Below are 63,919 nucleotides of genomic sequence, written 5' to 3' on the forward strand. Positions count from 1 at the left end.
AGGAGGGGAAGGTGGAGGAGAGCCAAACAAAAAAAGAAAGAAAAGAAAAATGAGACACAGGGTCTCACTGTGTATCTCTGGCCAGCCTTGAACTTGCTCTGTAGACCAGGCTGGCCTTGGACTACCTGGTCTATTTGATCCACCTGCCTCTACCTAAGTGCTGGACTACCAGCCTTGTCAAAAATTAGTATCATATACAGTATGTATTTTCAGGCAAGGTTATGTATCTCAGGCTGATCTTGAACTCACTGTGTTCTGAGGATAACACTGACCTTCTGACCCTCCTGCCTCTACCTCCCCACACCATGCTCTGTTTATGCCTGCATAACAGACTTCCTGAATGCCGGGAAAGACTTCTACAAACTGAGTTACAGCCCCAGCCACAAGAAGTGGTTTTGAGACAGAGTCTGATTATGTAGCTCTGGCTGGCCTGGAACGTTAGGTAGACCAGGGTAGACTCGAACTCACAGAGATTTGCATACCTCTGCCCCCAAGAACTGGGCTTAAAGATTAAAGGTGTAAGTCACCATGTCTGGCTTTTTCAAGGTTTAAGACTTAAGATGTGTGTGTGTGTGTGTGTGTGTGTGTGTGTGTGTGTGTGTGTGTGTGTGTGTGCATGCCTAGAGAGAGCCCAGAAGAGGGTGATTCCTGGAGCTGGCTTTACAGGTAGTCATGAACTGACTGATTTGAGTCCTCCGTACAGCACTTTTCTTAACTACCGGGTCACCCCTCCAGCCTCTAGAACATCTGAAACTTGGAAACCTCCCTCTTACGAGTTTCTCTCACTTCCAACTCTTCTGTGGTCATTACTAAGGAAGCCTGCTTCTGCTTTGAATAAAGTGAGAGGAAAGGAGGAGAGATGAGCCAGAGGTTAAGAGCACAGGCTGCTTTTGCACAGGTTGGATTCCTAGCCTCTCCACGGTGGCTCACAATTGCCTGTGACTCCAGTTCCAGGACATCTGACACCCTCAACACAGACACACGCGCCGGCAAAACGCCAATGCACGTGAAATAAAAATACATTGAAAACTGAAAGGAGTCCTTTTTAGATTTACTGACTTTACCTTACATGCATGAGTGTTTTGCCAGCATATGTGTCTTGTATCAAGTTACTGTTGGGGTTACCAACAGTTGTGTGAGCTGGCGTGTGGGTGCTGGGAATGAGCCTGGGGTCGCCTGAGGGAAGTCTTTTTTTTAAGATTTATTTATGTATTATATATAAGTACACTATAGCTGTCTTCAGACACACCGGAAGAGGGCATCGGATCTCATTACAGATGGCTGTGAGCTACCATGTGGTTGCTGGGAATTGAACTCAGGACCTCTGGAAGAGCAGTCAGTGCTCTTAACCACTGAGCCATCTCTCCAGCCCCTGAGGGAAGTCTTAACCGATGGCCATTTCTCTAGTTCCCCAATTTTTTTATTTTTATTTTTTTTTTAAGTAAAGCTGGAAGCTGAACACGGTGGCACGTGCCTGTAGTCCCGGAATAAGGCAGGGGGATCCTGAGCTTTCCACCAGCCTGAGCTACAAAGCTCATCTCAAAAATTAGAAAACGAAATAAAAATGATTAAAAAAATAATTAAAAGAATCTAGAGACAACAGGACAAACCTCCAAAAGTCCTTCGTTCTCAGCTTCACAATTCCCTAAGCATCCCTGAGTGTAGGAGCCTCCTCCCTTCCTCAGTCTTCTTTGTTTTCTCTTCCTCCCCACCTCCTCCTTCCCTTCTGCCCTCCTCCTCCTCCCTCCTCCCCCCCCTTTCACCCCTGGGCTAATGCCCTGAAGATGGAGGTGTTCCTGGCTGTCTCCTGCATGTACCGTGATTCTTTTTTTTTTTTTAAATTTCTTTTTGGATTTTTCACTTTTTTTAAAAAGATTTATTCATTTATTATCTATAAGTACACTGTAGCTGTCTTCAGACACACCAGAAGAGGGCATCAGATCTCATTACAGATGGTTGTGAGCCACCATGTGGTTGTGGGAATTGAACTCAGGACCTCTGGAAGAGAAGTCGGGTGCTCTTAACCGCTGAGCCACCTCTCCAGCCCAATGTCCCGTGATTCTTGTTGAGCCGTTCGTAGTGTCTATGATGGAAAACTCTAGAAAACAGTTGAGAGACAGTGGATAGCCCTTCACCACTAGGGTTCCCAGGAGCCATGAGAACTTCTGTTTTTCTACTTACACTTTTTTTTTTTTCAGCCAGGAAGAAGTCATTCCATTCCGTCTTATTTCCTAAAGCAGGAGGCAGGGCACTAGGAGAAACTGCCTTCTGTTTTTAAGCTAGGCTCTCATGGCGACCATGCTCTTTATAACCCAGAGATGACTTGAATCCTGAGCCTCCCAAGTGCTGGGGTCACAGCCTGTGCCACAGCGCCATTTTCACTCACCCGTGTGAGAGGACCTGAGTGTCTTAGAGAGATCGGTAGCCATTTCTCATCACTAGAGGCATCTGGGCAGAGGACCAGGGTGTTCTGGGGATGGACAGGACAATATGTCTTCTTCCTCAGACCCAAAGGGTAAGAGTGTGTATGTCCTGACAGACCCCCAACAACACAAGGGAGCTGTGGTACCTCGTTTGGACTTGGAATACTGTGGAAGAGGCCTCTGGGCACCGCTGGGGAAGTGGAACCGTTTTTTATCTGTTCAATATCTTCCTGGCCTGAAGCGGTAAGTGGTACATGCCTGTTATCCCAGAACCTGGCAGGAGAGGCAGCAAGAACATCAGGAGTCTAAGGAAGCCAGCCTCGGCTACACAGTGGGTCACATGAAATCCTACTTCAAAAACCCAGAACAGGGGCTGGGGATTTAGCTCAGTGGTAGAGCGCTTACCTAGGAAGCACAAGGCCCTGGGTTCGGTCCCCAGCTCCGAAAAAAAAGAACTAAAAAAAAAAAAAAAAAAAAACCCAGAACAAGGAAGAGGATGTAGCTTACTTGGTAGAGTGCTTGCTTCGAATGCATAAAGCCCTAGCCTTGATCCTCAGCACCTAATAGAGTAAGTGTGTGTGGATGCACACATTTCGGATGGTGGGGGAGGGACAATCAGAAGTTCAAGGTCATCTTCAGCTACACAGAAATTTTGAGTACAATTTGTGCTACAGGATTCTCTCTGTCTCTCTGTGTCTCTCTGTGTGTCTCTGTGTGTCTCTGTCTCTGTGTGTCTCTGTCTCTCTCTGTCTCTGTCTCTGTCTCTGTCTCTGTCTCTCTCTCTCTCTCTCTCACACACACACACACACACACACACACCCCAGACCTTTGGGTATCAAATTACCAAGTCTTTATGTTAGATCTGTCCCAAGGAGCAAAGTAAAGAAAGGTATTGTCCTGGTTGTTCTTTGATCGATTTGACCCAAGCTAGAACTATCTGGGAACTTCTGTTGAGAGAATGCCTCCTCCATCAGACTCTGTAGTGCATTTTCTCCACTTACGATTGATGTGGGCGGACCCAGCCCAGAGGGCGTGGATAGAGCCAACCCTGGACAGGTGGTCCTGAGCTGTGTAAAAAAAGCAAGCTGAGCAAACCAGTAAGCTGTGTTCCTTGATGGCTTCTGGACCAGTCCCAGTTCCTGTATCTGTCCCTAGTTCCTGCTCCGACTACCCTCTGTGATCCCAGATGAAATAACCCCTTCCCTCCCCAAACTGCTTTTATCACAACAGTAGAAGCCCTAAGAAATGATCCCATCTTAGAGTTGAAGAGACAGATCAGGAGGAATAAAGTCCTCATTCAAGAGTTCGGGGCTTCAGAGAACCCTGTGGGGCTCCTACCAACCGGACCTGGGGGGCGTGGTCTCTAGTGGGCGTGGCTTCCGGACAGTCCTCCGCAAACTGCGGACTGGTCTGAGCCACTTTAGTTGGGTCGCGACCATGGAGCCTGTGCCGCTGCAGGACTTTGCGAGCAGCCTGGACCCCGCCTCCCTTCCGCGCGTGCTGCGGGTCTGCTCCGGAGTCTACTTCGAGGGTGAGCGGGCTTTGGGTGGAAGGAGCCAGGCATGATGGGTCATGCCTGTAATCCCAATACTGGGGGGCTGAGGCAGGAGTTTTGGCACGAGTTCGAGGCTAGCCTGGCCTATAAAATGATGCCAGGTCAGTCTGGGATACAGAGTGAGACCCTGAGCAATTTGAGGGTTGAGTTCGGACGCTGCTACTTGCTCGAAGTTTAGGAATCCTCACCAAAAGGCGCCACCTCCCTGCGTCTCAGCTTCTGTCCCGCAGGCGATAAATCCTGAGTTTAACACAGAGGCATTTTCTCAACTGAGGTTGCTGGGTAATCCTAACAGAAACTGGGTAGCAGCTAGGCAGGGGCAACCTGAACAGCCTAGGAAATCCTGTCTCAAGCACCGAGAACAATTATAATAAATGGATTAGTAAGTGAATGGAGGTCACTGTTCATTGTGTCAGGCAGGCACTAGGATGCTCACTGGGTTTGTTTTATTTGTTTTGTTTTGAGAGGATCTTGTTTTGTAGCCCAGGTTGGCCTCAAATTTGCAACGATCCTTCTGCCTCTGGCTGAATTTGCCATGCCCGGTTCACTTTTCTTTCTTCTTTCTCTCTCCCTCCCTCCGTTCTCTTTTCTTATCTTCTCTCCCTTTCTTCAGAGATCCAACCCAGGACCCTGAACTCTCACCGATGAGACACATTCCAGTTCATTATTTAAGCACCAGATCAGCCCCACACCCCACCCCGTGCGCTCTCTGCTCCTTGCCTCCCTGCCTCCCTGTTTCTCCTCTTCGCTGGATTCTCAGTTGGAATGGTCCTGCCACCCCCTGAAGCCTTGCCGCTTTTCGCTTGCACATCTGCCCATGGCTCTCCCCGACTCATAGTAAAGAAGAGATGGACATATCAGGACGCAGACACCAGTTACTGGCCAAATAGCAAGTGGCTATAAGGGAGGGAAGAAAAGAGATGTGGATGTGAGTGAGCAAGACCCACCAGGCTGCTCTGAGGAGGGCAGAGGAGACTGTGGAGGGAGACAGTGAGATTCAGGGCTTCTCCCTCAGAGAACAAGCTTCTCACGGATGCCTGCTTCATCCTGCTCTCTGGGATGAGGGAACCAGGCTCTGCCACAGCAGCTGCCAGCAACGTGTTCTGTTGGCCAAGTGGATTGTAGACGAAGGAGGACCACACAAGGGTGAGTCTCTCCCGTCCATCGGAACCCGAAGGGTCCCTGAAGCAGGGCTCTGGGAGTCTGGTCTTTCTTTCTCCAGCTCAGGACCTCCTCCCAGCCTCTCTTGCTTACTTATGTCACAATATCTGAGTTTCTTCATCTGCTCTGACCTGGGGTGGTGGGAAGTGGAAGAAATTGGGGTGGTGACGTGAGGACAGACAGATGTCGGATGTCACAGAGTGTCGGTATGCAAATGAAGGGTAGATAACTATGCATGAGGGCAAGATGCAGCGGAATTCCAGTTTTGGAGGTAAATACCCTGGACTTCATACCCTCCTCCTGCTACCCTCACATCTTCCTCCTCCAATCCCCACTTTACCCTCCCTGCTGCACTGGGGACGGGCCATCTAACATCCTAGATCAGCACTCTTTTTTTTTTTTTTTAATTTTTTTTTTTTTTTCTTTCTTTGGAAGGAGTTCCCGAACCTCCGCTGCCCCGTGCCTCCCGAGTGCAACCCTTCCTTTTTTTTTTTTTTTTTTTCCAACCCCTAATTGGTTTTTTTTTTTTTTTTTCTTTTTTTCGGAGCTGGGGACCGAACCCAGGGCCTTGCGCTTCCTAGGTAAGCGCTCTACCACTTTTTCTAAATCCCCAGCCCCTTGTTTTTTTTTTTTTTTTTTTAAAGATTTATTCATTATATATAAGTGCACACCAGAAGAGGGCATCGGATCTCTTTACAGATGGTTGTGAGCCACCATGTGGTTGCTGGGAATTGAACTCATGACCTCTGGAAGAGCAGTCAGTGTTCTTAACAGCTGAGCCATCTCTCCAGCCCTAGATCAGCACTCTTGGCTAACACCCTTAACCTCCCCCACCCCCCGCCCCTGTTTAAGACAAGTTGTTCTTGTGTAGCCCAGACTTCTCCAGACTCTCTGTTTACAGATGTGTACCACCACAGCTGGCCGTCTGAGCCTTTGTTTACATTTATTTATTTATTTATTTATTGTTTGTTTGTTTGTTTGTGGGGCGAGCGTGCATGTGTCACAGTATGCATGTGAAGGTCACAGGACTTTTGTCTTCTTCCATTTTCTTCTGTCATATGGGACTTGGGGAGTGAAGAGTCTTTACCTGACAACGTCTTGCTGGCTCTTTTTTGATATTTTTGAGGCTGACCTGGAACACCCTATTGAAGCCAAGGGTGAGCTTGCTTGAGTTCCTACTCTTCCCCTTTATTGATCATTGAAGAGCTGGTACCGCCTCTCCAAGCTGTCACTTTTAGGAATGAGAAACTTGCTGTTGCTATTTATTTAGAAAAGGGAAACTGCTGGCCTGTTCCCGGAAGGGCAGTCACGCGTCTTCAGGGCACTGAAGCATCAGTTAACACTCAGCACAGAGCCAGGTATCTATAACTCCGTGGCTAACACACTCCTCGGCTGCAAGGTCCGCCTCTGACCGACTGTGTGCACTTTCCTGAGTTGTTAGGGTGAGGCTTACACCAGTTTCTCCCGACCCTGTGAGCAGCTCTCCTAGGGCTTTCCCTGGTTGCCTCAAGGTCCTGTCACCTGCGGTTTCCCATCCTCTGCCGCTGGACATGGACTCGGGCACACAGCACTGTGAGAGCTTTACTGTTTATTTCCCGGTGTTCTTTATAGCTTTAGCACTTTGCATCAGGCAAGTGGCTGCTGAACTTGGAGGTGGCTCTCAGATCCTCAATCTCCTCTACGTCCTCTTAAGAGCAACTCTATAGATTGCGGGGCTGGCTGGCGGGAGGGTGAGTTAGCTGGTAGGCGGGGCGGAGGGGCGTGGTTGCTGCCCTTGACAACCCAATCCAATCCCTGGGTCGAAAGAAAGAACTGACTCGGGAGGATTGTCCTGACTTCCACACCAAAGGTGTGGAATGCATTCTAGATAAACCTGATTTAAAAAACAAAAGCGAAAAGCTATTCGCTGGGCCGGAAGCGTGTACTTCAATTAGTACAGCGCTCATCTAGCATGCAGGAAACCCTGGATTTGATTCCGAGTACTGAGTACTCCAAAGAATTTGGCACGGTGGCATACACCTGCCTTCGTAGCACCCTGGAGGTAGAGTGGATCAGCAGAACAATCATCATTAGTAGAAAGAGTTCCAGGGCAAGGTGAACTACCGGAGAGCCTGCTTCGAAAAGAAAGGAAGGAAGGAAGGAAGGAAGGAAGGAAGGAAGGAAGGAAGGAAGGAAGGAAGGAGAAAGATGGGCTGGAGAGATGGCTCAGTGGTTAAGAGCACTGACTGCTCTTCCAAAGGTCCTGAGTTCAATTCCCAGCAACCACATGGTGGCTCACAACCATCTGTAATGAGATCTGATGCCCTCTTCTGGTGTGTCTGAAGACAGCTACAGTGTATAAATAAACAAACCTTTAAAAAAAGAAAGAAAGAAAGACAGACAGACAGACAGACAGACAGCACGCAGCTCATTCATCTGAAGCAGAGAGCAGGGAGTGGGAGGAGCTAGGTGCCTGCCTGGTCGCCTGTATCTTTGCGAAGCCCACCTACCCTGAGCTTGACTTTGCAAATGTAGTACAGGAGTTGTGGGTGCCTGGTTAGTTCCTGCTTCTTGGGTGCAATCTACCCCTAGAGGCTGCAAAGATGTTGAAAGGGACCAGCCCTGACTGTGTGCTCACTCCAGGAGAGCTGGGAGAAAGGGCACCGTCAGGACTGCAGTGGTCAGAGGAGACCGTGTAAGCAGGCTGACGCTGGCTGCCCTTTAGCAGGGAAAGGCAAGGAAGAAGCCTGATACTCCAGTGGGGCGAGGGTGGGGTGGGCTGGAGTACTTACGGGTATGTTTGGAACTGGGTCCAGTCCCGAGTACTTCAAAGTAGAAAGATATGGCAGCAGGAACCACTGAGTAGTGTTTGTATGGAACAGGCCACCCAGGCCTTTGCCAAAAGGAAAAACTGAGTCCATGTCTCCACAGGTTCCGTCTATGAGCTCTTTGGGAATGAATGTTGCCTCTCCACGGGGGACCTAATCAAGGTCACCCATGTCCACCTCGAGAAGGTTGTGTGTGAGAACCCAGAGACGGGTCAGACGTTGGAGCTCAACCCCAATTTCACAGGTAAGGCTTGTACCTGGTGCTCTAGCATTGTGCAGGTGAATCTTGAACCACTTGTGGGTTGGCTCGCCACTTTGGGCAGTATGCCCGCCCCTCTGGCTTTGCATATGAGGGCGACATAACTACCATTATGTAGCTGAAAGGCCAAGGGCATATTCAGAGGCCATCCGTGAGTCTGGCTTGTCCCAGCCTTCTTCTGATGGCATCTGCCTCTAGGTCTTCAAGTTTTGGTCTTTGTGTTTGCTCACCCATTCTTCATTCATCAAACATCTACTGACACCCACGTGTCCTTTGGGGAGCTGGATGTGTAGACTCAGGACGAACTAGGCCTTTCTGGAGTGACAGGGAGCAAAGACAAGGGCAATATGAAGCAGGCACAGCTCAGGGTGGGGTGGGTCTGTAGAGGCGCGAGCAACCCCAGGGGAAACAGCCTGGATTCTAGCATAGGGGAGGTAGAGACTGAAGACTGGGGAGTCCTGGCCAGCCTTAGCTTCATAGCGAGTCAGACGAGGATGGATGGGGCTCCATCTCAGAAAGGGTCAGGGACTGAAGACATAGCTCAGCTGGAAGGTGCTTCCCGCGTGAACATGAAGTCCCGGGTCATGTCGCCAGCACTGTGTACTCCAACGGGGGTAGCGGCACATTCCGGTAATCCTAGAAGGGAGGCAGGAGGAGTAGGAGTAGGTCTCACGCCTGGGAGATAATAGCAGATACTGCTGACAAGCCAGATGATCCGAGTTCAATTCCATGCACCTACATGCTGGAAGGAGAGAGTGATTCCTACAAGTAGTTCTCTGGCTTCTTCATATGTGCTGTAGCACGCACATGCATGCACACAATAAATAAATGTGATTTATTTTATTGGTGCAAGGTATCACTGTATAGCCTTGGTTGGTCTCCGTGTAAATCATGCCAGCCTCAGACTCATGCTGAACAGCCTCCTGAGTCCTGGGACTTAAAGGCGTGTACTGCCATGCCTGGCTTAAAGGTGACTTTTTTTTTTAATTTAAAGTAATATTAATCTCTTTGGAGGGCTGGAGAGATGGTTGAGAACACTGGTTGCTCTTCCAGAGGACTCAGGTTCAATTCCCATCCACCCACATGGCAGCTCAGAACTGTCTACCGCTCCAGTTCCCGGGGATCTGACACCTTCGCACAGATATACATGTGGGCAAAACACCAGTGGACGTGAAATAAAAATATATAATATATATTTTATATTTAAAATAAATATTTAAATATTTATATATAAAATAATAATTTTAAAATAAATATTTATATATAAAAATATATAAAGGTCTTTTTGGATTTCAAGGCCAGCCTGAGATCCATGAGACCCTCTCTGGAAAACAAGCAAGCAAGCCACACAGAAAAATGAACCCTGAAAGGGTTTAGTTATTGCAAAACAGGAGGTGTGTTGTTTGTGGCTGGGAGCAGCGTGGGTAGAAAGCCTGACACTGGTGGCCTCAGCTTCCTCCTCTGTTGGGAGCCCCAGGACCGATATGAGCTTTGAAGAGGAGACAGTGTAGAAGAGGGGCTGGCACAGAGCAGGCGCATTCTGAGCACACGTGTGTGCACACACAGATGCACACAAGCGCAAGCTTCCTGCGGGCAGTGGGACGGGAACAGAAGCTGATCCCTTCGGCTGGACGAACACACTCTGGCTGGTGAACGTGTTGAGGAATCCGGGGCTTTTCAGATATTCAAATGAGGCATTTCCTGCTGCGCTTTGAGGGCTCTGTTTTTCTACAGAAGACTTCTCTGAGCTCTCGAATACCTACCACTAGGTCCAACCGGTCTACACACATGTACACACAGGTCCATCACCCACACGACAGTGCGCATCCAGGCCCACACCTGCGCACACATACATGGGTGCGTAGACATGTTTCCTTGGGATGCTTTGACTGAGAGTGTGATGCCTCTTTCCAGAAACCAGTTCCCTCACTTGCTCGCAGACCACTAAGAGGGGAGCGAGCAAAGTCAGGGGACTTAGTTTCAATGCCATGCTATTATCTACCTCACAGCTTAAATCTGAAGTCCGTCAGCCATCCTGTGGACACCAGGATGGAAATCCCACCACACTGAGCGCAAGCTCAGATAACAGACGTTCTCAGCTTTCTGTTTCACTGAACTATTTCCCGAGGTCCCAGTCTAAGCTCTGTGAGATTTCCTTGATTAGATTTGGGCTGTGACTTTTGGGACCGGAAACTACTGTTTCTAGAAGTTGGGCCATTGGGCACCCTGGTGGCAGAACGTCTGGGAGCTGCAGGAATGGCAGGAGGGTTGTCATTTGGTTGTGGCAGAGCCACTGAGTGGTAGGGCCCCTGGGCTAGTAGATCCTGGGGCTCTCACTTGGGACAAAGAGACAACGGTGCTACCCTGAGATGGAGAGATAGACTTTGGGTGTGTGGGCTTGGAGCTCCAGAGCTCTGGGGGAGGGGTCTAAAGGAAAAAAATGGGTTGGCTAAGTTAAAGACGGAAACGTTGAGGAGGGTGGTGTGTGTGTGTGTGTGTGTGTGTGTGTGTGTGTGTGTGTGAAGAGAGAGAGAGAGAGAGAGAGAGAGAGAGAGAGAGAGAGAGAGAGAGAGAGAATGTGACCTGGTTCTGTTCCCTGTGTCCCTTGTGTCATCATTTCTGTCCTCACTGTTTGCACACTGTCATTCAGCCTCCGTCCTTAGACCTTTAGTCTAGATGTCCAGACGCAGGCCCATCCTTGACACCCGTCCTGGGAGTCTGGCTGGGTTATCCGCAGAGCCTGTCCCCAGCACACCCCTCCCTCCTCATTCTTCCTCCCTCTGCTGAATCCCACAGGCCTCTTCAGCACACTCACCAGCCTGCAGAGCTACAGAACCCTGGAGGATCTCGTCTCCGCCATGCCCCAGAACTCCACACAGTGTCCCATTTACTTCAAGTCAACTCAAAGAATTGTCACGGAGGCCAGGGTGGTGCCTGAGGATCAGCCCCTCAGACTTGAGGCCGTGGAAGTACACCACGGGACCCGCTATGCACGCTGTGTGCAGGCCTCACAGACCCAGGAGATCATCCTTCATCTGCCCCTTTCCCAGAAGGGACCCTTCTGGAGATGCAAGCCCAGTGCTCCACAAACCCTGCTCCAAGTCCTGCAGGACCCAGCTATGAAGGGCCTTAGGCTCACCTGCCCCAGCCTCCCCTGGGCCTCTGTGATACTAAAGCCCCAGTACCAGCTCCAGGCCATCATGCACAGTAAGTTCCCTGGGGAGACGGGAGTGGGTGGCTGGGAGCTGTACCGTCGAAGACAGCCCCGATCCGTGCATAGGCCGGGGGCTCCAGGCTGCTTACCTAATGTCCGCAATGTGACGGGATACCGATGCCCTGTGAAACCGGAAATGTGGTATGAAAAGAGATGAGAAAAGGGGATAAACGCACCTAAGCTCTCCTCCATGCTTTATGAAGGTTAGGCTCCACACCAGCTGCATAGATGCTGTCTCAAAACTGAGAAACAAAACAATTAATTAATTAAAGGGGCGGGGGCAGCTCAGTGCATAAAAGCACTTGCTGTGAAAATTGCCCTCTGACCTCCATGTTCCCTGGCATGTGCACACACACACACACACCCCAATAATAAAATTACAATTGTTTTTAAAAGTAGGGTTGGAGGGGTTGGGGATTTAGCTCAGTGGTAGAGCGCTTGCCTAGCAAGCGCAAGGCCCTGGGTTCGGTCCCCAGCTCCAAAAAAAAAAAAAAAAAAAAGAAAAGTAGGGTTGGGGCTGGAGAGATGGCTCAGCGGTTAAGAGCACTGACTGCTCTTCCAGAGGTCCTGAGTTCAAATCCCAGCAACCACATGGTGGCTCACAACCATCTGTAATGGGATCCGATGCCCTCTTCTGGTGTGTCTGAAGACATCTACAGTGTACTTATATATAATAAATACAACATACATACATACATACACACATAAGTAAATAAATAAAGCAGGGGTGACTCAGCAGGTAAGGATCCTGCCCCATCATGCACAAGTTTCATCCCTGGGACCTAAACAGTAGAAGAACTGACTTCTGCACGTTGTCCTTTGACCTTTGTACTCACAGCATGGCACAAACACACGCCTGTACATATATAGGTGGACAGACAAAAAGACACACAACCATACAAATAAATGAATAAGTGTAGACACAAAAAGGTTTTAGAAATAGTAAAATCAATAGAGGGGAACAGGTTGGGTGGTGGCACACACCTTTAACTCCAGCATTTGGGAGGCAGAGGTGGGCAGATCTCCGAGTTTGAGAGCAGCCTGGCCTACAGAGTGAGTCCCAGACAGTCAGGGCTACACAGAGAAACCCTGTCTTTAAAAACAAAACAAGGGGTTGGGGATTTAGCTCAGTGGTAGAGCGCTTGCCTAGTAAGTGCAAGGCCCTGGGTTCGGTCCCCAGCTCCAAAAAAAAACCCAACCAACCAACCAAACAAACAAACAAAAATCGAACAAAAAAAGCGGTTGGGGTCTGGCTTGGTGTGGGGCATTCGCTAGCCCTTGATCTCCAGCATTTCCAAAATTGAATAAAACAAAGAGAGGGTCTCTCATAGCCCAGGCTGCTCTCCAACTCCTGATCTTCCTGCCTCTGCCTCCCAAGTCCAGTGCTGGTGTCTGTATCTGTGGCACCATACCCGGTTAAAAACCAAACACGCCTGAAAGCTTTTAAATTAGGTATCCCCCTTTTAAAGATGCATACCTCTGGCTTGATAAAGTAGATTTTATTTTGCTCATGGAGAAGAAAAGCAAATGCTTTCCCAGGTCACTGTGGAAGAGACAGACACGAGGAACGCCAGGTGTCCCTTTTTCCTAGCACCGGCATTTCCTCGGTCAGAGTTCACACCACTCCTAACTCGGTCACCTTTTTCGTCCTCAAAGTTTCCATTTAAGTACCTCACTCTGGCTTTCCTGGCTCCCTCAACCCGGCACGCCCCTTACATTACCCTTCAGCGATATTTAGACCCTCTCCGCAGCCTCCTTAATTAGCATGTTCTAAATTTTTGACGCAGCATCTCATGTAGCCTGCCCAGCCTCGAACTCTTTCCTGAGAGTCCTGCCTCTGTCTCCCAAGCTCGGACACTGTGATGATGCAGCATTACACCTGGACCATGTGTTTATTGCTATTTTAATAAAGAGGTTTTTTTTTTTTAAATTAATTATTGGGCTGGGTGTGGTGGTACAGGCCTTTAATCCCAGTGCTCAGGAGGCAGAGGCAGGAGGATCTCTGTGAGTTGGAGGCCAGCCTGGTTTAGAAGGCAAATTCCAAGACAGTTAGGACTGTTAACAGAGAAATTCTGCCTCAAACAAAGTATTAATAATAATAATAATAATAATAATAATAATAATAATAATAATGTTTTAAAATTTGCATGTATGGTGTTTTGGCTGCATGTATGTCTGTGCAGCATGTATGTGCCTGGTGCCTACGGAGGCCGGAAAAGAGCATCGCATCTCTGGAACTGGAGTTCTGGGTTAGGTGGCTCACAACCCCCCATAACTCCAGCCCCTGCAGGGCCCAACTGCTCTGGCCTCTGTGGTCCCCTGTATTCATGTGCCCACATCTATGCACAGTTAAAAGTAAGAAAGACAATTTTAAAGGCTGGAGAGATGGCTCAGCGGTTAAGAGCACTGGCTGCTCTTCCAGAGGTCCTGAGTTCAATTCCCAGCAACCACATGGCGGCTCACAGCCATCTGTAATGGGATCTGACGCCCTCTTCTGGTGAGTCTGAAGACAACTACAGTGTAGTCCCATATAAATAAAATAAATCTTTTTTAAAAGACAAATTTAAATTATTTTTTAGAGATTATTTATTATATATATAAACACACTGTAGCTGTCTTCAGACACACCAGAAGAGGGCATCAGATCCCATTACAGAGGGTTGTGAGCCACCATGTGGTTGCTGGGATTTGAACTCAGGACCTCTGGAAGAGCAGGCAGTGCTCTTAATTGCTGAGCCATCTCTCCAACCCCGACAAATTTAAATTCTTAAATAAAAACATTAAATTAAGTAAAAGTAAAAATAAAAATAAAAAAAGACTGAGCTGAAAAATCTATGTAGTAGGAAAAGGATGGCGGGAAAGAAGGAGTCAGAGCTGGGGTTGGGGCTGCGACCGGATGTTGTGTGCCGGGCTCCGGAACTGCCTTCTCCCTACAGTGCGCAGCAGCATCGTCAAGATCCCGTCTACTCTGGAGGTGGAGGTAGAAGATGTCACAGCCTCTTCCCAGCACGTCCACTTCTTCAAACCATTGCGGCTGAGCGAGTTGCTGGCCCGGGGAGGCCCCTTCCCTCTGTCCACGGAGATCCTGGAGGTTCCTGATGGTCCACCCATCTTCCTCAGCCCGTGGATGAGCTTCCTACGCAAAGGCCAGAGGCTTTGCATCTATGGTCCAGCCTCATCACCCTGGCGGGTTGTGGCCTCAAGCAAGAGCCGAAAAGTTCCCAGATACTTCTTGCTCTCCGGAGCCTACCAGGGCAAGCTCAAACGGAGGCCAAGGGAGTTCCCCACGGCCTATGACCTTTTGGGCGCTCTCCAGCCAGGCCGGCCCCTCCGGGTGGTGGCCACAAAAGACTGTGATGGGAACGAAGAGGAGAATCCTGAGTTTTCTTTCTTGGCTGTGGGTGATCGGCTGGAGGTGTTGAGGTCCGGCCAGGTCTGTGGGGCCCAAGGGCAGGACATAGATGTCTTGATATGTCAGCGGCTGAATGAGCAGTCTGGGGAGGAGGAGGAGGAGGAAGAGGAGGAAGAGGAGGAGGTAGAGGACAAAGAACAGGTTCTGCTACCCCTCTACCTCTCTGGTAGCTTTGTGGAGGAGGTAAATGACAGCCGACGCTATAGCCTAGCAGATCTCACCTCCCAGTATACCCTGCCCTGTGAGGTCAAGGTGGTGGCCAAAGATTCCCATCACCCCACTGACCCTCTGACCTCCTTCCCTGGCTTGCGCCTGGAGGAGAAGCTCACAGAGCCCTTTTTGGTGGTAAGCCTGGACTCCCAGCCGGAAATGTGCTTCGAGATCCCTCCCAGGTGGCTGGATCTGACTGTGGTGGAGATTGAGGGACAGCCAGGCCAGGTGGCTGGGCCGCTGTCTGTCCCTACGGTGGAGGAACTGTCAGAAGCATTTTACTACGGCCTCCGGAAGCTGCCAGTCTCTGGGAACCAAGCTCCCCCGCCCAGGCCCCCGAAGAAGCAGCAGAACACACAGCGCTGTAAGGAGGGTGGCGTAAAGGTATGGACAGAACCTCAGCGGCAGGGAGGGGTCACCTGTGAGGCTCACCCTCGGCCCTTGCTTTTTTGCCTGCAATGATTCTCAGTTGTATTGAATTTGCAGCGCATTGGGTTCAATTCTTTTTCTTTAAATATTTTATTTGTTTAATGTATGAGTGCTCTGCTGCATATGCATCTGCCTGCCTGAAGAGGGCGTCAGGGTCCCCCTAAAGATGGTTATGAGCCACCATGTGGTTGCTGGGAACTGAACTCATGACCTTTGGAAGAGCAGCCGGTGCTCTTAACCGCTGAGCCATCTCTCTAGTCTTTGTACCAGGAATTCCCACTTGGTTAGTCCTCACGATCTTAAAGCCGATGTAGTTATCAGTGTTTTATGATTGGGAAAATGAAGATCAAGACTCTGACGGGGTCAGCAAAGAGAAAGCTTGACTTAGTGTGGACGCATTCTGACTCCAAGTTCCTAGAGCGTTTCCTCTCTGTCACTTTCATGCTTCTTCCACGCAGAGCATCGTCTGTTCTTACCTAAACGTTTGCAGTCCTCCCCATGGCTCTTAGGATGGCCTCCTGTCCTGGTTTGACTTACGTTCCTGTGATAAAATGCCCTGAACCAAAAGCAGCTTAGAGGAAGAAGGGTTTTAGTTCACAATTCCAGTTTAGTCGTTCCCTGTAGGGAAGGCACAGAGGCGGGGGACAGCTGGCCGCGCCAGGTCAGGAGCAGAAAGAGCGGGTGCATCAAATGCTCTACAAACTCCTTGCTGACTTCTTACTTTTATAGAATTCAGAGTCCAGCGTAGGAAATGATGTCCTCCACAGTGCTCTCAATTGTCTTATATTGATTGGCAGTCAAGACAGTCCCCATAGACGTACCACAGACCTTACCTGATCTGACAGAGGTCCAGGAAATTCTAGGTCGTGCTAAGTTAAGTTAAATCTAACCTCCAAGGCTCCTCAATCTTCAACTGCTGGGCTCGGTGTTAAAGGCTTCAGTGGCTCACACGGCATCAGGGTCTCTCATGGGTTGGCTGCAGCCTGGCATTCCTGGGCCCCCTCTCACCACTACTTCCTGTTTCCCACTTCAGCTACAGGAAGGCTCAGGTTCGGCCTGTTGACCCATTAGACCCAGGGCTAGAACCTTTATTCCTCCTTCAGGCTAGGGAAGTGAGGCCCTGACTTCTGGGCAGAGCTGGCTGGCCCTGTTCTGTCACCTCTGTTCTGTCACCTCACTGTGTTCACCGCCATTTTTCACTCACTGTCTCTCTTCCTAATAAGAGTGGGGCAGGATATGGGGGTGGGGGTGGGGTGAAAAGCAAAAATTCCACCACTTCAAGGCTGCTGAATGAACCAAGGGGAATCAAAGGCGGGAGAGTGGGGATCCCGGCTTAGACTAGCTCTTTGAGCATCCATCTCTCTTGGTGATTGACATGCTAGGACTTCTCCCACAAGCCCTTTAGTTAGCTACTTCCTGTTTGTCGATAGCTTGCTAACTTGGTGGCTGACCCCACCTACTCTCACAGCCCACACGCCTATGCATGCATGTGCATTCATACACACACAGAGAGAGAGACAGAGAGAGAGACAGAGAGAGAGACAGAGAGAGAGAGAGAGAGAGAGAGAGAGAGAGAGAGAAAGAGAGAGAGAGAGAGAGAGAGGGGCACCAGTGTTCTCTTTTTCTCTTTACAGCTGAGATAAGAGAGCCAAGTCATCTGAGCTCACACAGCTAGGAGGATGGCTAGGCTGGGTTTGATTCAGCCCTGACTACATAGCCAGGGTGACTGAGTGAGCTATCCAAAGTCTGCTTGGTGAGCTCAACAGGTATCCTGTGCTGGGACCTCAGGAGGCCTGAATTTATTATCGTATAAGTCATGTGATAGTGGGTAAAATGATGAGTCCTTGAGTAGTTTCAGTCTCACGAGGGACTTCTGTCCATGAGAAACCTGACCCAGAAAAGCGCACAGCCAATGGTCCCTGTCAGGCGACTCGGTCCCAGCAGCCGAGTCTTGCACCGTTACTGCTTTCTAGCTTTTGTTTTTTTCTTCTCATCTTGTTCAGGCTCGAGCTGTAGAACCGAAGCCATCCTGCCCACAGCTTGAACGCAAGGCGAAGACCTTGGAAGCCTTCCCCGTGAACAAGTCAAGTGTGTACAGCAAGATTTCTGACAAGAAAGACCGCAAATCCAATCCCCAAGCAAAGAATTCAGGTGAGTTTGACCCATCACAGCTGTCTCCCATCTCTGATGGCTCTGCCCAGGGGGACCCTATCATGGTCCTAGTTTGAAAGCCAACCTTATATGGAGCGGATCAGGGAAAGGCCTCGCTAGTCTTTCTCTGTAGACTCCAGACCCCAGCGATGCAATGAGTCCAGTCCTAAGGCATGGTGTCCTCTGTGACAATAAACGGCTACAGTGTGTAAGGAGAGTGGTTCTGAGCCACAGTCAGGCTAGTCCCTTCCCTGTTCAGGGGATGAAACTGAAGGGGAAGGAACTTGCCTAAAGGCAAAGATTCTGAATGACCTGGACTTTCCTTTCTCCTTCAGTGCTGAGTATGAAACCCAAATCCTCGAGCTCGCTGGGCAAGTACTCCACCGCTGAGTCACATCTCCCGCCTGACCCAGATATAGATGACCACGACTATGAAGAAATTTGAGCACTTTCAGAAAAACATCATCTAGGTGCTGGGGGAAAGCCACACTTCCCAGCTGCCGCCTCACAGGGGACTGGGTTACCAGCTAACTCTTGGAGGACCTAGGGCAGAGTCTCAAGGGACTTAGACTCCGATGGGCGTGAGACTGACACTACTCCTGCCTCTTTGGGTTCCAGGTCGGCTTGGTCCCAGAAAGTTGCATATGACACCCTCAGCCTTAGAATGCTGGTGTCCAGAGAAGCCATTCAGGTCCTGGCTCCTCCTGTACCCATCAGCTGACCCACTACTAGGCACAGAGAAGAATCAGAGGCCACCCTCCAGTGCTGCCTGCCTCTCAGTAAAGAGAACTCAGTCTTCATTATGTCACCCAGTGTAGCTGCCGCCTTTGCCTGCTCTGCCCTGTGCCTGGGGGCAGACAGTATTCTCACGGGGGCTAGAACCCAGCTCATGATCGGTACCCAGTAAATGGCCTTGTGGGACTAAATGTGGGCATGTGCTTCCAAGAATAAAATCCTAGGGAGGACACTAGTTCTCCAAGTCTGTTAGTGGAACTAAGAGCTAATTTACAAAGGTGGAGGGACTGGAGAGATGGTTCAGTGGTTAAGAGCACTTTGCTGGGGGTTGGGGATTTAGCTCAGTGGTAGAGCGCTTGCCTAGCAAGCACAAGGCCCTGGGTTCGGTCCCCAGCTCCGAAAAAAAAGAAAAGGAAAAAAAAAAAAAAAAAAAAAAAAAAGAGCACTTTGCTGCTACGGAGGACCCAAGTTCAGTCCCCAGCACCTACATCAGGTGGTTCACAACTGCCTGTAACTCCAGCTCCAGGGGTCACCTGCTTCTGGACGCTGTGAGCACTCAGTTCATGTACACAGCCGAGCCCCTGCAAGCCTCCAGTTAGACACAATCTAAACATTTAAAGCTGGAGTTTGTGGTGCACACCTTTAACCTCTGCAGGCAGAAGCAGGTGGATATCTGAATTCCAGGCCAGCCTGACCTACCTATTTATTTATTAAACAAAGCCGAGAAGCTGGGGAGACCCAAAGTTGTGGAAATCTGGGTGATGCTCTGACACTGTTAAAAAAGAAAGCTGTTAGGTGACTTGACGACCCAAGGTCATCTCATGGTAAAGCCTCAGAATAAAAATGACACATGCTTCTGTGTGAGTGATATTTATTATCTTGTCTGTGCACCAGGCCCTTTAGAAACCACATCCAAACCTTGAACTCTCACAGAGAAACGGCTGCCTGATTTTAAGATTAGGCAACAGGCTTAGTGACTGATGGTCAAGGAGGTAGATTAGATCAGTGGTTAGAGGGCTCCAAAGGCAACAGTCTGGGTTTGGGTTCCCAGCGTACCATGGACCAGCTACCGATTTGAGCGTTTATTTCAGTTTAGGCTTTAGTTTCATGACATGTAAACTTATTTAAGGATCAACTGAGATACTTACAAGGCATCTAGTACCTGTGCCTGGCACTCACTGTTAGTGTCATTGATAACCAGTGTCACACAGTTGTGTCTCAAGCGCTAGCTTCCAAGCCTGTCATCTCCTCACAGAAGTCACTGTGTTAAAAACAGACCAAAAACCCCCACTGGTTCCCTGGACTCTAACAGCATGGCTTAACCTGTGTTCAGAGCTGGAGCTAAGAGAACAAATATGAACTTTGTTCATGCACCCTCCAAGGTGGGTCTAGGCGTGTTGGGTGATGTTATCCACAGCCTGGGAAATGAACCACAGAATTTAGCCATAGGCCACCAGAGAAGACAGGGAACAGATAAAAAGGTACTGAGTTTACAGCTGTCCTGAGACTGGGTCCAACTTGGGTCAGATTCTAGACACTGCACCCATGTGTACTCCTGTGTCTGCTCCGCTCTGGGCGGCCTGGACCTGTCCTTGCAAGTTCCCTGACCTTTGAACCTTGGAATGGAGTTTTCCAGTTGAGTCCTACAGGCTTTTGGCCAATCCCAACTATGGGGACCTCATCTACCAGTTTCTACCTGTGTCTCCCCAGGAGCCAGTGTTCATTGTACTGGGAGATCCAGGGACAGACCCCAGAGAAAAGCAATAAACAAGATTTTTTTTTTTCTTTTTTTCCGGAGCTGGGGACCGAAACCAGGGCCTTGCGCTTGCTAGGCAAGTGCTCTACCACTGATTTGAACAAGATCTTGACAAAGTCCCTTCCTGGCTGTGAACTACCAGAGGGTGAACCTATGGTCAAGGTGTCTCTGGCTTTCACTTCCACATATATGGCCAATCTTGGCACAGCTGAATGAGCCTCAAAAGGAGGGCAGAAAAGAGGGCTACCAGTCCCTATAAAGTAGGATTTCTGGGTCTGGAGAGATGACTCAGTGGTTAAGTGGACTGGCTCTCTTGTGGAGGGTCCACGTTCAGTTCCCAGCACCCAGCCAGGTGTTCACAGCTGCCTTCGTTCCTGGGACCCACTCTCTTCTGGCTTCTGGGGGCTCTGCAGGCATGGTACATATACACTAGGCAAAATGCTCATACACATTAAATAAAAAGGGCTTCTGAGTAGTCAGGATGCTTCAGTGTAGAGAGGCAGCAATCTTTTAGCTTGGAAGCTGGGCTTAAAGGAAGCAGAGACCGGGGAGGTATCCTCTGGGCAGAGTGCTTGCCGTGTTAAGGTTGATGACCTGAGCAGGGATCCACAGCACCTACATAATAGCCAGGCCTTGTGGTACGTTACCTGCAACTCTAACATTGGCAGACGGGAGGCGGAAACATTCCAGGTGTTGGCTGGGCAGCTGGTCTAACCGAAACAGCAAGTCCTAAGTTCAGTGAATGGTCTTAGCGGATCCATTTGAGGGAGATACCTTGTCTCAACCTCTGGCCATAGGTTCCCGAATGAGTAGATGTTCTCCAGTTCTCAATACACGCGCACACACAGTATGTTCAACTGCACCTGATTTTCCCTATCAGAGTAATGGCAGCTGCTTGGGGAACCATCAGAGGAAGGATTACAATGGGGCTGGGGCTGGCCCTTGAGCAATGCTAATTCTTACCCTGGCCTTATCTAGTTAAGCTCTGTAAAATGTTTTTTCATGATGCTCCATTTCCCACCTGCAGGCTTTTTTTAAAATAAAGGTTTATTTATTTATGAGTACACTGTAGCTGTCTTCAGACACACCAGAAGAGGGCATCAGATCCCATTACAGATGGCTGTGAGCCACCATGTGGTTTCTGGGATTTGAACTCAGGACCTCTGGAAGAGCAGTCAGTGCTCTTAACCGCTGAGCCACCTCTCCAGCCCCCTTCCACCTGCAGTCTTAATTTCCTGAGAGCAAGCTGAACGTACAATCAGGAGACGCTGGGTAGTTTCTAAGGGCATGGGTAATACTAGTGTCCCAGCAGGCCGAGCACCTCATCCTGGATGAGCGAATGCAAGCTCTTGCACCTGTGCAGAGCAGCACGTTCAGGGGCCGGAGTGCACACTGCGGCCTGTGTTCAGCCTCACTCCCACAGTGCCCACCAATCATGTGACCACTGAAAGGCATCACATAACCAGGGGTAGGGCAGTCCATTACAAGCCTCCTGATGCTAATCTCTCCTGTTGCTGGTACCTAACCAAAAGTTTGGTGTCCAATAAAGGCATTTAACAACTTGTGTGTGTTCAAGCAAATGCAGGTGTTAGGTCAGAAGTCTTGAAACTTCTAGAACTGGAGTCACAGTTGTGAACTGCCTGATGTGTGTGCTTAGAACTGAACTCAGGACCTCTGCAGGAGCAGCAGGGGCTCTTAACCCCTGAGCTATCTTTCTAGGTCTCCCGGGCCCCTTTTTGGAACCAAGCTCTCATTATGTAGTCCTGGTTGCTTAGAACCTGGTATGTAGACCAGGCTGACCACAGAACTGAGATCCACTGGCCTCTGCTTAAGTTGTGATTTGAATTCTATGGAAAGACTTCCGCACAAAACCACAGCTTTGCCTACCTGGTAACTAGAGGAAACCGGGAACCTGTGAAAGTACCCTGTCATACAACCCACACTGGAACAGGTTTTGTTTTTTCTCTCAGCCATTTCCGTTGTCTAAGAATAGATCCACAACCAATAACATGACTGGTTAGCTGAGCCTTAGCTACAGGTGTGGCTCCTCAGAGGGAAGTGCTCTGTCTAGCAAATGTCCAGATGTTTACCGTCAGCAATCAGGGGGAGGGCTCATTTGTATGTTCCACACCATCAACTCCACTCCCAAATTAGTTTCCATTCAAGCCTTCTCTCTACCATTGAGAGCTGTGAGCATGTCTCCTCTCCTCAAGAACAGCCTTTGTTCTTGAGTCTCACGGCAGCCAGCCAACATGGCTGCAAGACCACAGCCAGCACCAACATTAAAGCCCTACTCAGTGCTGCCAGAGGCTGACCAGCCTTGTAGAAAACAGGCAAATGCTTCACCACTGTGAGCTGTAACCTCAGCCCAAGGTCTATTCACAATGTTTGGTGGCAATGGCACATGCTATGCACAACTACAAGCCCAAATCCCTGGAATACACACAATGGAAGATTTCTCTGTACACTGTACAAAGAGAAAGCAGACTCCGCCAAGCTGTCCTCTGACTTTCACACTCACATAATAAACACTAAAAATAAACCCAACATCTCAGAAGCTATTACAAGTGAACTGTTTTATCAAACATATGAACATTTATATTACAAACACAGTAACATTTCTTCCTCTCTGCCCAATGAGGCCTTCGCACAGAACCTCAAGCTCATTTAAACCTTTCAACTGCAGGCAGGACAAGGGGAAGGAAGGTAGGTTCTTCTTGGGCCCTTGGCCCTAGTATGGTTCGTTCTCGACGGAAGCCTTTCAAGAACAGAGGCTCCCAAGCATGACGCGGTCTGCTCTGCTCCGCTGGTCCTCCTTCCATTCCCACCATCCGTCTGGAGTCCTGACTAGCTTATCGGAATTTCTCTTAAGAAATCCTGCCCAGTTTACTTCTTTCTCAACTGCCTATCTCCTTTTGAACCTCTAAACAATAAGTGACAAAACAGAGAGCAATGCATTCCAAAAGGACTTCAGCTGAGACCGTCTACAGGGAACTTCTGTCCAAAACCTGCAGAGCTGGGAAGAACAGATGACGACAGCCCCGCGGGATGTCAGTTCCCAGAGCTCGTTACTCTGCGTCCGTGGATTTAAAGTGATCGTCATCCACTGTAGAGTAAATGTGGCCCTCGTTGCATAGAAAATCCACTGCTTGCCTGAAAGGAGAAAAAAAAAAAAAGGGGGGGGAGACCTCACTTTAAACCCAGTGTCTTCTGAATACAGCTGAGAAAGCCAACATCACCTTTTGTAATCCTTATCTTAGCTGTGAGTTGCTCAGTCACTTTGCTCGTGGAAGCCTCATGACATACAACCTAAGAATTGAGACTGCCCATGCGGACCAGGGCTACCAGGGCTGCCCTGGGTCGGGCCTCAAATTTCAACGTAAAACAGGGCTTCCCTTAAAATGCCAATGGAAGCTGACATAAGAGCCTGAAGCTGGGGTTTGGGATTTAGCCAGTGGTAGAGCTGCCTAGGGGGAAGCGCAAGGCCCTGGGTTCGGTCCCCAGCTCCAAAAAAAAAAAAAACCAAAAAAAAAAAAAAAAAAAAAAGAGCCTGAAGCTACCGTCAGCTCGCACATGGCATGCACACAGGGGTCTTCAGTCTCCCGTCCCTGGATTCAGGCCCCACAACCACATACTGATGCCTTGTACTTTGCCTATGGGCATTAGAGGAGCAGGAGGGGAAAGTAATTCAAAGTGTGCAACTCCTCCAAACCCTCAGGTCCTCAGAGACAGGAACAGCCAGAATTTAGTGACTCTGCACTCATCACCATAGTGACTTTGAGATGGACCACCACTAGCACAGGATGGGGAACTGGCCTGGGCATTACTTTCTATCTAGGCCTACCAGCACTAAATGGGTCTGTTTGTTCGAGACAGGGTCTCTTTATGTAGTTAGAGCTGTTCAGGAACTTGCTATGTAAACCAGGCTGGCCTTGAACTCAAGTATCATGAGTTCTTTCTTTCTATCTATCTATCTATCTATCTATCTATCTATCTATCTATCTATCCATCCATCCATCCATCCATCCATCCATCCATCCATCCATCCATCCATCCATCCATCCATCCATCCATCTTTCATCTCAGTTCACTGCACTGGAATCAGGAATCTGCTGCCTAAAACAGAATCACATCAAAGGAGCAAGAAGAGCTGTCTGATGCCTGCAGATCCAGAACAAACCAGCAAGTGGGGCAACAGTGCCACCTGTGAGCGCTTTTAACGTTTTTCACAGCTGCTCAATTCTCCCCCAGAGGCTGCTGAGGCCCCCCCCCCACAGCTTTCCCTGTGTGGGTCTCCTGCAGACCCCTCCTGCTTCTATCCTCCAAGTGCTGAGATCAGGTGAGAACCAGCAGGCCCGGATCCAGCTTTCCCTCTGCCACTCGCTTCTCACTATCAGAAGCCTGTGGGTGATGGGTACAAGTCTGCACCTCTAGGTCACGGACACAACACTTACTTGATTGAGGCTACAGGCATGTGCTGGAGCTGGCTCCTGAGATCCTGGAAGTTCAATCCTTCAGGTCTTGGGCAAGCCTTGATCAAATTCAGCACCTGGCAGTTCAGATTAAAAGACTTCAGCAACTACTCTGGGTCAGCTTACTCATGTAAGCCTGAGTCACTTCCTAAGCAAAGAGGCGCTGGGAAGATGGCTCAGGAGGAGCCTTGCAGAGAACCTGGGTTTCCACCCTCTCCCCTCCACTGGCATCAGGCATTGTGGACGTACACACATACATACAAGCAGGTAAGTACACACAAGTTAAAAGGGAGGGAGGTGTTGGTGTGAAGCAGGCTACAAGACCACCTTACATCACTTGGGAAGAAAAATCTCGGACTGTCCATGCTTTACATGGGTAAACAGGCAGCTTACCTGGTTCTGGACCACGGTGAGGCCATTTGCTGGCATGAAGTTATTCCCACTGAAGTTTCCTGGCTCACCCATTCCTGGGTTGCTCATAGATGGTCTCCCTACAGAGGCCTGAATTAGGAACACCATCAGAACATTAGAAGAGACACCACAGCAGCCCTACCTCAGACGATTTACTGATCAACTGGTGAGGAACAATCGCACCAGTTTTCCTAGTGACTATGCACACAGGAAAGCCACAACAATGAAACTTCATAAGGGAAGGAAAGTAACCTCCCAGTCCCTGGCCCCATCCAGCAAAGGATGCTCAGCACTGTGATTCCCCATGTGAGCTCACGTGAGCATTTATTATCGTGAGACCCTGTCGGGAGAGAAAAGGGTACGGGTTTGCCTGTGGGTGCAGATCCCTGGCAGAGGGCCTGCCTGCTACGGAAAAGGCCGAGAGTTCACGTCACAACACAAGGAGGGAAGCACAGACGCCCCACCCTCTTTTAGGTCATTCCTTTCTCTGCCTCCCACTATCAGGATTATCTCAAATAGTCTTCTCAACCAAGTTCTACCAAAGTCATCAGTGACTTCTCAAGTCACTGGCTGCTCAAGGCGTTTTTTTGGCCTTCACAACCTCTGACCTCTTAGCAGCGGACAATCCTGACCACTCCTCTCAAATGTGTCCCTCCAGTCTTCTGTATGCCATACTCTCTGGTTTCCTACTTACTCAGACTTTTCAGAACCATCAGTGCATCTCTGTACAGCGCCTGATGAACAGGTCATTAAGTGTTGTATCTACTGCAGAATGACAGAGGTGCACATGTCCTGTGAGGTTTAAAGCAGGCTGAAAACACAGCAGGATTTCCCCCACTGGTAGATCACCCAATCAAATAGCCTTTAAATGTCCATTGTTGAGACCCAAAATGCTGCTTGGCTTTGAAATGTTTGTGCAGTCATCTTGACACTGGGAAACAACTTACACTTTCACTGAGACTGAAACACAGTAGCAAAGCTCAGACAGAAAATGTGTTGAGGACCTAAGTGATGGCTGGAGATGGCTCAGCAGTTAGAGTTCTTCCAGACAACCTGAATTCGATTCCGGGTGGCACAAACTGCTTGTAACCCAACTCCCAGGGATCCCTCATACCACACATAGATACATGAATATAAACCTTAAGTTTGTCTTCTCAGGAAAGGTCAAGTTGACTTCAGCTACTCACCTGGCTGTTGGCTTTGCTGAGCATCAAGTGTGAATTGACCACTTCCAGAATGTGCGCTGTGAACTCGTTCATATCCTCCAGAGGAATGATCTTAAAGGCCACCAAGCTCTTTTTGTTCTATTAAAGAAGAAATAGAAGGAAAAGACAAACATGCAAGTGACTTTCTGGGCAAAACACGGCTTTTTCCTTGGTTACCTTTCTCTGGGGAAAATGCCTGTCACAGACTTAAAATGTGACCGTAAATGTGAACACATGTACCATGGACGCGAGGGAAGGCAAGAGGACAGCCTCGATGTGCTGGTTCTCATTTCCCACATCAAAACAGTTGTCCTTCTACTATACATACCCAACTAGGGAGCCCCAAAGCTAGAGATTCTCCTGTCTGCCTCCCAACTCCCCAGAGGTTTGTCAGAGGCTCTGGATAGCCACCTGGCTTTTACACAGCTCCTGAGGATTTGAATTCAACAACTCAGGTCCCTAACACTGGCATGGCAAGTTACCCAGTGGGCACTCTCCCACCCCTACTTAATTTTTTTCTTTTTTGAAGCAAGGTTTTGCAATGTAGCCTTGGCTGTCCCGAAGCATACCATGCAGACCTAGAACTGAGCCCCCTTTCCAGACAGGGTCTCACTATGTAGCCCTGGTCACCTGGAACTCGCTATGTAGACTATGGTGGACTCAAATTCAAATTTATCTGCCCCTGCCTCCTGGGGGTGAAGGAGAATGCCTATGTGCTACCACACATGGCTTTAATTTTAAGACAGAACCTAGATTTCCTCTCAATGAAGAGAACAAAATATCTTCTCATTTAATTTGAAGACTTGATTAAGGATAATTACTCATTCTTCTAATGAAGATGTAAATTCAGAAATTTTTATTACTTTTTTCCATATAGAACTTGTACTGTTGGGAGCCATGCCCTTAAAACCCTCCATTATTGATGTTAATATGGTTAGAATTAAGTATGACTGGGTTCATGGAAAATCCCCAGCCAGCTGCAGAAGACTAATACAAGTCTGGTGGTCAGGATGAATAATGATATGATAAAGTTCTCCTGCTGAGAAACACATCTAACGTCAAGACGCCCAATATGATGACCTGTAACCCTTCTGAAAAACCAACATCCTGCTGACTAATAGATATGACAAACCTGTGACCTTTCTGACATCCTGTCAACATCAGCCTACTCCCTGACCACATGAATATTGTGTCCCCTCCCTCTGTTACCCTTGTTATGGTAAAAAATCAGCCTTGGGAAAAATAGTCGCCTTCATCAGACTCTTGTCTTGGCGTCCTTCTTCCCGTCTCTCGTCTCCCATTCTCTTCCGGGTACTCTGCACCCGTTGTTGACATTGTATAGCCCAGCATTTCTGCAATTCACCCTATCCTACAATTCGCTCTATAGACTGGGATAGCCTTGAACTCACAGTTATCTGCCTGCCTCTGCCTTCCTTATGCTGGGATTAAGGGGGTGCACCACCACCACCACCTGGCACGAGACAGGTTCTCTTCTTGTTCACCAATCTGTATGTCAAGACAGCTTGCCTGTGAGCTTCAAAGGCTGTCTCCACCGTTTTCTCCATAGGCATGCTGAGGTTACAAGTGTGGCCTTAACTGTGGCTACAAGGATGCAAACTCACGTCTTCATCTACACCATCTCCCCAGCTCTGAGGCTACCGTTTTACTTTACCTGAAAAGACCTGAGGTGGCCAGCAACTTTCACGTATGTTTCTGGAGGAACCACAGTGTTCTCGCCACTGGTATCCTGACAAATAACATAAACACATCATTGTTTATTTACTTTCAGTTTTCTCATAGGTCTCATGTAACACAGGCTTATCTTACGGCCAGGGATGACTTTGAACGTTTTCCTGTTTCTGTCTTCCAAGTACTGGATTACAGGCCTGTAGTGTCTGACACAACTCATTCGGTGCCAGAGATAGAACTGCCTATTCTTCTGTTACTGTTTGTTTTGCTCTCTCACCCCCTTTTGAGGTATGAGACAGACAGACAGACAGAGAGACACACACAAGTTCTTCTAAATGCAGTCCAGGTGTCTTGGAACTGTGTAACTCAGAATGGTCTAGAACTTACAGCAAAATCCTTCTGATTTAGTTTCCGGATTGCCAATATAATAGACACGATCCAAGCACACAGGCTGGTTAACAATATTTAATCATTCCCCCTACATTGTGTATACTCTTGGTAAGTGAATGGCGGTCAGAAGACGTGGAAGTTAGTTTCTTATCATGTAGATCAGCATTAAGGTCACCAGCTGAGCTGTCTTATTAGTCCCTGGTCACTACTTCTTGCCCATAAGACTTATGTGTAACAGGTACAGGAGTGTCTGTGTACCAGCTGTGTTCTCAGTGCTGAGTGACCAGAAGATGATGTCAAATCCACTAGAACTGGACTTACAGACAGCTGTGGGCTGACATGTGGATACTGGGAATTGATCTTAGGTTCTCTGGAAGAGCAACCACTGTTCTTAACCGCTTAGTCGTTCCTCCTGCCTGCCTGGTCAATACCTTTAAACAAAATCTTGGTACACATCTTTTACTCCTTAATGTAAACTTGTTGGTCTTTCTCTTTTTTGAAACAGGTGTGTGTGTGTAGCCCTGGTGGTCCTGGTACTCTCTGTGTAGAGTTCTGGCCTTGAATCCAGAGATCTACCTGCCTCTGCTTTCTGAGGGCTAGGATTAAAGGCATACATCACCAAGCCCAGAAAGGTCAATGATTTCAACACCCATCAGTTTTGGGAAAACACACTGAATTTATACTCTTACTCTCAGGGTTGTACTGTAGTCATTTCCTCATTAAAAAATGACAAGTCAACAAGTGACTGATTTCTAGCTATCAAAGCACTGGGCTAAGCGCTACTCTCATACAGCCTAGAAACCCTCATTTTCAATGCTTACCCAGTCTAATCTACATCATTGCTGCCATTTTTATCTGGTCTTTTGCAAGTGACCTGTGCATCTTTGTCCATGTCTCTAAGGTGAAGCTACTTGCTTTCACTCTGGAGAGCTCTTTATAAAGTGATGGAACCCGTCCAAGTATGCTTCCCACTCACTTAACAGTATTTACTTACTCAAGGCCACTGTGTGGTGGGCACCACTCTAGGTAATGGGGAAGAGAGCAACCAAGAGAAAAATCTTTCTTAGAGAATTTACTTTCTACTCTCTTACACAGTATTTTAGGTGGTTTTAAATTTTTATGTGGTCAAATCTATTAAGCTCTCACTTTATCTTTTTTTTTTTTTTAAAGATTTATTCATTTATTATATATAAGTACACTGTAGCTGTCTTCAGATACACCAGAAGAGGGCATAGGATCTCATTATAGATGGTTGTGAGCCACCATCTGGTTGCTGGGATTTGAACTCAGGACCTGTGAAGAGCAGTCGGTGCTCTTAACCGCTGAGCCATCTCTCTAGCCCACTTTATCGGTTTTTAACCTTTGGTATCTTGATTATGAATTTTTACACCAAGGAAAACCTTTAGAAGGCTAAAACTGAAAGAGCTGGATCCACTTGGATCCAAGAGCAGACACTTACATCTGTGTCAACCCACTGGCGAACGTCCATGGGTGCTGCGGTCATGTCGTCTATTTTGTAGACAATGTTGGTCGGCGCTTTCTCTGCATGTCTGATTATTCCCACAATAGTGACCTAGAATAGAAAAAGAAAAGAAACACAGTCTCATTTTCCTGGAAATCAAAGATGCACACATATAACACAATTTATGAAACATTTTTTGAGATAGTCTCACTAGTTTCATGGGTCTGACTGGCCTCACACGTGTGAAAATCCTCCTGCCTGCCTTCTGAGTGCCAAGATTACAGGTATGAGCTGCCATGTCCAGTCCAAAGCTTACCTGTTTATATGCATAGAACACATTCATTAAGGAAAACTGAGAAACTACTCTTGCAAGCAAGAGAGGCTCCAACAGAAGAATGCCTTCATACACTTTTTTTTTTTTAAAGAGACAGGGTTTCAATGTGTAGGCCTGGCTGTCCTGGAACTATACAGATCAAGCTGGCCTGGAGCTCAGAGGTCCACTTGTCTCTGCCTCCCCAGGGATGGGATTAAAGGTGTGAGACACCACTGCCCAGCTTTAAAAAATACTTTTCAGGGGGTTGGGGATTTAGCTCAGTGGTAGAGCGCTTGCCTAGCAAGCGCAAGGCCCTGGGTTCGGTCCCCAGCTCCGAAAAAAAGAAAAAATTCAAGTTAATAAAAAAAAAAAAAAAAAAAAAACTTTTCAGAAAATATTGTTATATTACCATTGTGCGTATGTGTGCCATGATCCAGAGGTCAGAGGATGTAGTTCTTTTTCCAGTGTAGAATGTGGAGACTGAACTCAGGTCATCAGGCTTGTGCAAAAGGCCCAAGCATTCATTTCTACCCATAGAACATGTTACTAGCTATCTACTTTTCGATTAAGCAAGTCTTAATTCCTTTTCCTTGCGTGAATGCATATGAATGGTGTGCACAAATGAGCAGACAGATGTGCAATGAATGCCTCTGCAGAGGCCAGAGGACATTGGGCCACCCGGTCTAGCAATATTGATTTTATTCCCTTGAGACAGTCTCTCACTGAACCTGGAGCCAGCAAGCCCCAAGGATCTTCCTGTCTCTGACCCCACGGTTTCATAATCACTCCTGGCTTTGTACATGGACATGGAACTGAGGTCTAGTGCTCATGCTGGCCCTGCCATCTTTCCACCCCTTATATCCTATTCCTGCACGGTCCTTCCACAAAATCTCACATACCTGTGAAATCTCGACATCCCCAATTTTGAACACCTCATCAGTCAGAGTAGCAGAGAGCAGCTGAGATATGGTACAGGGCACAATGTGCTGGGCTCGGGCTCTCTGCAAAGAGAAAGGACGCATCACGTCAACCTGAGAGAGTAACAACCATTCACCGAAGGTCTCCATGTGCCAAGCACTCTGAATATACTACAATCCCGAAACTTCAAACCAAGTTCTCCTTGCTTCAAAGAGACAGAAAACAAGGCCAGAAAGTTAACATTTGACTCATCTGCCTCTCCCCTTAAGTGCTAGGGTTCACAGTGTTTGCTACACACGGCAAATGCCACACTTTTGAATTCACATCCACACTGATCTGATACTAGACCTCCAGGTGGAGAAATGTTTGTATCATAGTGTGGTCACAAAGAAAAGGTCAGACTAGAGTCAGGACAACACAGGAGAGCCTGCCTTTAGAACAAACCTTCAAAAGCACATCTCAGGGCTAGACAGTGGTGGCCCATGGCTTTAATCTCAGCACCCAGGAGGCAGAGGCAGGTGGACCAAGGCCAGCTTGGTCTACAGAGTAAGTTCCAGGACAACCAGGGATAGACACACACGCACACACGCACGCACATGCACCCCTCTGTCTTAGAGAAGTGGGGATAGCAAGAGCAAATCCCAGATCCAGCAAGAGCAAAGTGTTCAGGACACCACAGAGGCAACAGGCAACCTGTGTAGTCCTCGACGTAATCCCTACACTCAGGAGAGACAGGTAGTAGGGTCACCACAAATTCATGGTCTACACACAGCAGGTTCCAGGCAACACACAAATGGGTAGTAAAAACTTGTCTCAAAAACAGAACGAATGAAACGGCACAAAAGATAAGCCTTTAACTCAACACTATCTCTGCTTAAGCAGAATACTAATGTAAACAAAAGACCACATCCTGATACATTATGGAAAGAAGCCCCTTATTTGGGATCTCAGAATGTTTACTGGTAATTTCAAACACCAGAACCGTACAGAGTGAACGTTTCCCAACTATCAGGGAAACTGAGGCAGAAAGGCAGGAGAATCACCTCAGCCCTATCAGCCTAGGCAACAGAGGTACATCCGATTCAAAAAAAAAAAAAAAAAGGTAAAGAACAGTTAACCACAAGTTAAGGGCAATTACTCAGTAAGCCTTAGAGACTGCTTGCTCCCTACCCCTAACACTACGATGAGCCTGGTGGCTACACATCTTTAGTCCCAGCCCCAGAGGTAGAGAGGCAGGTGGATATCTGAGTTCCAGGCCAGCCAGAGCTACACTGTAAGCCTGTCTCAAACAAACATCCCCCAAACACTTGGTCATACAATGACTACGTTCTTCCTGTCAAATACCAACAGGAATGAACCCCAAACCTGTTCTGAACACAGTGGACTCTTGTTCTTTAGGCTTTTTAGTAGTCCCAGCTGTGGATGGGCACCGCGACATTTAACTCTGCAAAAGCATACTTTCTGAGCGGTAGGGCAGGAAAGTGGAGGCCGGCCCAACCACAGCACGCTTGCCAAACACTTAGAGAAAACGGTTACCCAGTTCACCAGACAAAAGAAAAAGTAGGCAACCCACAGCTTCCGAACCAATTGGGGTGCCACCCTCCCCCGCAAAACCACGTTCCCTCCTGGACCAGTGAGGACCTTCGGGACAGGAGGACACAAATGAGAACAGAGCGGGTCACTCTACGTACTGATTTCTTCTCTGCCTGCGACGGTGTGGGTGACCCGAAGCCACCGGGAGACTGCGTGTAGCCGCCCGCTCCGCCATAGGAGGAGCTGCTGAAGCTTTCGAATCCGCCTGGTAGTGAACGACAGAGTCAGAATCTGCACGGCGCTCCCCAACTCTGTACCTGGCAAACGCTGTCCCCACCGCCCCAGCCACCACAATCCCCCTTCCAGCCTCAAAGGCCGCCGCCCCGGCCTCCGGTCTCTCGCTCCCGCCCTGCCCTCCCACGCGCGAGTCTCTGCCTTCTCTCCCGCACGCCCGCCATTACTATTCCACATCCTGGTCGCAGTTTTCCTGAGAAAGAGGCCAAGAAGCTCGGACACGGAAAACAAGAAGACTTAAGAAGTGTTTGCCGCTCCGGCGTGGCGGCGTTGTAGCTACTTTGCACTGGCGCCACAAATTCCTTCCCGCGAAGAGCCAGCTAATCAGCGCCTGGGACACATCTACCTTTAGCCAATCAGAACTCACGAATCTTACTTTTTCCGGTATCAAGGCCAAGCTTAAGAAAAACACACGGCCCCAAGAAGAAATGGAAGCCCGCGCGGCCATCTTTACTGTGGGCGAATTCCTGACAGGACAGTATTCAAGAAAACAACCAATCAAAACAATACTTCCTGGGCCAAACACATGTTCTCCTCACCCCCCCATCCCCGGCGATTGCGCAACCCCTTGCATGTCCTTCCGCCGCTCGCTAGCTCCACCCCCGCCCCGCCCCCCATTCCCGCCAAACTGCGAGTTTGCCTTTAAAGCTGAATCTCAGGAGCTGTGGTAGAAGTCACACTTTCGACGTTGGTGCTCAGTTGTGGCATGCCATTTGCAAACTTAAGAGACTCAGTACTAGGGGCTGGAAAGATGGCTCAGCGGTTAAGAGCACTGACTGCTTTTCCAGAGGTCCTGAGTTCAATTCCCAGCAACCACCTCTTGGTTCACAACCATCTGTCATGAGATCTAATGCCCTCTTCCGGTGTGTCTGAGGACAGCGACAGTGAACTGTACATTAAATAAATAAATAAATATTTAAAAGAGAGAGAGGGAGAGAGAGGGAGACAGACTGACTCAGTACTAGTCTCACAGGTCCTCGTGGGATTACTTATTTTCTATAAGAAATTAAAATCGCCAGCACTCTGGCAGAAGCAGGAGGATCTCCGTGAGTTCGAGGCCCTCCTGGTCTGCATAGCAAATTCCAGGCTAGCCTGTGCTACATGATGAAACCCTGTCTTAAAAAATGAAATAAAAGAAATGAAATTTTTCCTGTAGAGTTACAGATCGTCTCCAAGATTGTTGCTCTTATAAGAAACCTCATGGAGGCCAGCAAGATGGCTCAGCAAGCCAGGTTACCTGAGGTCGACCCCAGAGACCTGCAGAGTAGAAGGAGAGACTCAACTGTTAATCCCACTGAAGGAGAGTAAAGAGTGTTAGCTCTTTTTTTTTTCCTCTTGGTGAAATTAAACAAGCTTTATTTTGTTAGACATGGCTACCTCCCCAAATAGATGTTTGAGAAAACATTGAACACACAAGGTGAGGTGAGGTTTATATTATGCCCCCCCCAACTGCAAGAATATGGGCATTTTCAAGGGTTACATAGTAATTTGGCCAAACATTTCAGTATTATTTGGCAGAACATTTATCAGGGTGAAGATCAGGGTATAGGATGTGGAACCTGTCAAAATTCAGAAAATGGGTCAAGACCTGGTAAAATTAAGTTTTACAGAAATCAGGAATGAACTTATTTTGAGGGTATAATAAGATGGCTTCCGATGTTAAAATGGAGGCAGGCTGGTCCATCGCAAGCCCCACAAGTTGTCCTCTGCATATATACAAGGACACACTCAAACACACATGTTCACACACATGCAGAGGCTTGTATCCAGAATACAGATATATATGTTCGTGGTTTCAAAGAAAGAAAACCTAGGTGGGGGTGGCACATGCCTTTAATCCCAACACTTAGGAAGCATGGGCAGATGGATCTATGTGAGTATGAGGCCAGCCTGGCAGCCAGGGCTACACAGAGGAACCCTATCTTGAAAGAAAAGAAAACAAAAGAAACCTCATGGCCACAATTAAAAGGATCTGAAGATGTCCTGCCTTCTCGCCCCCAGCTTAGTCTCCCTCCCAGTCTAATTAAGGTTTGTACTCTCCTATGACTTCAGCTAGTTATTATATGAGTCACACACAAAACTTATAGACCTTTGTGTTTAGTGTCTCTGTGGGTAAGTGCACATAAGTGTACGTGTCCCCAAAGCCAGAGGAGGTCTTAGGGTTCCCTTGATGTGTTATAGGCAGTTGTCCCCTGCCGATGTCCATGTGGATTCTGTAACCCTAACCTAGGTGATCTACAAGAGCAACATGTCCTCTAACCCCTAAACTATCCTCCCAGTCCTATGTGTTCAGTTGTTTAATGGGTGTTGGGTAGAGGAGACTGCTCAGTGTGTAAAAAGCTCATGAGCGGCAAGCCTGCCGACCTGAGCTCTAAACCCTGAACACACAAAAAGCCATCTGTAGTCCCAGCACTCCTGCACTCCTGAGGCAAGGTAGAAACACTCATGCTCACTACCCTGGACTATAACTGCAGAAACGGAAGAGGCCTCAAGTACCAGCTCCTGAACGTTGTCCTTGGTCTTCCACATGTACACCGTTAAACATGTGAGGTGTGTATTAGTGTGTGTGCATGAGTGTATAGGTGTAGGTGGGTGAGAAGGATGTATGTATGTGTGTGTAGGTGTATGGAGTGTGTATATGTGTGTGTGTATGTTTGTGTGTATGTGTTTTCCTGTAGGTGTATTATTTGTGTATGTGTATCTGTGTGTAGGTGTAGTAGCATATATGTGTGTAGGTATAGTGGTGTGTGTATGTTTATATATATGTGTATGTATATGCCTATGCATGTTTGTGTGTATATGTGTGTATTTTGTGTATGCATGTATATGTGTGTATCTGTGAATGTATAATAAATTTGTAGGTGTACTGGTATATGTGTGTGTGTGTGTGTGTGTGTGTGTGTGTGTATGTGTGTGTGTGTGTATGTACATGTGTTGTGGCTGGTCTTGGGCCAAGTTCAGAATTTCTGAGATTTCCTTTTTCCTTTTCCTTCTTTTGTTACAGGCTCCCTGTACTGGCTTTTGATCTTCTTTCATTTATTTTTATCCATGAGTCTGTGTCTGTGGGAGTGCATGCCATGCACATGTGGGTGCCTAAGCTTTCCAGAAGAGGGCATTAGATCCCCTGCACCTGGAACCACCTGACATGGGAGCTGGGGACCGAACCCAGGACCTTGTGCTTGCTAGGCAAGCGCACTACCGCTGAGCTAAATCCCCAACCCAAGTGTTCTTTTTTTAAAAGATTTATTATTTATGTCTGTGAGGAGTGCTTTCTTTGCCCCTCTGCCTTCATGGCAGAAGAGGGCATCAGATGCAATTACAGGTGATTGTGAGCCCATGTGGTAGTGGTACTTAAACTCAGGACCTCTGGAAGAGCTGACTATGATCTTTGTTTGTTTGTTTGTTTTTTTCGGAGCTGAGGACGGAACCCAGGGCCTTGTGCTTGTAGGCAAGCGCTCTACCACTGAGCTAAATCCCCAACCCCATGATTATGATCTTAATGGCTGAACCATCTCTCCAGCCCCAGTAAGTGTTCTTTTATTTTTATTTTTTTTTAAGATTTATTTATTTATTTTGTAGAGGAGCACACTGTTGCTGTCTTCAGACACACCAGAAGAGGGCATCAGATCCCACTACAGATGGTTGTGAGCCACCATGTGGTTGCTGGGATTCGAATTCAGGACCTCTGGAAGAGCAGTCAGTGCTCTTAACCACTGAGCCATCTCTCCAGCCCCCCACCCCCCAATAAGTCCCCCCAGTAAGTGTTCTTTACTGCTGCCATTCTCCAGCCCCTGCTCTCATCTTCTTGGGTAGCTGGGATTACAAGGCCTTCAGAGAAAGAATGAGAAGGTCCAGAGAATCAGGGCAAGTGGTCTTAGCCGGAGAAGACAGAGCCAGGTGGAGGTGGTCTACACTGTTGGTAGAGCGTGAGGAGACAGGATTTTCTCAACTTTTGATTGAGCAAACATTTACGTGCCACATAGTGGGCCGCCTGGGGATCCCAGGTGAGCCAAATCACTTTTGTGCCCTCAGGGAGCTCAAAGAGAAAAAAAAAAGACCAGGTGATGGTGGCGCATTCCTTTAATCCTAGCACTTGGGAGGCAGAGGAGGTGGCTCTCTATGGGTTCAAGACCAGCCTGGTCTATATAGTGAGTTTCAGGACAAGATAGGGCTATGTTGAGAGACCTTGTTTCCAACAAACAAACACCCTCCCCCGATCCCCAATATGTTTTATGTGTAGCAGTGTTTTGCCTGCATGTGTGCCTGGTGCCCGTGGAGGCCAGAAAGAGGGCATCAGATTCCCAGGGAGTGGGGTTACAGACAGTTATAAGCCATCACATGGCTGCTAGGAATTGAATCGAGGCCCTCTGGAAGAGGGGCCAGTGCTCTTATCTGGGGGACCATCTCTGTAGGCCCCCTAACAATTATCGTATGACCTTTTCCCTTCTGTGCTGCTTTAGACCTTTAGCGTCTCCTCACTATGACTCAACCGTTTCAGATCTTTAGAGCCGCATCCCTACTAGGAACATGGCCGTTATAACCTTATATGTAGTTGTATGGCTCTGCTCAAAGCCTACTTCTCTCCCTAAACTGTAAGCTGTTTGTTATTGTTTCTCCTCGCCCAGCAGGAAGAGGCGTACAAATGTTTATCGTGCCAGTGAACAAAGGGTTTCGCCGATGAGTGCAGAAGGGCAACTTGTCTGTGCTTGTCATCGCCCAGGCTAGATAGGAGCTCCTGTAGATTCAACCCTGGCGCCGTCATTACTCATTATCTCTTCCTGGACTACGTTCTCTGTGGACTTGTTCCCCAGATCTACCCCAACTGCAGAGGCTCCGAGGCCACGTGTGGACCAAGGTCACTTGCCCCGAGGGCTGCTTTCTCCCCACTTCCATGAGGACTGAGGATGCCATCTTCATCAGCAGGTGTTTGTTTTTAAGCATAGTTCAGGTTCTGGGCTTGAGAGGAGGATGGGAAAAGTCCCTGTGCTTACCTCCTAGTTGCTGCCTAGGCTATCTCTAAATTCATGCCTCGGACTCCCAGATGCTGGGATTACAGCATGGGCCACCATATCTGACTCTTTTGTCAGCTTTACCCCAATGTGGCTTTTTCCCCCTATAGTGAGATGGAGATTGTGGAAATTACAGTTGCTAGGAGTCACACACATCCTTGGTAGTGATTTTAAGAACCAGTGTTAAAAAAAAAAAAAAAACGGGGTTGGGGATTTAGCTCAGTGGTAGAGCGCTTGCCTAGGAAGCGCAAAGCCCTGGGTTCAGTCCCCAGCTCCGAAAAAAAAAAAAAAAAAAAAAAAAAAACAAGTGAAAGTGAAATAGCAGCAACAGCTTGGTCCTCGCAGGAAAGCAGATACACGAGTTTATTAATAAAAGGGCCTCGGGGTCCCGCTGCTTTGAGGTGGGACCGAGAGCACTAGACAGAAACAATATGGCGATCTAACAATCTAAAGGTGGTGGGAGCTTAATGAAGGACAGACTTCCCTGTAAAGCTTGGAGAAAAGCATCATTGAGGGAGGAGAGGCGGGGGAGGAGGAGGGGGAAGAGAGAAGGAGGAGAGGGAGGAAGAAAAGATGGAGAGGAAGAGGAGGAGAGGAGAGATAGAGATAGAGAGAGAGAGAGAGAGAGAGAGAGAGAGAGAGAGAGAGGAAGAGAGAGAGAGAGAGAGGGAGGAAAGAGAGAAAGAGGCACCTTGAGAAAGATGAGGGGGCAGTGGAGGTTGTTCAGAGAACACACTTCAGACAGAATCCCCTAAGAAAATCTCAGGTTAATCCCCACAACAAGGAATGTCTGGTTGTTAATGGCCTCTCAGGGGTGTCGGGATGTTTCATGACACCTCATGTAGTCCAGCATAGCTCATGTGACAGGGACCATGAAGAATCACTATCCAGCCTCAGCACAGACCGCTTCCTAACTCTTTGTCCCAAAGAGAGCCACGTGAATTTGTCCTAATCCAGGCTGTGGGATCAGGCCTAAAGGTACTGGCCAGGGTTCTAACAGAAGGCTGTTTTGTTCCTAAGAACGTCAAGTCCAATCCGCTTGGATTTTTTAATCTCCAGCTGGATCTAGCTCAGATCAGGAAACACCATAACCACTGAGGTAGCAGGTCTGTCAAAGGACTGAGTCAGGGCAGAAATTCTACTCTCCTAGATTCATTCTGAGACCCACCCGTGTCTGCTTGGGATGAGGGCATCCTGTTTTAACTCATATGAAAGCTTAGGGAAGGTGGGCGGAGAGATGACTCAGTGGGTAACAGAATTTACAACTTTTGCAGAAGTTTAGTGTCCAGGACCCGTGTTGGGCAGCTCACAATCCCCGTAACTGAAGCTCCATCTGCCTTACACCTCTGGCCTTGGAGCACACTCTTTTTTGTTTGGTTGGTTGGTTTGGTTTCTGTTTTTCCAGACAGGGTTTCTCTGTGTAGCCCTGGCTGTGCTCTCCTGAAACTAGTTCTGTAGACCAAGCTGTCCTCAAACTCAGAGATCTGCTGGGACTAAAGGCATGCACTGTTACTACCTCTCAGCTGAGAGCACTTTTAAAAAACAACAACAACGGGTTGGGGATTTAGCTCAGTGGTAGAGCACTTGCCTAGCAAGCCCAAGGCCCTGGGTTCGGTCCCCAGCTCCGAAAAAAAGAAAAAACAAAACAAAACAACAACAACAACAACAAAGGCCTATTCTATGTGCACACGGATGTCTTATGAGTTAGTAGTGGTGATGGTGATAGGGTCACTAATAAAAAGGGGGCTGGAGAAATGGCTCAGTGGTTAAGAGCACTGTCTGCTCTTCCAGAGGTCCTGAGTTCAATTCCCAGCAACCACATGGTGGCTCACAACCATCTGTAATGGGATCTGATGCCCTCTTCTGGTGTGTCTGAGGACAGCGACAGTGTACTCATATAAATAAAATAAAAACACTCATTTAAAAAAAACTAATAAAAAAACCATGAAGTACTTAAAGAGAAGCCCCTGCACCTGGCCAGAAAATGGGTGGGTCTCTAGCACCCCCAGATGGGTTGAGGAGGAGCCTTTCCCACTCATTACAATTCCAGGCCTAGTGGTTGCTAACTCCCTGTCAGCCTTGTCAGCCCTGGAGGCAGCAGCCCTTGATTCCTTGGTCCCTAGTCCCATGCTTCAGACACCTTCCAGCACTTTGACTCACAGGAAAGCCACACTGCTTTACTGAGACTAAGTCAACAGCGTTCACTCTCTTTCTTTTCCCTGGCAGAAAATTCAGATTAGGTAGTCATTTTGACACCCACCTCCTCTGGGTGACTTGGGGCCCTGAATGGGGACAGAACTTAACCCTGCTGGTACTCTACTCACAGGACAGAGTCTGAGCCATTCCAAGGGCCAAAGGTTGTTTTTCCTCCTTCCCTCCCCTCCTCCTCCCCCTTTCACTTCCGCCTTCCCCCTCCCTTCCTTCTCTCACTCCCATTTCCTTCCTTGCATGTACAACCCTAAGGGTGGTACCCAGGGCCTTGCATAACCTAGGCAAGCAACCTAAGCTACATTCCTTGTCATCCACCTTGTTTTGTTTTGACAGCGTCTCCTGTAGCCCAGGCTGGCTTCAAACTCTCTGTGAGATCATCCTTGAACTCCCCAGGAAGTTGTGGGTTCATCTAGGTAAGTCCATTCTCCTGCTGGAACCTCACTGGTGTCATATATACATTTGCTTGTTGGTTGGTTGGTTATGTTTTTTGAGACAGGGTTTCTCTGTGTAGCTCTGGCTGTCCTGGAACTCACGCTAGACTACACTGGCTTCTAAGAGAGATCCACCTGCTTCTGTCTCCTGAGTGCTGGGATTAAAGGTGTGCACCACCTTCTTTCTGGCAGAACTCACTCTTATGATAAAGGTCTCGGGTACTTCGCTCTAGTGGGGTTGAAAGACCCTCAGATTGAGGAGACTCTCGCTCCAATCCTGAGGACACCCACCACCCCACAAACCCACGGGACTCAGTCTTGATGTAAAAACAAGAGGTTTACTCGGGATACCAGTGCACTGGGGCTCCACACGGTCCCAGCTATTTTAGTGCCACGGGTATCTGACTAGGCAGATGTTTCTCATCCTGAAGTTCCCGGGACAAAGCCACAACCATGACTTGACAAATGTTTTCTCGTCCCGGACCAAGAATATCTAACTTGGCAGATGTTTTCCCTCCTGGAGTCCAAGTTCCCAGGACAAGGCCATAGCTTCCTGGAGAGTGGATCGGATGGGAATGTACTTTCTGTGCTTCTTGGTCTATTGTCTAACGACTAGCTGATCTAGAAAATTTTTACTCTTAAGAAATGGCTGTACTGATGTCAAGCGGGGATCTTTCAGGGTATTTTGCAAGGGAGTTTGTACCAAGTTTTCCTTCTCACCTCTTCAAAGTTTGGTTCTCTACCACAGAAATACCTGCAGACACCACACAGCACACGAACACCTTGACCGTAGACTTTCAAGCTTCCAGGAATGGGAGCCGACACATCTCTGTTCTTTATAACTGTGCAGTCTCGGGTCTTCTGTTACAGTAACAGAAAAATGGGCCAGGACAAATTCTGTGCCTCAGACAACTTGCCACTGTCTCCCGTATTCATCTTTCTTTGATGCGAATTGGGCTGTCTTTTTTTTTCCTTTTCTTTTCTTTTTAAAGATTTGTTTAGGATGGGCGTACACTGGTATATGTCTTTAATCCCAGCATTCAGGAGGCGAAGGCAGGCAGATCTCTGAGAGTTCCAGGCCAGCCTGGTCTGTGGATCGAGTTCTAGTACAGCCACTGCTGCTACAGAGAAACCCTGTCTAAAAAAAGAAAAAAGAAAAAGAAAAGAAGGAAGAAGAAAAAGAAAGGAAGGAATAAAAGGAAAATTATTTATATTTATTTTATGTATATGAATATTTTCTCTTCGTATATGTGCACTGTGTGTGTGTGTGTTTGGTACTTTGGAGGCAAGAAGAGGGCACCGGATGACCTGGAACTGTGAACCTCCAATGGATGGAAATCAAACCTGAGTCCTGTGCTAGACCAGCAAGTGCTGTAACTGCCGAGCCCCCTCTCCAGCCCCAATCTTGCCTCTCATTCTCTTCCTGTCTCTCCAAAGCTCCCAGCTCAAACACCTAAGCACAGCCTGCCTCCTGCCTGCTTCAGAGCCTTAGACGCCCCCATCACAACTCCCTGGCAACTCTATTCCCTCTCCACTCTTCCTCCTGCCTCACTAACACTCCCCTTCCACCCCCACACAACCTGTTTTCTCCTTTGTTCATCAAGTTCAAGCTCGTTGGGCGTGGGAGTGTGACTGTGAATCAGTCAGTGTGGGGCTGGAGGGATGGCTCAGTGGTTAGGAGCACTGACTGCTCTTCCAGAGGTCCTAAATTCAATTCCCAGCAGCCACATGGTGGCTCACAACCATCTGTAATGTGATCAGATACCCTCTAATGGTGTGTCTGATGACAAACGCAGTGTACTTATAATAAATAAGTTTTTTAAAAAAAAGGAGGCTGACCGAACTGAAATGCCTTCCATTTGATTAGACAACTTTAAAGCACACCTCAAAGATCGTATCATTTTGCTCCCAGGACTTCTGTCTTTCTCTCGAAAGGTCGGGGACTCTCTAACACAACATCTTGCAACACAGATGCGGTTTCCACAGAGACCTGCAAAAGATTCCAGCGCTCACTGGTGCGTCCCTCCTCCAATCAAGCGCACGCCCTTCTGGGCAAGGGAGGTAAAGCAAGAGCAGCCATCCGCCAAGGATAACTTGGAACACTGGTAGCAGCCGAACGGGAAGTTCTGCTCAGACACGTGTCTAGCCACACGCTGGTGGGAACCTGAGGAGCGGACAGACCTGGAGGAGCTTCAGCCGCCGTGGGGTGATCTCCAGAGGATGACGCTGCTCGGGTGGCTGATATTCCTGGCTCCCTGGGGAGTCGCAGGGGCTGAATTAGGTAGGGCTGCGGGAAATCCTGCTTGATCTTTGTTTCCTACTAGGAACTGGGGGGTGGGGTCTGGGCTGCCCGGGACGCTCAGGGAACAAGGCTGAAAAAGGAAAGTAATTTAAAGGTTAAAGTGCGGAGAGTTAGCCATCAAGGTGTTTGTGTGGTGTAGCTCGGGCGGTGGACCCAGTTCAAGGGCAGCCTAGGATATGTGAAACATTGTTCCACAAGCAGAACCACACCGAAAAGTCTCCTTGTGCCAGGGGATTTTAAGTGGGAGTAGCAGCCCGCCAGGGGCAGGACACAGGCTTGCCAGAGGGACAGAGTTGGCTAAGGATCTAGTACATGAAAGCCAGCCACTAAGAGGAAGCAGGTGGCCGGAAGGTTCCCGAACTCAATCAGGACACTCTGATTGAAGGCTCAGGTGTAGCTCTGTGGTACAGTGGTTGTTCAAATGAGTGGGTTCCATCTCCGGGACTCTAGCAAAGAAACACAAAACGTTGCCACTGAGACTGACAACCGGAGGTCCAGTTCCCCAAACCCATGGTGGAAAGAGAAAAATCTATTTCTGCAAATTGTCTTCTGTGGTGTCTGTCCACCCAATAGATACATGTAAAAAAGCCAAACCAAACCCCAAAAATCATAAAAACGAAAGCATTGGTTAAAAGCCCATCAAGGAAGAAATATTCCCTCAGCTGCGAGGGAATGATAATCCATTTATTTTTTATTTTTTAGATTTATTTATTATATATAAGTACATTGTCACTGTCTTCATGCACACCAGAAGAGGGCATTAGATCCCATTACAGATGGTTGTGAGCCACCATGTGGTTGCTGGGATTTGAACTCAGGACCTTTGGAAGAGCAGACAGTGCTTTTTTTTTTTTTTTTTTTTTTCTTTTTTCAGAGCTGGGGACCCGAACCCAGGGCCTTGCGCTTGCTAGGCAAGTGCTCTACCACTGAGCTAAATCCCCAACCCCCAGACAGTGCTCTTAACCACTGACCCATCTCTCCAGCCCCCGTTTTTTTTTTTTTTTTTTTTTTTTTTTTAAAGATATAGTAGTCCAAGGTGACCTTGAAGGCTTTTTTGAGACATAGTCTCACTGTGTAGCCCTGGCTAGCCTAGAACTTGCTATGTAGATCAATCTGGCTTTGTACTTAGAGATCCGCCGGCTCTGTCAAGAGTTGGAATTGAAGGTGTGCGGCACGCCAGTCAAAAGTTATGCTTGCTTTTTGAATTACAGCTCAGAAAAGGAGGTAGGTGTTGTCCGAAAGATCTGCAAGCCACTGCTGAAGGAAGTTTATTGTTTTACATGCGTGTTTTCCCTACATGTATGCACATGTGTGCCTGCTGCCCTGTGGAGGCCAGAAGAGGCCATCTGATGCTCTGGGACTGGAGTTAAAGGCAGTTGTGGGTGCTGGGGAATTGAACCTGGGTCCTCTGTGAAAGCAGCCAGTGCTCTTAACCACTGAGCCATCTCTCCAGCCCCCGTGCACATGATTTTTTTTTTACGGAATACCTTCACAACAACTTAGCTTGTGAAGTATTGTTATCTCCATTTTACCCAGACAAACTGAACTTGAGAGAGTAACTATCCCAGGGTTACACAGCTGCTGAGTCTGGCCTGAACCCAGGCTGTCCAGCTGAGCCCTGTGTATACTGTGGTACTTGCGGGAGTAGCCCATTAGGGAAGTCGTTAACAGTTGTTGAGCATTTTCAGTGATCCTAGACATGGCACTAGGTTCTTGAAAAACCATCTCTTTAAAACTTACTTGAAAATGAAAAAAGAAAAGTCTTGATTTAAAAAAAAAATTATGTATATATAATCAGCTGGGACTAAAAGCATGGGGCACCACTGCCCTGTTTACCTCAAGTCTTAGTTTATAGAGAAGGAATTACAGGTGAGGTACTTAAGTTTTTACTACGTTTGTTGATTCGGGATGTGTGTGTACACATTTGGGTCAGGGCGCACATGTAGAAGTCAAAAGACAACTTACAAAGCTCATTTCTCTCTGCCCACCGTGTACATCCCTAGGATTGAACACAGGTATTCAGGGTTGGCAGCAAGTGTCTACGCGCTGGGCCATCTTGTCTGCCCGGGACATCCTTTAGATCATTGCTGAGTGTCAACAGCAGAGGACTGAAGCTGGAGCAGGGGCACTTTGTGGTGTGGGTTACACATGGTGACGACAGATATGGAATCAGGGGCTAGAGTCGTGGAGGAACCTTGTGCAGTGTTATCATCTTCCACTGTAGGAAACGGGCTAAGGGGAATGGCGGGGAAGGAAGGGGAAGGAAGGGGAAGGAGGTGAAGGAGGTGAAGGAAGGGGAAGAGAGGGGAAGGGAGGGGAAAGAAGGGGAAGGGAAAGGAAAGGAGGGGAAGGGAGGAGAAGGGAGGAGAAGGGAGGAGAAGGAGGGGAAGGTCCACTTTCTGAGCTAGTGTGGCCATGGCAATGGGTTCTAAGGCTGGTTGATATCTTAGTCCCCATTCCTACCCTTACTCCAGGCTTCTCGGGAGAGGACTTTTATCTGTATCCCTTTTCTCTGGGCTTTCTCATGCTTGCTTTCCCAATGAGGAAACTGAGGCTCAGCTAGGGAAGTTCCTGGTTCAAATCACCACTGCCTGTGTGGATGCGCCTGACTTCCTAAACAAAGGTGTGTGGTTTCCCCGATTCCAAAACAGCCCCCTGCCTCAGAGTCACTGAGGCCAGAGTCACTGGTGTGACATTTACCTTAGAAGACCTATGTGACCATGAGCCCCTTTCATGATCTGAAAGTGGGGTGACAGTAGAGGGGGGTTTAAATGCGATTGTTAAGGGGCTGGAGAGCTTAACCACTCACATGGCAGCTCACAACCATTGGTAAGTCCAGTTCAAGGGGAGACGCTCTGTCTTTTGGTCTTGACAGCTTCCGGCAAGCATGTGGTGCTGATGAAGTCATGCACACACACACACATACTTGGAAGAATAAAGTAAACTAAAGTGTTAGGCATTTGTTAGGGAGGCCCTGCTTGTGCATGGTGAAGTGCTAAGAAAGCTTAAGGGGAGTCAGCAAGATGGCTGAGGGTAAATTTGTTTATTGTTAACCTGAACTGAGTCTGGACCCACACGGTGAACGGAGATAGCCAATTTCTGCAAGTTGTCCTGTGGCCTCTCCATATTTCCATATCCTCTGTCGTGTGTACACACATACACACACACACACACACACACACACACACACACACACACACACACGTAAATGTAAATAAGGGGCAGATAAAATGACCCCGGGTTAAAAGGTCTTTGTCTCTGATCCTGAGGACCAGGGTTCAATCCTGGGGATCCACATGGTGGAAGGAGACTCCTGAGAGTGGTCCTTCGACCACCACCCATGTACTGTGGCACACACAAACACTGATAAACAAAACAAACGAGTAATGTAATTAAGACAATTTGATGAAAGAATTAAACTGGCCTCGCCTTTTGTAATCCCAACACTTGGCTCTGGCGGGCGGGATCAAGATAGCAATGGTGGGGCTGGAGAGGTGGCTCAGAGGTTAAGAGCACTGTCTGCTCTTCCAGAGGTCCTGAGTTCAACTCCCAGCAACCACATGGTGGCTCACAACCAACTGTAATCAGGTCTGGTGCCCTCTTCTGGCCTGCACGTGCATACATGCAGGCAGAAAGCTGTATGATGTATACATAATAAATAAAATGAAAAAAAAAAAAAGATAGCAATGGTGGCCGGGTGTGGTGGTGCCGGCCTTTGATCTCAGCACTCAGGGTACAGAGGCAGGCGGAGGGCACAGAGGCAGGCAGATTTCTGAGTTTTACGGAGTAAGTTCCAGGTCAGCCAGGGCTACACAGTGAGACCCTGTCTCAAAATAAACAAACAATTAACCTATCCCACATTATTTATGGCTTCAATGAATTTTTAAATATTGTTTTTGAAATGAAATTTTAGTTTTGATAGAGTAGTTTCTATTTTCTTTTTTAGGTCATAGATGTTTTACTTGACCCTGGGCTCTGGGTCTATGATCAATAATGAATAAAGGAGTTTGGGGCACTGTGGGTCGACAGGAGGAGGACCAGGAGCTGAGCTGAACTGAGCCAAACAAACTTTCTTTTTCAGAGCAGGCTGGCCTTGAACTCACAGAGATCTGCCTGCCTCTGCCTCCTAAGTGCAGGGATTAAAGGTGTGAGCCATCACTTCCCAACTTTTTCTGTTTTTCTTTTTGTTTCTTTTTTAAAGATTTATTCTATTTTTCTTTTAAAAATTATACTTGGGCTGGAGAGATGGCTCAGTGGTTAAGAACACTGTCCTTCCAAAGGTCCTGAGTTCAAATCCCAGCAACCACATAGTGGCTCACAACCATCTGTAATGGGATCTGATGCCCTCTTCTGGCGTGTCTGAAGACAGAGACAGTGTACCCACATACTTGAAATAAATAAGTATTTAAGGAAATTATACTTATTATTTATACGCGTGTGTACACATATGTGCCATGGCATGCCTGTGGCTGTCAGGGGACCATTTTTGGGTCCTAGAGATTGGTCTCCAGGTCTTCAGGCTTGGTGGCAAGTGCCTCACCTGCTCTGTCATTTTACCGGTCTAAACTTTCAGAATGAACGTGGGATGGCTGGGTCTGTAGGCCCAACCAGAATAAGACAAAATCAGTCTTTCTGTTGTCCTCCTTCAAATATGCCTCATTACATGCAGAGGACTGTCCCAAGGAGACACGCTGGGTGGGCAGGACTTGTCCTTTCTGTAGTGAGAGGAAGGCTGTCAGACCCGCTCAAAGGCTGGATACAAAGTAACTGACTCTTTCCCACTTGCTGCGTTTATCCTACCCCCACCTCCAGACGCTGTCTTCACATCTGAGCTGCTTAGCAGAGACAGACCGGAGAAAAGCCACCCTTGTCCATGCAGCAAGTGAGCGATAAATCTAGAATTCCTACCTACCGAGGCTTGTGCTCTCAGCTTCTCATCGAACTCCATGCCAAGTTTGCTTGTACCCATACCACTTAATTAATAATATTAGCGAGCCACAATGACTCACAAGTAGTAGCCAAGCTTGGCTTATTTTTTTGTTGGTTTGAGACAGGGCCTTGGAATGTGGCCCGGCTAGCCTGGAAATCAGTATGTAGACCAGGCTGGCCTCCAGTTGTGTGTGGTCTTTCTTAGTCTCCTGAGTGCTAGGATTACAGGTGTTGGCCACTGCGTAACATAGCGGCTTTCCTTTTTAATAGCTCAAGTGAATGGTTTGTTCCTATTCAAACAGTGTAAGTCTGTATAAAGCATCTGAATCCTAACAAGATCCTTGACCTTGCTTTTTTAAGATTTCATTAATTACAGAGCTGGAGAGATGGCTCAGCGGTTAAGAGTACTGACTGCTCTCCCAGAGGTCCTGGGTCCAAATTCCAGCAAACCATATGGTGGCTCCCAACCATCTGTAAATGGATCTAATGCCCTCTTCTAGTGTGTCTGAAGACAGCTACAGTGTGAAATATATAGTTTTTTTTTTTTACTTCAGGGAGGTGGTGTTGGTGCAGGCCTTTAATCCTAGCATTCAGGAGGCAGAAGCAGGCAGATCTCTGAGTTCAAGGCCAGCCTGGGCTACAGAGTGAGTTCCAGGACAGTCAGAGCTCCAAAGAAAAGCCCTGTCTTAAAACCCCATCCATCCCCTAACTCCCTCAAAAAAAAAAAAAAAAAAAAAAAAAAAAAAAAAAAAAAAAGAATCTTTATTTCATCTGCTTAGTGGTAGCACACACCTTTTGTACCAGCTACTTGGAAGACTGAATGGGGGACAATCACCCCATCTGAGCAGATTTTTCTCAAAACAAGGCAGTGGGGAGAGGGCTAGTTTGGTTTACAGCAACACACACACACACACACACACACACACACACACACACACACACACACCCTGGTCAGAAGTGCTGGGGCCGCTGGGTGTAGTTTCATTTTTACTACTTACTGACAACTAGCCTGGCCTTACCACTGGCCAGGACTTTGTGGAATGAAGAAACGTTCACTGTGGCCGATAGCAGAGAGACCAAGTGGTTGGTGCTTGTGGTTAACTGAGAAAGATCCTCCTTGAGGCCAGACAATAGTCTCTGTCCGGGTCCTCCGAGGACACCAGACAGAAGTTGGTATCATCTTGCTGCATTAGGCTGGCCAGCTTGGCCTAAAACATGGCCACCGGCATGAGGTAGCAGGTGCCCGGGCACTTGGAAGGTACACTGGCCCATCCACCTGTTGATTAGAATGGGGCACCTAATTCCTTTACCCTGGCTTAGGGTTTTGCTCCTGTAGGAATTATTTCAAATACATTAGGGGTTGAAATCTGTGTGGAAAGGTTAAATCCCCTCCCTTTATAAACAAAAATTTCATTTGGGTAAGAAAAGTCAAAAATGTAGGCTCACGCTGTCAACTGAGAAACCCGTCTAAGGCAGTAGGGTACTGAGCTCACTAGACAGCTATGTCCCTAGAGAGTCTGAACCATAGGATCCGGACCACTGGCCACAGGATCTCAGGCCTGGTGACCTCTAAACTTTGCTTCCTTATCAGGAAAATGGGCATAGTAATCCAAACCTTCCTGGGTGTGGGCAGGGCATCTGTAAGACGCCTTAATCAGTCATTCAGACCTTAGTGTAAGCAAGTTTTAGGTTCTTTCCCCAAATCAGGCACAGGTCAGGAGAGACAGGCAAGGTCTTTTTTTGTTGTTGTTGTTGTTTCCTCTCGAGCTCTTTGGAGCACCTGGAGAGGTTTAGGAATGGGAGGAGGCAGAGCCTGTTTTCGTTTCACATTCATGTTCTGGTCCCAGCCTCAGGCTCAGCTTCCTGTGGGGAAGGATGCAGGCTGTTCGTTTTGAGTTCGAGGAAGTGGAGGAAGAAGTTACATCAGTGGTGGAGGGTGAGGTCATCCCCAGGTTTCTCCCTACGTTGGCCCAGAACACAGGATCAAGAGCAGAGGCTAGACCTACTTTCAGTATGCAGTCACCGAGAGCTGGGCGTGGTGGTGCGTTCCCGTAGTCGTCCTAGGGCTTGGGAGACTCACGTGGGAGGATCTTGGGTTCAAAGTTAGCTCTGTCTCAGAGACAGAGACAGACAGACAGAGACAGAGAGAGACAGACAGAGACAGAGAGAGACAGACAGAGAGAGACAGACAGAGACAAAGACAGAGAGACAGAGAGAGACAGAGAAAGACAGAGACAGAGGAGACAGAGAGAGACAGAGACAGAGGAGAGAGACAGAGAGAGACAGAGACAGAGGAGAGAGACAGAGAGACAAAAGAGACAGAGAGAGACAAAGAGAGACAGAGAGAGAGACAGAGAGACAGAGAGAGACAGAGAGACAAAGAGACAGACAGAGAGAGACAGAGAGAGACAGAGAGAGAAAGACAGAGAGAGACAGAGAGACAAAGAGACAGAGAGAGACAAAGAGACAGAGAGAGACAAAGAGACAGAGAGAGACAAAGAGACAGAGAGAGACAGAGAGACAGAGAGAGACAAAGAGACAGTCTTGTTATGCAGCCCCATGCTCCACCTTGCTGGCTTTTATTTCCTTTCTCTTACACCAGATTCCTTTGGTTTAGAGCAAAAATCCTGTCAACGACTGCTACAAACACGCCTCCCACAGTGCATGCTGCAGTCCCAAATTCGTATCGCGGTGAGCACACCCACGTGAGGCACGCCATCCACCAGACAGTCCATCCTCCTCTGCTCTGATCCCCTCTCATTTCCACACATACTCCCCAGGGGTTCAAGGTCTCCCAACTCTTGCTCGCTTCGGCAGCACGTATACTAAAATTGGAACGACACAGAGAAGATTAGCATGGCCCCTGCCCAAGGACGACCCGCAAATTCGTGAAGCATTCCATATTTAAAAAAAAAAGAAAAAAAGAAAAAAAAAAGTCTCCCAACTCATTTGTGCATAAGCCTTCTCCCTCGGGCCAGGTTTTGTTTTGTTTTGTTTTTTCCTTATCTCTCACCGAGGTATGCAGGGTCTGGATCTAGCGATAGAGAAAAAGACTCTGAGTGACTGAGCTCGCCCAAGGCCATACAGTTTCTAGGTGGATCCAGACTGAGTGTTTACACTTTTCTCGCCTTAACTTGCAAACCAGCCCCTGGCTCAGCCCTTGGAGGGTCACGTGGCCCCATCCCTCACGCAGCTGCTGTGGGTACAGGGATGGGCAATGGTAAGAACCTGGACAAAAAGTCACCAGCGGGGCAGAGCCGCGCTGTAGAACGTTGTCTTGAAACCTGGTGTCCAGAGGAGCCTGTGTTTATCTCAGGGCTTCTTCCTCATCCAGCATTGAGGGAGGTTCTCTTTTCCCACAGGGAGGTTCTGGCACATCTCCGACCTCCATCTGGACCCCAACTACACGGTATCCAAAGACCCCCTCCGGGTGTGCCCGTCAGCTGGCTCCCAGCCCGTGCTAAATGCTGGCCCCTGGGGTGCCTACCTCTGCGATTCTCCTTGGGCCCTTATCAACTCTTCCATCTATGCCATGAAGGAGATCGAACCAAAGCCAGACTTCATTTTCTGGACAGGGTAAGAGCAGTCGTATTTCACATGCGAGCCGGGCGGGGCCCCTTACCTCCTCTGTCTCCTAATCCTCATCTTAGGTGAACATCCAGGCTTTCGAGAATGTGGCCAATCAGCCTGTCGCTTGCTCAGTCCTGGGGTAGATACTGGGGAGCTGAGATGGCGGAGACAGGGACTGGCCTTCAAAGGGCTTTCAGGCTTCCAGAGGATCCAGGTCAGCCTGGTGACCCTAACTTTCCGCCTGTGTGTGTGTGTGGGGGGGGGATTGCACACGGCACCTGACCCACATGGCAGGATGGGAAAGGACTTCCTACAGGATGTGGTGACCCAGGTGTGAGGACAGTTCCAGGGGCTCCCGTGACAGTTTTAGTGGACGATTCTAGGAGCTGGGATGAAACTCATGATGTTCTTAACTGCCCCCTCACTATGAAGTGGGAGTGACCACGCCATGGGCCCTGTGCAGAAGGAGAGGGACGGCTGACCTCCTGAGGAGTATGGCAATGTCGCAGGAGGACCTGGACAATCCTCTGTTTCTTTGTTTCAGTGGCAGGTGCTGGGGGGTGGGGTGCTGTTTCAAGAAAGGGTCTCTCTACATAGCCCTGGCTGTCCTGGAACTCTCTTTATGGACCAGGCTGGCCTTGAACTCAGAGATCCTCTGCCTCTGGAGTGCCGGTACTAAAGTCGTGTGCCATCACCGCCCGGCCAGTCCTCAGTTTCTCGGGCCCAGTAATCAATAAACTCCTTCGAGGGGCCTTGCTTGTGGGGAAGGGCTCTGACACCTCTGAGGAAGGACCCTTAACAATTGTGTAACACTTTGAAATATAGACTCTGGGAGAGACGCTGGGAAATCTTCCCCAGGTGCAGCATTTTTCGAGAAGTCTCTGGGAGCTTGCAGGGCTGACCGGCACTGGATGAGATGACTTCTAAGGTTCTTTATAGCTCTGTTTGTTATAAAGCTCTCGCAGGAGCTGCAGTTTCTTGGGTGATAACGTGTGGAAATCAGATGTTTTGTTTTTATTTAGCCTGTATGACTCTAGGGTTACATACCCGTTCTCCATGAGAACAGATGAGCCCGTAGCAGCCCAGAACATGGGTTTTAATTTTGTCCTGCCTGGCTGCATTGCGGCTTGTTTTTCCTTGTCACTCACTGTCATCTCTTTCTCCTGCACCTGTCCCAACTGTCTCACTGATGTTTTACAGGGATGACACACCACACGTCCCCAATGAGAGGCTGGGGGAGGGAGCTGTGCTGACGATGGTGGAACGTCTGACCAACCTCATCAAAGAGGTCTTTCCAGGTAGGACTCTGTCTGATTGCTGGTGCTCCCTGACCCACTAGGGGGACCTAGCATGGGGTAGAGCAGCATTAGCAGAGCTGGGATACAGGACCTTTGCGGACAACAATGGCTGCCTCCAGGTTTCAAATGCTTGATAGTAATCGTTCCTTACTTACACAGTCCCCCCAGTTCACCGGCCTGTGGAAACACAGGCGGCCACTAAAGAGTTGCTTGGCACTTCTGTGTCTTACACTCTTCCGCCAGACTTACATCTCACGGTGTGTACAGTTGCACACAGGTGTCCCTGGGCAAGCCCCACTCAGGCTGACACAGGACCTTCCATCCTGCCCTGACGCTAGTGCTTGTATCTGCTGTCCTCCCGCCATCCGGCTGCCAGGCATCTGGGAGACGTGGCTTGCCGGCCAAAGTGCTGTTGCCCAGTGCTTCCCGAGCGTTTCAAGCAATGCAGAGTGGGCAGGGAATGGGAGTGTGTAAGCCACCCTAAGGACCATGACAGGGAGAAGAGGGTCTGTGTGCCCCAACTATTGGCCCTTGAAGGTGGCTTTAAATTCTCCATGCAAAACACAAGGTCTTGGGGGCTCAATCAGGCCCACAGGCTGCCAACTGGGAACCTGAGATAGTGGCTTATCAGTATCCACCCCATCTCCCTCTGTTCCTTCTAAAGGTCATAGTCATGGGCTCCTGGGACCCACATACAGAATCATGATGCTAAAAATAATCAACAGCTATGCATATATTGAGTGATAAGTACCATGAACTGCTCTAAGAATTTGGCAGGCTTCAGTGCATCCATTGTCTTGACAACTGCAGACAGGGGCTATTATGATTTTCCTAATGAGGAATGTGAGTCTTGGCATCAAGTCAACTGGTCAAGGTAATGTGGCAAGCGTGGGGCTCTATGCTCCTATCTGAGCACGGCTCTTGTTCCCATGGTTTCCTCCCTTGACCGAAAGCAACGTCTGCAAAGATGCCTGGATCCTTTGGGCTTATCTGTCTCGGCCTGGCATGTTCCACAAAGATAGGGCTTGTCTGTTTTCCAGCAAAGGTCGCTACTTAGGATCAAATGGGCTACTGACCCACCCCCCAGCTATAGGTATTGTTACCCACAATGCAGTCAGTAGTCACTTTCTAGTGATGAATTCAGACTCATATCCAACCCTGAGCCTCTTTCCTCTGGTCCACACAGCAGTTCTAGAATACTTATGAAATAATGGATAGGAAGGTATTTGCTGGGGCTGGGTAGATGGTGGTGCCTTGTCACACAGGCATGAAGACCCGAGTCTGTTCAGATCCCCTACAAAGGCATTAACGTTAGGGTCAGCAGCACACATCGGTAACTCCAACACTGGGGGACAGAGACAGACAGATTTTGAGGGCTTGCTGGCTAGTCAGTCTAGCCAAGATGACAGTGAGAAAAGTATAAAGTAAGGTAGAGGAGTGTCTGGGGAAGATATCACCGTCCACTTTAAGCCTCCATCCACATGGGCGAGTGTGCTCATGCACACATGTGCAGACATACACACACCACATACACACACACACCACATACACACACATACCACATACAACACACACTCACATACCACATACAACACACACTCACATACCACATACAATACACACACATACCACATAGAACACACACATACATACCACATACAACACACACACATACCACATACAACACACACTCACATACCACATACAATACACACACATACCACATACACACATACCACATAGAACACACACATACATACCACATACAACACACACATACCACATATACACACACACCATATACACACACATACCACACATACACATACAACACACACACACATACCACATATACACGCACACACCACATACAACACACACACACACACACACACACACACCAACACACACACCAACCAAAGAACACGTCACTGGTCACGACTTGACACACGTGGACATTACAGATTTTGTCAAGCCTATGTCACATCTGTTAAAACTGCTAATGTTGAAGGTGCCACTGGCTGTGACACAGCCATGGGGAAAAGTGCTGCCTTTAAAGAATGATGCAGTGCCTACTCACAGCCACGTGCCTACTCACAGCCACGGTGGGATTTGGAGAGATGTTAAAATGAGACCATAGTGGAAGATATGAGAGAGAATGAAAACATGGGCCAGGCAGGACAATTCCCATTCTGCAGGTGTAAACTGTAGTATAGAGAGGTCAAAGAATTCATTCGAAACAAGCAAGAGGACCCAGAATGTGGCTCCGTGGTAGAAGGCCTGCCTGCCATGCACAGGCCCTGGGTTGGAGAAAGAAGGTCCGACCTGGGGAGTTTTGCTTCTCCAGTTATGGTGCGCCTGTATTTCCCACATTCATTTGGCACATTGGTCTTGCCTCTCTAGTGTAGCCGAGAGACCGAGAACAGAGGCAGGCAAGGCAGGACCAGAAAGGACCTCAAAGTTTACTCTGCCGTGAGCTAGGTGATCCCATTGCTAGGTGTGCAAACAGGGACATGGTGCCTTTGCCCTGAGGATGAGATAAGCTAGTTCATTCAGTCATTCGGTCCATCGACAGATTCTTACTGAGCTACTACTGTGGAAAGCGGGGACATTCGATGAACAGGACAGCTCAAGCCTTCACATAGCCTTTGCTTTCCCAGTAGCAGCGGACGGTGTAAAGGACTCTCCCCTTTCCCATCAGCACTTGGGTCGCCAGGGATTTGTTTTCGCTGAACTGGGTCCTCCTCATTCTGAGGCACTGGAGCTGAACCTCAGGATTCTTGCTCGGTGAAGCAGGCGCTGTACTAAGAGCTTTGCCCTCGCCTACTTTGAGACCAGGTTTTATAGATTGTTGTCTATATTCAGGTGAGGGCAGGCACAAGACAAGGAAAGGCCTGTGATTGGACAGTGAAAAAGTAAGGCAGGCACAGAGTTTTGGAGAGAGAGAGGAGAAAAAAGAAAAGCCAAGATGGAGGCAGAGAAAGATGACCCAGATTTGTCTGGCCTTAATGGGTCACAGGTAATTACGAATATTTCATAACGGATGGAATTTTACAGGACAATTCGTCTTATCTAGGTGGGCACTTTATATCACTATTAATTGCTTTATATCAATATTAGTTGGTTCAGAGTTTATTGTGTGGATGTTCTGTGGGGTGAGGATTTACTGATATAAATCTGGTTGATAAATCAAAACTGAGTTTTGATTTAATGGGTCACTGGGAGTTGTGACATAACCACAGGGGGCTGCGGATGGTGGGGATGTGAGCAGGGCCGCAGCAGGAGAGCCACCAGATAGGTGGTCTCTGAGTGAAACTGGCATGGCAATGACCCGCCTTGAGAACTAGATACACGGTGAGATCGCAGCAGGGCCCAGAGAGTAGCCAGCGGCAACGTGGGATGGAAATTGGGAACTTAACGAATCAAACCGGGTGGAGACGTTTTGCTGATTGAGGTGAATATATCCCGCAGATGCCTTGTGGCCTGCTGGAGCCAGCAATAGCGTGGGATGGTAGATTCTTTTTTAATATTTACCGCAAGGTTTCACTGAGTTCAACACGCTGGCCTTGAACTCATCTGTAGCCCTGGCACGACGTGAATTTGAAGTCCTCTCACTTCAGCCTCTTGTGTAGCTGGAATAATAATAATAATAATAATGATAATAAAATAACTTCAAAACTAATTAATTATATTAATTATTAAACACAAATGAACAATTATTATTATTATTATTATTATTATTATTATCGTTTTTTTGAGACAGACTTTCTCTGTGTATCCCTGATTGACCTAGAACTAGCTCTGTAGACCAGGCTGGCCTCCACCTCACAGAGATCCGCCCACCTTTGCCTCCTGAGTGCTGGGATCAATGGTATACACTGCCATGCTTAGCTTTTTCTAAGAATTTCATTCCTTTTTTTTTTTTTTTTAAGATTTATTTATTTATTATGTACAGTGTTCTGCCTGTATATATGACTACAGGCCAGAAGAGGGCATCAGATCCCATCACAGATGGTTGTGAGCCACCATGTGGTTGCTGGGAATTGAACTCAGGACCTCTGGAAGAGCAGTCAGTGCCCTTAACCGCTGAGCCAACTCTCCAGCCCTTCTAAGAATTTCTATTGTTGTTGTTCACTGTTAAATATTTATTGGTCAACTACTGCATGCCAGACACAGAGCCTAAATGAAAGGAACAAGGAGTTTGAGGTGCCGTAGCAGGTCTATACTTACAGTAGGAGGCAGAGTTCAAGGTCAGCCTGGGCTTCACTGTGAGACCACACATGTCTCAGGGAAAAAAGACCAAAGTAAACATAACCCAGCACAGCTCACAGCATAGAAAGCAAGCATGAGGCCGTCTCTAAGGACGCTGTCTTCTGGGCTCCCTACACCTGTTAGTCTCATCCGTAAGTCACCTGAAGGAGGGACTTTCCTGCCCTCCTCTCCCCACCTTGGCTACCCCTCCCCCAGCACACAGGCCTCACACACTGAATTATTCACTACCTGTTGCTTTGCCTCGCTTCTGGGTCTGAGAGCCTGGCTCCTAGCTCCGTGCTGGCCCGTGGCAGGTGTGCGATAGAATATTTGTTGGCTCACCCGAGTGAGGGAAAATCCTAAGGTCTCGGGAGGTGAGCCAGGCCTCCTCCCAGAAGCAAGACAATCTGTAATTGATAAGAACACAAGTAACTGATCACCGTGAGAATTGCCCCCCCACCCCTGCTTTATCATCTGAGGGGCCTCCTTTTGAAATGGTCAGGACAGCCCTGCTAGGATAAGGTTGGGAAATGGGACCAGGCAGCTCATGACCCTCCCTTCCCCATTCTAAGTGATGCTCAGCCAGATGTTAGCCGATGTGGTTTCCTGCCTCTCTATGCCTCTCTCCTCATCTGTGTTCTCCCTCTTCCTCTCCGGCTTTGAGGGCCGGCGGCTGCTGAAGACGCTCGGCGCTTCTGCATATCTCCTTAACGTTTCTTCCTTTTCTTTCAGGTACTAAAGTCTATGCTGCTCTGGGAAATCATGACTTTCACCCTAAGAACCAGCTCCCAGCCCAGAGCAACAGCATCTACACACACGTGGCAGAGCTGTGGAGACCCTGGCTTAGCAACGAATCCTTCGCTCTCTTCAAAGAAGGTACTAATGACGCTTGTGCCCTGTGGACACGTTCTGTGTGTCAGGCCGCGTCCGATTCAATTTCATCTTCACTGCAAGCCCTGAAGTAGGTACAGAATTTATCCCCATTTTACAGAACAAGAGAATGAGACAGAGGCCCCACGGCTTGGCAATGGATTTGAGAACAGAATCTAGGACAGCTCCCAAAACCCTCGTGCTTAACTGGAGCAGTAAAGGGGATCCTAACCAGCGGGTGCCAGGCGCTACTGGCAGAAGCCTACTGCACTCGCCTGGCAACCCTAGGACAGCTCTGAGAGCTTTAGCTCAAGCTGACTTGAACCTGGGCAACTCCTACCCTTGCAGTCTGGCTGGTGGGTTCCTTCTCCCACGGAGCTATTCTGTTCCTACAAAAGCAGGTGTTGCTGGTTTTGCTACTTTGTGGGTTCTTTTCCCACCCTTTATCTCCCGGTTTTACCCTCTAACACGAGAAAGTAGAGGGGAGAGAGGAATTAAGAAAACCCCTGAATTTCTTTTCTTTTGTTTCACCTTTGATCATGGCTGCTGGCCAACCGCAGCGAACCTCCCTAAATGACCAACAGCCACCCACACTGACTCTTGGGGAGCTGGAATTTATGCACCCTCTGAAAAGTTCCCAGCGTTCCAAATGTCACACGATGGCAGAAATTATCTGCAGCTGGTCAAACCGTGCCTCCGTAAGCGTGTGAGGCAACAAATCCTGTGACAGCTGCCGTGTACTGTCTGAAGCAGCCCCACCTCTGTACCACTGGGGACCAAGAGGAAAGCGCATTCTTTCGATATTTCTGTGTTGTTGCTTTGTTTACTTCTTTTTCTATACAGGGTCTCCCTGTGTAGTCCTGGCTGTCCTGAACCTACTCTGTAGACCAGGCTTGCCTAGAACTCACAGAGATCGGCTTACCTCTGCCTCCTGAGTGCTGGGATCAAAGGCGTATGCCACCACTGTCCAGCTATTTCTATGGTTTTTTTTTTTTAAAGAAACCAAAATTCCAGAATTCTCCCTACGAGTAGGGTGTTCAGCAGTGTCTCTGACCTCAGTCTGCTGGATGCGAGTGGCATCTTTAGTGTGACAACCAAATGTGTCTCTGAACATTGGCAGATGTCCCTGGAGGACCACATCGCTCAGTTGTGAATGGCTGTTAGAGAGAGAGAGCCAACCCAACATTTCCCTGACTGCTATCTTCCTGGACCCTGGTCTCCTGTCGCTGGGGCTCCTTGTTGGTCAAACCATAGCACAGTGGGCACAGGACCCTGTTGTCGATTTAGTCTGAATAGGTCAGCTCCTGGGGCCGAGAGCTGGATGGAAGAAAGACAGCAGTGGGTAGAGACCACACATTATTTTAGTCCATTATCCAGATGAGGGATACTGAGCAGAGAGGTCAAGTAACTTTTCCCAAGTTGCACAGCCATATGAACGGTAGAGTCAGGATTAGAACTCAGCTTTAGAGCCTTTGCTTGTATCCCTAGATGATGTTCCTACGGGAAGGGAGGGCACCAGGGAAAGAGGTCAGAATGTGAGGTGCAGGGTGGCTGAGGCACCCCCACTTACGGCTGTCCCTGACTATGACCTCCTAGGTGCCTTCTATTCTGAGAAGTTGCCGGGTCCCAGCCAGGCAGGGCGAGTTGTGGTCCTCAACACCAATCTGTACTACAGCAGCAATGAGCAGACAGCCGGCATGGCCGACCCTGGCCGGCAGTTCCAGTGGCTGGGAGATGTCCTAAGCAATGCATCTCGGGACGGGGAGATGGTAAGCGCTCCTGCTTCTTCCTGGGCACCTGGACACTTCCTGACAGAAATCTTCCACCAGGCACAGACTTACAACCCCACTGGGGACACTCACATCCCTGAGGGTCCTGCAGCAGCCTAGCCCCGGAAGAGGCTTCTTCCCACCATAGCCACCCTGTGAGCTGAGGTCCTGAAGCACACGGCATGTCTTAGGGCCTCAAGGGCCTGCGAGGGTCTCATCCCACAGTAAGCAAAAGCCTAGAACCCCAGTCTCCTTGCTCCAAGTTCCAATGTCTTTCTGTCGCCACTACACCCATAGCAGTAGTGTGCACGATGTACCCAAGGAGGACCCTGGATGTAAGGTGTGTTCATCCTGTCTGACTGGCACAGTGGCTCCTGTGTGAGTCCATGCATCACTGGCAAACCCCAGGAGGACTTTGTGACTGGTGCTCGTGAGCCCTCATCACGCCAGCAGCAGGCACGCAGTGCTTTGGACAGATCCCCCTCTTTTAACTGGGTAGCAAGCTCCATCAAGTGGAGACTCTTCCAAAGGAGAAACTCGAAGCTCAGAGAGATGGTGTATAGCTGGTGTCCTAGCTGAAGTTAGAGGCCAAAACCTCATTCATACCCTTTACTTAAGCTCTCGGGCTGGAGAGATGGCTCAGTGGTTAAGAGCACTGACTGCTCTTCCAGAGGTCCTGAGTTCAATTCCCAGCAACCCACATGGTGTCTCACAGCCATCTGTAATGGCATCCAATGCCCTCTTCTGGGACACAGATGTACATACAGATAGAGCATTCATACATTAAACACACACACACATACACACACACACACACACACACACACACACACACACACACACGTTGACCCCGGGCTGGCCTTGAACTCCCAGAGATCTGCCTGCCTCTGCATTCCAAGTGCTGGGATTGAAGGTGTGAGTCGCTACCCCTGGCTAAGCACATGCTCTTAACTCGGCCTCTGTTCTACATTTCGCAGTGGATGTGCACACGACCTCCTAGTGTTCTCACAGTCATGGAGGATCAGTCCCAGGTCTGGGAATCAGGGAGCACTCTTTGAAGGATCAGGAAGAGTTTGTGGAAGATGTGCTCTGGGGTTACGTTCAGAGGGAGGACGCGGGCAGGTTTCGGAAGGTGGAAATGGGGGCTGGAGAGAGCATCTCTGACCCCAGTACCTCACTCTTGCAGGTGTACATTATTGGCCACGTGCCCCCAGGGTTCTTTGAGAAGACACAGGACAAGGCCTGGTTCCGAGAGAGCTTCAACGAGGAGTATCTGAAGGTGGTTCAGAAGCACCATCGCGTCATAGCGGGGCAGTTCTTTGGGCACCACCATACCGACAGCTTCCGAATGTTCTACAGCAGCACAGGTACGCCATCCTGAGGGAACTGGCCATCTGCCAGCCTCTTCTTTCCTTACTGTTTTTCCTTACTGCTGTCTTTCTCCCCTCAAGGTGCCCCCATAAGCGTCATGTTCCTCACACCCGGGGTCACCCCGTGGAAGACCACATTACCTGGAGTGGTCGATGGGGCCAACAATCCAGCGATCCGTATTTTTGAGTATGACCGAGCCACACTCGACTTGAAGGTTAGGAGTCTGGGTCTGCTGGGTTGGCAGAATCTAAGCCTGTCGCTCCCTCTCCTAACCCTCGGCTGACCCACTTGCTACTGACCTCTGAGCCTGGGAAGGCGTCTTAGTTAGGCGTTCACTGCTGTGGACAGACACCATGATCAAGGCAGCTCTAATAAGGACAGCATTTCATTGGGGCTGGCTTACAGGTTCAGAGGTTCAGTCCAGTATCATCGCGGTGGGAGGTGTGGCAGAGTCCAGGCAGGCACAGTGCCGGAGAAAGAGCTGAGAACGCTACATCTGGATTACAAGGTGCAGGAAGCTCTCTTCCGTACTGGGCAGAGCTTGAGCACTAGGAACCCTCAAAGCCCAGCGAACACAGTGACACACTTCCTCCAACAAGGCCACACCTGTTCCAACAAGGCCACAGCTCTCAGTGTGCCACTTCCCGTGAGCCAATCATATTTAAACTGCCACTGAAAGGAATCTTGGTTAAAACCTTGGCGCCACCTGCCACCAAATCAGGTCTATTCTTCCCCTAAGCCTTTCCCTGTCCTGAGTTACTATGACTACCTGGTCTTCCTGCTGCCACATCCAGAAGGCATTAGTCTTCCTAAATCATTGACTTCATTTTGCCTCCGTGCGGCTCACAAACCTTAAAGATCTCCTCAGTTCCCTCAAGATAAAATTGTCTCTCCTGAGGCTGATATGGGGGACTCCTCAGTCCAAGTTCAAGCCCATTACCCCTCTCCATTCAGCAACTGGCACCCAGACTTAGCCCCGCGAACACTTCTTCACCTCCTGGGATGCTAGGATTGTTGAAAAGGAGAAAGGAATCCTACTTCATTCATTCAACAAAATGTACTGAGCACAGGTCCCAGGCCAGGCCCTGCCCAAGGCTTAGGAGGTGCAGAACCAAACAGAATAACCACGTTCCTGCTCCAAAACCCCTACAGGAGGAAGACAGTTAATAAATAAATATAATTTAACATGGGAGACAGGAAAGGCGGGGTTGGTAGCTGGGCCTGCGGGCACAGGACTGTAATACCAGGCACTTGGGAGGCTGAGGTCCCGGACTGAAATTTAAAAGCAGCCTGGACCACATAGTGAGTTCAAGACCAGACAGGAAGTTAGCGAGAGGACCCTGTCTCAGAAGGGGTATGGGGTGGGGTGGGGTGGGGTGGGGGGGTTGGGGCTGCAGGGAGGGAAGGAAGGAAGAGGCTGGTGATTTTTGTGGTGTGTGAGATGTGTTACTAGGTGGGATGAGGGAAATGTCCTCAGGAAGGAGGCATTTGAGCTCTGTGTGAGCTGAGTGAGTCAGCCGGGTTTGTAGGAAAGGTAGAGGGAAGAGCAAGTCAGGTGCCCGGGCGTGGGAAGTGGCTTGGGATTCTAGGGGAAGAACACGGAGAACGAGTGACCCCGGAGAGCAGAAGGGGAAGGCACGAGGCCAGATCATATATATATATCCTCAGACACACCAGAAGAGGACATCGGATCCCATTACAGATGGGTGTGTGTGTGAGCCACCATGTGGTTGCTGGGATTTGAACTCAGGACCTCTGGAAGAGCAGTGCAGTGCTCTTAACTGCTGAGCCATCTCTCCAGCCCTGATACATCCTCTCTGCCTCAGTTTCCTGAGTGCCGGGATTACAGCTATGAGCCACGATGCCCTGCTTGGTCTGGGGGATGGGAATGGGGTTGGGGGAGTGAACTAACCGAGGTCCCTCGGAGTTGCGCAGAGGTGCCCTTGGGAAGGATGGCTCAGTGGTTAGCAGTATATACTGCCCTTACAGAGCACTCACGTTCAGGCTTGGGCGCCCACACCAGGTGGCTCATGACCGCCTGTAGACCCAACTCCAGAGAATCTGACACTTGCCTCTGGCCTCTGTGGGCGCCTGCACACTTGTGCATACACTCTACCTCGCAAAATTAAAAATTAAACTGTAGTTAGGTCCTGGTTCTTCCTCCCGACCCCTTCTTCCCAGAAATAAGACTCAGACTCAAGATATATTTACAAATACCTGGCCTGCATAGCTAGGTTCCTCTCTGACTAGATATAACCTAAATTAACCCATTTATTTTATATCAACATTCTGCCTGCCACAGGCTGGTTACCTGGGCTCAAGTACCACATGACGCGTCTTCCTCTGTTGAACCTCCCGCACTTGTCTCTATCCCAGAATTCTTTCTGCCTCCCAGATGTCCCACCTTCTATTCTACCCCATCCTATAGGCCATAGATCTTGTAATTGACAGGTGATATACCTAGACAATACACAAGATATTCTCTTTACATAAAATAAATCTTTAAAAAGTGCTCTTAAACACAAGCCCTCTCTTCTGCTCAGGCCTGAGGAGTGTGTGTGTGTGTGTGTGTGTGTGTGTGTGTGTGTGTGTGTGTGTGTGTCTTGACAAGGTCCTTCCATTCTGGGGATCCATCTTGCTGGCACCAGGCCTGAGGGTTTTTAAGAGTATATCCCATGTATATCCCGTTGTCTGCATGCTTCCTCTGTCCACTGGAAGTCACAGTACAGAGAGGACTTAGGGCAATCGTGCCATGTGACTGGCACGTGCGGCTGCCACCCATTCACCCGGCTCCTCTTACCTGTCAGTCTGAAGGTGTGCTGAGATCTAGAGGGTCTTGTTTGAATGGGAAACCCTTATGAGCCACAATTCTATAACATCTGCCAGCCAGGAACCCCACCCCTGCCCCACTGCTCTGCTGCCACCATTTTTGTTCTCCTTTACTCTGTGAAGATTTCCTGAGCATCAGAGCTTCTGTGAAGAGCATGTGGTGCCTGTCGGTGTGGCAGGACAGGAGACAAACGTAGTGAGATGAGCATTCTGGGTATTAATCCTGCCCCTGCCCCTGAATGCTTGCAGGAGAAAAAAAACTGTGTGTGTGGTGTGTGTG

The 63,919-nt window shown here is 48.6% G+C and overlaps 3 protein-coding genes and 1 non-coding gene across 4 annotated transcripts in view; 3 read left to right on the plus strand and 1 right to left on the minus strand.

The window, feature by feature from the left end:
* The first annotated feature begins 3,860 nt into the window (after positions 1-3,860).
* Positions 3,861-18,113, plus strand: Themis2 (thymocyte selection associated family member 2). The gene is made up of 6 exons (XM_032888305.1): positions 3,861-3,954; positions 8,050-8,190; positions 11,002-11,412; positions 14,356-15,425; positions 17,474-17,621; positions 17,957-18,113. The coding sequence occupies exons 1-6, from the start codon at positions 3,861-3,863 to the stop codon at positions 18,064-18,066; spliced, it is 1,974 nt and encodes a 657-aa protein (XP_032744196.1). The 3' UTR covers positions 18,067-18,113.
* A 4,555-nt stretch (positions 18,114-22,668) lies between these two features.
* Rpa2 (replication protein A2) lies at positions 22,669-33,125 on the minus strand. Its single transcript, XM_032896683.1, has 9 exons — positions 32,967-33,125; positions 32,664-32,770; positions 30,954-31,055; positions 29,739-29,852; positions 27,873-27,947; positions 26,183-26,299; positions 24,978-25,085; positions 24,567-24,661; positions 22,669-23,265 (listed from the first exon to the last, which is right to left on the minus strand). Exons 1-9 carry the CDS (start codon positions 32,974-32,976, stop codon positions 23,181-23,183), a joined length of 813 nt encoding a protein of 270 aa, XP_032752574.1. The 5' UTR covers positions 32,977-33,125; the 3' UTR covers positions 22,669-23,180.
* A 9,350-nt stretch (positions 33,126-42,475) lies between these two features.
* The window catches only part of Smpdl3b (sphingomyelin phosphodiesterase acid like 3B), a 22,768-nt gene continuing 1,324 nt past the window's right edge, over positions 42,476-63,919 (plus strand). Inside the window, exons 1-7 of the mRNA XM_032896690.1 lie at positions 42,476-42,731; positions 51,044-51,257; positions 52,452-52,549; positions 57,533-57,676; positions 59,267-59,439; positions 60,626-60,806; positions 60,891-61,024. Of these exons, the coding sequence (XP_032752581.1) occupies positions 42,671-42,731; positions 51,044-51,257; positions 52,452-52,549; positions 57,533-57,676; positions 59,267-59,439; positions 60,626-60,806; positions 60,891-61,024 (1,005 nt within the window). The 5' untranslated portion in view covers positions 42,476-42,670. The remainder of the gene's footprint in view (positions 42,732-51,043; positions 51,258-52,451; positions 52,550-57,532; positions 57,677-59,266; positions 59,440-60,625; positions 60,807-60,890; positions 61,025-63,919) is intronic.
* Positions 50,483-50,589, plus strand: LOC116890336. The gene has a single exon (XR_004386558.1). It is a non-coding gene; the product is annotated as a U6 spliceosomal RNA (small nuclear RNA).

The sequence above is a fragment of the Rattus rattus genome, chromosome 1 (assembly GCF_011064425.1).
Source record: "Rattus rattus isolate New Zealand chromosome 1, Rrattus_CSIRO_v1, whole genome shotgun sequence".
Taxonomy (NCBI): Eukaryota; Metazoa; Chordata; class Mammalia; order Rodentia; family Muridae; genus Rattus; species Rattus rattus.

What these genes read in the sequence shown, in the direction of transcription:
- Themis2 (XM_032888305.1), top strand. Translation starts at nt 3,861, where the DNA reads ATGGAGCCTGTGCCGCTGCAGGACTTTGCGAGCAGCCTGGACCCCGCC. An exon ending in GCTCAACCCCAATTTCACAG is followed by an intron (nt 8,191 to 11,001) that starts GTAAGGCTTGTA and finishes TGAATCCCACAG; the next exon opens with GCCTCTTCAGCACACTCACC. An exon ending in GTAAGGAGGGTGGCGTAAAG is followed by an intron (nt 15,426 to 17,473) that starts GTATGGACAGAA and finishes CATCTTGTTCAG; the next exon opens with GCTCGAGCTGTAGAACCGAA.
- Rpa2 (XM_032896683.1), bottom strand. An exon ending in GGGATGTCGAGATTTCACAG is followed by an intron (nt 29,853 to 30,953) that starts GTATGTGAGATT and finishes TTTCTATTCTAG; the next exon opens with GTCACTATTGTGGGAATAAT. An exon ending in GCCAGTGGGTTGACACAGAT is followed by an intron (nt 27,948 to 29,738) that starts GTAAGTGTCTGC and finishes GTTATTTGTCAG; the next exon opens with GATACCAGTGGCGAGAACAC.